The 64,894-nt window shown below is 46.5% G+C and overlaps 7 protein-coding genes across 7 annotated transcripts; all 7 read right to left on the bottom strand.

Moving 5' to 3' along the window:
• Positions 1-11,416: 11,416 nt before the first annotated feature.
• Positions 11,417-17,163, bottom strand: LOC146420556 (endonuclease domain-containing 1 protein-like). Its single transcript, XM_085048139.1, has 3 exons — positions 17,011-17,163; positions 14,657-14,978; positions 11,417-13,105 (listed from the first exon to the last, which is right to left on the bottom strand). Exons 2-3 carry the CDS (start codon positions 14,942-14,944, stop codon positions 12,566-12,568), a joined length of 828 nt encoding a protein of 275 aa, XP_084904265.1. The 5' UTR covers positions 14,945-14,978; positions 17,011-17,163; the 3' UTR covers positions 11,417-12,565.
• Positions 17,164-19,498: 2,335 nt separating this feature from the next.
• LOC146420555 (endonuclease domain-containing 1 protein-like) lies at positions 19,499-24,423 on the bottom strand. The gene is made up of 3 exons (XM_085048140.1): positions 24,046-24,423; positions 21,100-21,418; positions 19,499-20,623 (listed from the first exon to the last, which is right to left on the bottom strand). The coding sequence occupies exons 2-3, from the start codon at positions 21,382-21,384 to the stop codon at positions 20,081-20,083; spliced, it is 828 nt and encodes a 275-aa protein (XP_084904266.1). The 5' UTR covers positions 21,385-21,418; positions 24,046-24,423; the 3' UTR covers positions 19,499-20,080.
• A 2,366-nt stretch (positions 24,424-26,789) lies between these two features.
• On the bottom strand, positions 26,790-29,946 carry LOC146420554 (endonuclease domain-containing 1 protein-like). The gene is made up of 2 exons (XM_085048138.1): positions 29,624-29,946; positions 26,790-27,329 (listed from the first exon to the last, which is right to left on the bottom strand). Exons 1-2 carry the CDS (start codon positions 29,909-29,911, stop codon positions 26,790-26,792), a joined length of 828 nt encoding a protein of 275 aa, XP_084904264.1. The 5' UTR covers positions 29,912-29,946.
• A 6,459-nt stretch (positions 29,947-36,405) lies between these two features.
• LOC146420553 (endonuclease domain-containing 1 protein-like) lies at positions 36,406-42,152 on the bottom strand. The gene is made up of 3 exons (XM_085048136.1): positions 42,000-42,152; positions 39,646-39,967; positions 36,406-38,094 (listed from the first exon to the last, which is right to left on the bottom strand). Exons 2-3 carry the CDS (start codon positions 39,931-39,933, stop codon positions 37,555-37,557), a joined length of 828 nt encoding a protein of 275 aa, XP_084904262.1. The 5' UTR covers positions 39,934-39,967; positions 42,000-42,152; the 3' UTR covers positions 36,406-37,554.
• A 2,335-nt stretch (positions 42,153-44,487) lies between these two features.
• Positions 44,488-49,262, bottom strand: LOC146420552 (endonuclease domain-containing 1 protein-like). The gene is made up of 3 exons (XM_085048135.1): positions 49,036-49,262; positions 46,089-46,407; positions 44,488-45,612 (listed from the first exon to the last, which is right to left on the bottom strand). The coding sequence occupies exons 2-3, from the start codon at positions 46,371-46,373 to the stop codon at positions 45,070-45,072; spliced, it is 828 nt and encodes a 275-aa protein (XP_084904261.1). The 5' UTR covers positions 46,374-46,407; positions 49,036-49,262; the 3' UTR covers positions 44,488-45,069.
• A 2,322-nt stretch (positions 49,263-51,584) lies between these two features.
• On the bottom strand, positions 51,585-54,841 carry LOC146420551 (endonuclease domain-containing 1 protein-like). Its single transcript, XM_085048137.1, has 2 exons — positions 54,419-54,841; positions 51,585-52,124 (listed from the first exon to the last, which is right to left on the bottom strand). The coding sequence occupies exons 1-2, from the start codon at positions 54,704-54,706 to the stop codon at positions 51,585-51,587; spliced, it is 828 nt and encodes a 275-aa protein (XP_084904263.1). The 5' UTR covers positions 54,707-54,841.
• Positions 54,842-62,087: 7,246 nt separating this feature from the next.
• LOC146420550 (endonuclease domain-containing 1 protein-like) lies at positions 62,088-64,673 on the bottom strand (the record flags this gene model as incomplete). Its single annotated transcript, XM_085048134.1, has 2 exons — positions 62,088-62,690; positions 64,353-64,673. Coding segments are annotated over 2 exons (924 nt in total), but the record flags the coding sequence as incomplete, so codon positions are not given.
• Between the last annotated feature and the right edge of the window lie 221 nt (positions 64,674-64,894).

The raw sequence follows: 64,894 nt of genomic DNA, 5'->3' as shown, positions 1-64,894 counted from the left end.
TGGCTGGCTGCTTGAAGGGTCGAGCAAACTTTTGTTCAAAAAAAACCAAAGCAGCAACTCAGAGTAACCCAGGCAGGAGATTTTAACCTTGAAATAGTTAATTACAAAATTTGGTATATCTTTTCTACAGACATTTTTGCTTACAGTGTCTCTTTGGCATTACTTTTGCTCCTGCCTTCTTTTATCTTTTCTTACATACATTTGCAGTATCTTTCTAACCAGTTTCTTCAGGGCTTATTCAGCCCTTCTCCAGCCCCCACCCGCACTACTCCCTGGGGGTGCTCATTGTCTCACAAAGTCATTCTGGTGACCTAGACAGAACTCTTAACAGACAATTCACATTTCTAAACATTCCCTCTGCTGTATCCAAACGCAGCCCTTCCCCCTCCGAGGCTGTCAGCAGGCAAGACCAGCAGCACCACAGGTGATCGGTGTGTCCCACAGCCGCCCTGCCCCAGGGGCTGGCAGGGTCAGGGACTGCCTGGTGCTGAGCTCACAGCTGTCCCACAGCTCCAGCTCGGCTCCGCACCTCCCCACAGGCCCTCAGCCTGCGCATCCAGCCCCGCACCTCCGAGCTCGCCACTGCCACGCCGAAAGGGGAGGACACAGGGAACTGCAGCTCGCCCTGGGTTAGCTGTCAAAATTTTAGGCAAGATGGGGGAGGGTCTCGAAACACCTCTCTTCCTTTTTTTGCTTTTCCCCTTACTCTTATTTAATTGCAAGCTCCATCTACTACAACATTCTATACAACCATATTTCAGCAGCTACACACAGGAGCTCTAAAGAGGTACTTAGTAGATTCAATTAGTTATTTTTATCTTGTGGGCGTCCCCGCATAAATTTATATGCCAGCAAAATACCAATTAACACAGGTAAAATTTTGCACACACAGTACATGCACACACATTAAAAAATTTTAGAAGCACCCGAGCAAATAGACAACATCACTTCCTCTCATAATTAATACACGCGCACTGAGTTTAAGTTTCATAACGGTTTCCACACACAAAACACAGAATTTTAATCGCAAAATCAAATAGAGCAATACTAGAAAGGTGTTGGGGTCCGAGCGTTCTCAACTCAGCAGCCAAAATCCCTCCATTCAACAATATAATTTGCTCCCTTCTAGACACTCCAAACTAACGGTTTATATGTGACCCACACTCGTTCATTCTTTGCCAGTCTCTTCGCTTTTCTCTGGCCGTTTCTGTCGCTAGAGAACGGAAACGTAGATAAAGCTCCATTCTCGCTCAATGTCGGAGACACGTCTCATTCGTTCACACTCACACATTAACAAAATAATGACACAGTAATACAGTAACAGAATAACAACAGACAGAACAAAAATCACAGTATGTTGTAATACAGTGGAGTCCAACCCCTTAAAGGCACCTTTAACTATAGCGGGGTCTAACCCCGGGGTCCAACCTTTTAAAAGTACCTTTTCTGGACAGTGGGTTCTAACCCCGGGGGTCCAACCCCTTGCCCGGGACTAATTTCGGGAGACCCAGTCTCCACTCACCCTCGGGGACTAGCACCTCGGACCTGCAGGCATTTATTTTAAAAGTAGCAAATACCTTAATTTGGTGCAGATGGTCCTTAGTCTACTCCCGCCGTGAGCCAGTGGACAGCTGAGCTCCCCCTGAAAATTCAGGGTCGCGACTGGGAGGTCTGCTTACCCCTGGATCCGGCAGCCGAGCAGAGTCAGGGTCCCATCTGGGGTGCCAGTTTGATTCGCCCCAATCGAGCTCAGAGACACTTCAGAGACCAAGTCAGAGAAGTGGGTATTTGCTTTATTCGGTGCACCGGATGTGTGGGGATTGTCTCCACCAAACACACACACCTCAGTACCCCAAAGACACAGAGTTATAGGTAAAATCATGAATATTAATTACATTCTTCAGGATAGGAGTGGTTATACAAATCATTTCTCGGAAGTCATTAATATCATTAGCATGTGCACAACGCATACTCCGTATGTCTTGGTGGTCTTTGGAGACCCCCAAAGCCTCCTCCAAGGTGACAGTCCTTCATGGGATGATTCAGCGGTTTCTGTGCTGGTTTCAAATGCATGCTTAGCCGATAAGCCATCAGGCCAGAGCTGTTACCTATAATTTGAATGTGAATTAAGAGTTCAGCCTTCAGCCCTGGAGGCCACAGACAGGCGCCTGTGCTGGTGGAAGGGGGGGGGCAAAAAGCTCAGAGTCTCAGGGCGACAAATTGTGGGATCGCGCAACAACAGGGGATGAAGCAGCCGCTCAAATGCTGCCCGCTTGGAGAGTGATACTGGAGGCTATTAAGGCGCAGGAAAAAATTAACAAAGAGAAAACTGCTACTAAAAGCAGCCCCCCTCCTTGGGGGAACTAGAGACTGTTGCCGTGCCTATACCAACCGCCCCTGTACCCTCCCATCCCCCGGGCCTTGATCCCTATAACCCGCATGATTTGTATACTCCAAATCCCTGTGATCATTGGGCTAACATCAGACACGAGGCGTTAAATGAAGGACTCTTTGACATAGCTGAAAAATAGTCATGCCTGTAATATATCGCCACGGGCAGGGTCCAGCCTGGGAATCAATCCGTTTTTCTGTCATTAAGGAGCTGTGCTGTACCATTACAGAACATGGCATTCATTAACCGTTTTTTGCAGATATGATTACCTCTGTTTATTCCTCCTATGTGTTTACTCCCCATGACTTGAAATCACTGTCACAACTGCTACTAACACCTTCACAGTACACTATCTGGAAGACACAACGGCGTAAAGAGCTGCATAAACTTTTGCTTACTTTTACAGGCAGTAATAACAGCAAATAACTGCCCTGACTATAGAACACCTTACGGGCACTGGAGGTCATACGGATCCTCAGCACCAAGCCCGAGTTATTCCAAGGGAGATGTTAGAGAGTATTCAAAATGCTGCTCTCCAAGCTCTTTTAAAAATACCTAATGATAAAAAACCTGAAAAAGCTTTTACTGCTATTTTTCAAGAAACCAAAGAATCTTACATGCATTTTATTGACCGCCTAAAGCAAGCTTTAGAGTGACAAATAGATCACCCAGAGGCACGGAATATTTTGCTAATGACATTGGCTGTGGAAAGTGCTAATGCTGACTGTAAAAAACTTCTTAAATCACTTCCTAAAGCTAATCCCACTTTGATAGAGATGACTGAAGTTTGTAACCACATTGGATCAACTAAGCATGAATATGAAAATATGGCTGCTGCGTTTGCAACTATGCAAGGTCCATCAAATAAAGTGCCACAGTGTTACAGCTGTGGTCAGCCAGGACATTTTAAAAAGGACTGTTTTCAAGCTAATGAAAACCCTGCTATGGCTCCTAGCATATGCCCTAGGTGCCGAAAAGGAAAACATTTTGTTAAGCAATGCCGTTCTAAACATGATTGTGATGGAAAATTTATTCCGGGAAACGGGCTGCGGAGCGCAGGACAACGCCACGCAGTGACACAAATTACCCTGTCACCTGTACAAGTGAACATCAGAGGAATTCCTCAGCCACAGCCTCAACCCCACGCCCAGCTACATCAGCCAGCACCGGCATGGACCTGGTCACCTCCCCAACAGTAACACTTTTAGATTCCACAGTACAATTGCTATCAACTAGGGCGTTTGGACCCCTGGGGGAGGGTCGCAGTGCTTTGTTGCTAGGAAAATCTTCTGTTACCCTTTCTGGTCTGTTTGTCCTCCCCAAAGTAATTAATTCTGATTTTACAGGTGAAATCAAAATTGTGGCGTGGACTCCGTTTCCACCCTGCACTGTACCTGGAGGGTCCCGCATTGCTAAACTGGTTTTCTTTTCTGTACCCCCCACATTACTGTTGCATGATTTAAACAGGGGGCGAGGGGAGTTTGACTCCACAGGAACTCCAGAAATTTGGTGGGCACAACAAATCTCAGAGGATTGTCCAACATGCGAATGTACGCTTTGGTATCAGGGACAGAGGGTAATACTGACTGGGATTATAGATACTGGAGCAGATGTTACCATGATTTCTTGAGATAAGTGGCCACCAAACTGGCCTTTGGCTCCAGCATCACAAAATCTTTCAGGAATTGGTGGAATGAGCAATAGTCAGCAAAGTGAACATATGATACAAATCATAGGTCCTGATAATCGCAGTGCTAACATCAAACCTGTTGTCTTGACAGTTCCCATGGTGTTGTGGGGACAAGATCTTCTCTTGCAACTCAGTCTAAGATTGCAATCTGATTTTCAGCAGGGGCCATTGTCGCGCACACCACCCCACAATTAACATGGAAAACATCTAAACCTATTTGGGTTTATCAATGGCCCCTACCTGAAAAGAAGCTGTGAGAACTAGAAGAATTAGTGGAAGACCAGTTACAAAATGGGCATATTGTTCATTCAATGAGTCCCTGGAATTCTCCTATCTTTCTAATACAAAACCAAACAGGTAAGTGGTGCTTACTCCATGCTTTCAGACAAATTAATGATGCAATGGAGGATATGGGAGCTTTACAGCCAGGACTCCCTTCCTCCACAATGATCTCACGAGATTGGACCTTAACAGTCATTGATTTAAAACATTGTTTTTTCGCTATTCCTTTGCATCCCGCTGATGCCCCTAAATTTGCCTTTTCAGTTCCCGGCACACATATGCAAGCCCCTTAAAAAGTTTTCACTGGGTAGTGCTACCCCAAGGGATGAAAAATAGCCCAACTATTTGTCAACAATTTGTAGAACATGTTTTAAGTCCAGTACGTCAAAAAGTACCAGACGTATTAATTACCATTATGTAGATGATCTTTTAATGGCAGCCGAAAGCCCTCAACTCATGGAGGAAGCCCTAGCCCTTACCACAGATGCTGTAAGGAAAGCAAGACTGTCTATAGCCCCAGAAAAAATTCAAAAGCAATCCCCTTGGCAATAATTAGGCTGGTGCATCAGATCCCAGACCATTCATCCTCAAACACTGAAATTACAGACAAAAATTTCTACACTTCATGATGCACAAAAATTATTGGAGCGTATTAATTGGGTAGGTCCTCTATTAGGCATTTCAAATGCAGAGCTTGCCCCTCTTTTTGCCTTGTTGAAAGGGGATCCTAATTTGTTGTCACCTCACGCAGTGACATGGAAGGCTACTGAAGCCTGCAAAAGGTCATTGATGCTTTGAAAAAAAGGCAGGTATCTCGATGTGCCCCAGAACTACCTTTTTGCCTAATTCTTTTGAATCCAGCAAAACAGCCATATGCATTAATTTACCAATGGGATCCTTCTGCACCAGACCCCTTGCTAATTATTGAATGGGTTTTTTTACCACATCAAATGAAATAAACTATTACTGCACAGCATTAAATGTTTGCCACTTTAATTATTAGAGCACAAAACTACCTCTTTACTTTAGCAGGACAAGATTTTATGCAGATATGCTTGCCTGTGCTTTCACCCTACTTGCAATGGCTGTTACAAAACTCAGATGTTTTACAAATGGCTTTATGTGATTTTTCAGGTTGAATCACTTTACATTCACTCACACATCGCTTGCTAACTGCCTTATTCAACCTATTAGACACACCTAAACAATCTGAAGTTCCTTTGCAAATGCTGACAGTTTTCACTGATGGGTCAGGAGTAACACACAAATCAGTGCTTCTATGGATGGACCCAGAGACAATGGACATCAGATGTTGCCATTGTCCCAGGTTCCCTTCAAATCGTTGAACTGTCAGCTGTTTTGCATGCCTTTGAGAAATGGGACTCTCCCATCAACCTTATCACAGACTCTTTTTATGTTGTAGGAATAGTTGAGAGAGCTGAATCTGCAGTTTTGCGAGAGATTACTGATCCATTACTCTTTTCCTATCTGCAAAAGTTTGTTTTCCTTTTAGATAACCCTAGAAGTTCCTATTTTATTATGCATATTCATTCACATACAACTCTTCCACATTTTATTGTAGAAGGTAATCGACAAGCAGAATTGTTAACATTGCCTGTAGAAGTTTTACCTAATCAATTTGAACAAGCCCAATTAAGCCACTCCTTTTTCCATCAGAATGCTGCTGCCTTGAGACGATTCTTTTCACTAACATACAACAAGCCAAAGACATTATCTCTACATACCCTGACTGCCAGCATAGTAACTCACATGGAATTAATCCCCGAGGGTTGCAAAGCCTCCAATTGTGACAAACAGATATTACCCATTTCCCTGACTTTGGTCACTTAAAATATATTCATTCATCCATTGACACCTTTTCAGGAGCTTTGTTCATCCCTCCACGCAGGAGAAGCAGCAAAGGATGCTAGATGACATTTTTCAACTGCTTTTGCATTTTCTAAGCATGCTGCAAGTTAAAACAGATGATAGTCCCATATATTAACTACCTTTTTTGCCTTATAGAGAATACAACACATCACAAGAATCCCTCATTCCCCCACAAGACAGACCCTCATTGGGTGAAGTCACAGCAAAAGCTTATTAGAACAAAAAAGGGGGGGAATTGAGTGCGTAACATCCCAAGGTAGGCTAAACAAAGCCTTATATGTTTTCAACTTTTCAAATTGCTATCCAAACAGCAAAACTCTGCCCATAATGTGGCATTTCAGAAAAAGTACAGCAGTCATTAGAATTAAATCCCTAGTCCTGGTAAAGGATTTTAATCAAGCAAAATAATTATACCTTTTTCTCTTATTATATGGGGAAGAGGCTATGCTTTTTTTTCCACAGGTATGAAAAAACGTTAGCCCACACAGAGAAAAAAAGACCAACGCCACCTAAAGATGACCAAAGCAAGAACAACAAAGAGAAAATGACGACCAGGATTTTCATGGGTTGGACTGTGGGTGGCTTAAGAATTGATAAAATCAACAGTATAAGATTTTGTAGTTGCATTGTATATTGATTTGTATACCTTGTTTGTTACAATGTTTTGCAGTAAAACGATTATGCTTTTTATTGCAAACAGGTGTGGCAAATGTTGCAGCACAACGTGTCAGCTGCAAATTCCAGAAGCTGAGGAAGTCTTTTGTTATCAGTAAATGTGGCAGTTTGGGTGGAAGCAATCTGAGGGTTGCAGCCATCGAGATCTTTAGATGCCAGTTAATGGGAGACAGTTAATGGCAAGTTAAGCTGGACAGCTCCTGGCAGGGGCAGGAGACTGACTGAGGCAAAACTATGTTTACCTTGTGATCGGTGATTAGCAGGGGTGATTGGGAATGATGAAAGCTATCATCTCTGACATTAAGAAAGCAGAACATGTAATGGCTAAAGTTATACTTGTAACAGTATAAAACCATGATGTTTCTGTCCAATAAACTGGACTTTGCTTGAACCAGGCTGAGTACCCAAATACAATGCTAACAACTATCCACCAAATTTCCAGGGCTCCTGTGGAGCTGAACTCTCCTTTTCTCCCTGTTGATATGAGAAAAGCACTTTAGCGATGCAAGACTTTCTAAGTACAGTGCAGGGTGGTAAGGGATTTTACACCGATATCTTGATTTCACCTGTAAAATCAGAATTAATTACTATGTGTAGGAAAAACAGACCAGAAGGGTAACAGAAGATCTCTTTAGCAACAAAGCACTGTGACTCTCCCCACCACCCCCAGCAGTCCACAAGTCTCGATTGATAGCAAACGCACTGAGTTTAAAAATGTTACTGTTAGAGTTACTGTAAGTGTTACTGTTGCAAACATGACAAAGTCCACGCTGCAGCTGGTGGGTGTGTGGCTGATGCTGGGGTTGAAGAATCTCTCTGGTGTTCAGTTGTATAGGGGACGGGCGTGTCTCTGTCCTTGCGTGGTGCCGTCCCGCGCCCCGTGCCGTGATTCTCGACAGCGCTTTTCTTTCATCCAGGATCATGTTGCGAATCCACCAGCCACGCGTGCGGAGGTTGAAGGGTGAATTCTGCAGCAGGCAGACTACAGGGATCAGGGTGCACAGGAGTTGAGGACACAGGGGCAGCTGGAGATGGCACAGAATTGGCTGTCTCTCTCTTCGACAAGGAACTGCTTTCAGAAGCAGCGTTCTCTTTTTTAGCCTCCTTAGCCTCCAGTATTGCTCTCAAAGCAGGCAGCATTTGAGCAGCTGCCTCATCTCCTGTAGCATGATCTTGCAACTCGACTCACGCCTCATCCTGCACCTCTGATGAAAAAGCGATTCTTGGTTATATTTCTAATATTAAGAGTAGTGCACAGTGTAGCACTTTAGCAACTGTGCAATGCAGCACATTTAGGGATTGGGAATTCCCGGACTCTCCATGTTTTTCCAAAACATGACCATCCTTTGGGGACTCTCCCATCCCTGTTGTTCCCTGTGGCTCACCTTCCACACTGAAGGGATTCAGTCACTGGCCAGCTTTGTGTTTCTCTCAATACTACTTTGTTCCATGGAGCATGCCAACAGACACCAGATAGGGGTCCTGTTGCTTCCTCACATGGGGCACCATTTGTCGGAGTTTGAACTGGGGTCTCAGCCTGGTTCATGCAAAGTCCCATTTATTGAACAGACAACATCATGTTTTATACTGTTTCAAAGTTTTCTTAACTGTTTTCCAAGGTTACATATTTTACTTTCTTAATGTACAGAGATGATCGCCATCATCTCTGCTTGGCTTCTCTTGCTAATCACCCATGCACAAGGTAAACAGTTTTGCCTCTTGCAATCAGCCTCAGCCCTTGCCAGGGGCGATTCAGATTATGTCTCTCAATATCCTACATTAACTGATAACAAAATACTTCTGCAGCTGCTGGACTTTGCAGCCAACACCCTGCATACTGACAAGTGAGTCAGAGGGAGAACCCTGAGGTACAGCAGACGTGTCAGCAGAGGTGCCCCTGCATGAAATCACACTGATGTTTTCAACACTTCAAGGGGCTCTGTCAACATTTGAGGCCAGCAGAAAAAAAATCCACCCGGGCAGAGGACCTGGGATGACAGGTGCTTGCTCAGTTTTTATTCCCCAAAGGCACTGCCAGGCTATCAATGTTCTCTGCAGCATCCTCAGGTGTGTGGCACAGCTCTTGGGCAGCAGCATTACTGAACACCTCCTCACCTCGTGAGCCTCAGAGGTGCAGAACTGATGTTTCTGTGCCAAAGTGCTGTTGCCCAGCAGCAAGGGACAGTTTGCCCAGGTACAGCAAGTGAGAACCTAAGTCCAGGGAGTGTAACCCATCCAGATACACAAGGGATAAATAGTTCCCTTCACAGGAACCCATCCAGATACACAAGGGATAAATAGTTCCTCAGAAATCAAAGGAGATAGACCCTTCTAAAGTAACCTTATAAAACTTGCCTGACAGGAATATTTGCCTCCTATATGGACCAAAGGAACTTTGTCCAGCTGCTTTCCCAAGCAGAGGCCAGGAGAGGCCAGTGCCTTTGTCTCCGAATCTGTGGGAAAATTATTCAAAAACCCTCCAACAACATTTTTAATGTTAGAGAATCAAGGCATTACTTTATTATCTGGCCAGGATGTTGTTCTGGCCAGGATGTACCACAGAAATCATCTCATCTACACATAGCCCAGGTGTGCAGAGAGAATCATTCCAGGATACATAGCTTTTACTCGATTTTTCAGATATTTTCTACAGTAAAAATACATAGGAAAGCATTGGGTCAGTGTTCATTGGTCTAAAGTTTAGTAAACCCCTAGTATTCAGTTTCCCATTGGATCTGAATCTCCTCACCTCTGATGCTAATTAGATTCTTCATTCTTCAGTTTTTCTTGTCAGTCCTTTTTCCAGGCCAGGATGTCTTCAGCCCTGGTGGAGGTGGCCTGGGGCAGCCGTTTGTGATAGCCACCATGTCCTGTTGATAACCACAATGTCCCTGCGGATGTTCTGTTAATAGTCTTTATCTTTCTGGTTATCTTCGGGGTGACTCCCAGTCTGTTGATATGCTGAGTCCACCAGACCTCCTCTGGTAGAACAATGCCCTGAAAGAAACCTAAAATTCCTTTTCCCAGGGTAAAGACAAACAAAGCTTTTGACTAAAGTTATACAAAATTTTTAACCTGATATATTTTCCAACACCTTGATTTTCTTGTTTCCTTCTCTTTTAGGACAATACATGGCAACATGTTCAGTTCATGGAATGTGAACCCTTGGTGTTATTGGAAAAGGGCTAAGAAAGCTACATGACTATCACTTTGCAGTGAAGTGTTTAGCTCCCAGCATCTCCTCACAAATGCTGGCAAAAATCATTTTTCCTTAGTGGTGTCTAAATTCCCAGTGACACACTGGTGCCCAGAACTCTCCCCAGAGATGGACAGACACAGAGCAAACTGCAAACTTCCCCTCCCATGTCAGTGCAGCTGCATCTTGCCAGGGGACAGAGGTGCTTTTCACCCCACTGTGGGCATGGACCAGCTCTGGGCTCAGCAAAGGGCTGTATCCCTATTCCCCATTCACACCAGGCCCAGCAGAAAACAGAGGCAATCACGGATGAGAGGTGCCTGGCAGGATGCTTGTGGAGCTGGGGCAGCCTTGTGCTCAGCTCCAAGCTGGGCTGCTGTGAGAAACACCTCCAATACCTGAAGGAAAGCAGCCTTTGGCTGATTCTTTACTTTGGGTTCCCCAAATATTTCTCATGCTTGCTGTGGAGGGCAGGGCATTTCTGCCAAAGTGGCAGAGCTCACTCAAATGCCTCTTCTGCAGTGTGAGACTGACTATATTCATATGATCTCCAGGAGAGAAGATTTGTAAGATTTCCCAAACAGGCCTTAGATGTATGTGTGTCCAGGAGTTCAGCCAGCACCTGTGTTTGTCCAGAGGACATTTGAAACATCTTAGGAGGCTTTTGGTATTCAATATGCTCTCCCTCCCTTCTAATTAAAATATTTGATTGTAGTTCTCAAGGTGACTTGGCTTTAGATTTTTTCCCGAGAAAGAAACTGAGCAAATGTGGGGAAATGTAAATCTGTTGTGACTGCAGTACTGGAGAAAGGGGACTTTGAAGTGACTAAGCTGATTCCTTTCTCTGTTGGGTTTCCTAAGTGTTTTACAAGCTTGCTGTGGAGGGCAGGGCATTTCTGGGTACTGCCAGGGGTAAAAGTCCTCAGGACAACCCAGGAGCTGCTGATTGAGGAGGTGGGACTCATGGGGGTGGTCAAGCAGCCTGTGGCTCCAGAGCCTAGAAAGCAGGAGCAGTGGGGCATGGGATGAGCAGTGGTGAGGATGAGTGTGGTGTCAATCCCAGCAGGTGTGAAGAGGTGGTGAGTGAGCCAGAGGGAGAACCCTGAGGTACAGCAGAGGTTTCAGCCGAGCAGAAGTAACTGGAGTCTGATGCTGAGGCTTGTGTGGAAGTGATTGGACACCCAATCTCCTGCAAGGATGCTCTGGGCACTGTGACATTACAGCTGGTGATAGAAATTTCAGCAGGAAATGCTTTTTGGTTTGTATATGAAATGACCCGGCAAACCAGCACTGCAGCAAATAACTTTTATTGTAAGCTCCTGCAAAGTAAATGATCTGGCACACATTGATCTTTAATAACCATTGACTATATTTCCCCAAATCAGTTTCCCATAAATCTGCAGAAAAGCTTCAGAAGAACAGCAGAGAATGAAGGTATCCAAGCAGTGTATCACAGAAATTTAGCTTTGGCTGCTCAAACTTCTTGTATATCTGATCTGATGCCTGATTCTGCCTGTGTGATAGCTCAGCTGCTGCTCTCAAGGCGCAGTTTCAAAAGCAAGCAAACAAAGCATTTTCCCAGGATCACAAAATCACTGAATTGTTGGGTTTTGGAGGGACCTCTCAAGATCTTCTAGTCCAGGCCCCTGCTCAAGCAGGATCCCCTAGAGCAGGCTGTCCAGGATCATGTGTTGTTGGGGTTTGAGTATCTCCACACATGGAGTAATCACCACCACAAGATCTCTGGGCAACCTGAGGTGCCCTGGTCCCACAACCTTCCTAGGGAGGTGAGGGCCAAGCCCTGAGGGACAGAGCTGGAAACACAGCAGAGAAGGAAGCAGCACAGCTGCTGCACAGGACATTTGTCCCACTCTACTGTGCTCTGGTGAGACCCTGCCTGCAGTGCTGCCTCCAGCTCTGGGGCCCACAAGACAAGAAGGACATGAAAGTGTTGGATTGGAGTCCAGAGGAGGCCATGAAGGTGCTCCAAGGGCTGGAGCACATCTGCTCTGGAGAGAGGGTGAGAGAGCTGTGGGTGTTCTGCCTGTGGGAGACTCCTGGAAGTGCAGTTCCTAAAGGGTGTCTAAGAGAGCTGGAGACAAGGGTATCCTTTGCACAAGGGTAAAGAGTGACAGGACAAGAGGGAATGGTTTCTGAGTGGTGAAAGGCAGGGTAGATATTATAATGAAATTAATTACCGTGGGCATGCTGTTGTACAAGCAACAGTTGCCCAGAGTTGTTTTGACTGCCCCATCGCTGGGAGTGTTCAAGGCCAGGCTGGACAGGGCTTGGAGCACCCTGGTCTAGTGGAAGATTGAGCTGCCCATGGCAGGGGGCTCAGAACAAGATGATTTTTAAGGTGCCATCAAACCCAACCCATTCTGTGATTCTATGACAGGTGGGAAAAGCTCCTGAGCCTTTTCCAGCCAGCATGTCAGGCTTATTTGAGAGGACAGTCACTGTGGAACAGAGAAACCTTTCTATTCCCATAGTGTTTGGCCAATGTGTTCTGCACATCCTCCAGTGTGGTAACTGTAACTTTGCTCTTACTATTGTTCTCAGCAATGACCCCCCAAGCCTTCTTCTCAGCTGGGCAGCAGGCAACTGACCAGATGTGGCTGGGTATGTTAACCCTTCCCTGTTGGTTTTGGGGTTTACTAGGCACAGCACCTGTGATGACGTAGGTGGTTTCACAGTCCTCGGTCTTCTCTCTCATCGTTCCCTCCTCATATTCCTGCCAGGCACCATTGTTGAATTTCGCATCCTGGGGCACTATGTTGGTGAGGGTGAAGGTCGGCAACTTTGTGCCATAGCTGTTGTGGTGGCCACTGGGGTTCAAATGGCCACGGGTCATACCATGGAGTGCCTTGTAGTCATCAACCACAGCCTGGCTCTTCTTGAGGTCCTCAAGGAGGTCAGGGTGCTTAGTTCTAAAATCCAACTCTTTTTCCATATCTCTGGAATAAGTTGAGTCAATCAGCTTGACAAGGAAAGAAGATGCAATAGTGTTAGTTTTGGAGAAGGGAGTGATGGAGCAGTTTTCTCTGGAGCAGAAGACTCTGAGTAACAAGCATGATTTTTTCTGCCATCTAAATGTATGAAAATGTATGAATCAGAGAGAAATCATAGGGCTGCCCCTCATAGATGAACACAAGAACTTTAAAGTGAAAAAAAATCAGAATCTGACAGCTCTCATTTTGATTTGTGACTTTTGTGATCCAGCCTGCAGCCTGTGTTGGGAAATTGGGTGAATGCATGAGACTGCAAAAAGATCTCTGAAAGAAGATACCAAAATCAAAGATTTTTCAGGTGGGCTGGGCCTGTGGTCCAGGAGGAAAAGTACAGCTTGGATGTGGCTCTACTGCAACCTATTCTAGTAAAAGGTTTTCCTGCCTGTGCAGGAGGTTTGGATTGAGGAGAATTTTAACATTCTTTCCAACACAAAGCACTATATGAGTTTATGATTCCACATAAGATTTTCTGCCTGCTAAATGTGGAGGCTGCAGTGGTGCAAGACCAGATTAATTACTCGAGTTCCTATGGGGAACAAGTGCAAATGATTATTTTTTTCATATCTGCAACACCTTTCTTTTCATCTGTAGGGAAACATTTTCAGACTTCCTCTGAAACTGGGCATATGGATACTTGCTGTGGCTCATTTTCCCCCAAAATTCCCTCCTGCTACTCTGTCCTTAGCAATGACAGGAATTTCCTCTTTTTGTGTTCTGCAATTGGCCTGGCCTGTTCTCCTGAAGTTTGTCTGAAGGGTGTTTGGGTGGGCTCTGTAGCCTGTGGAGATTTCTGTGTCTGTTGTGTCTGCTGGATACTTCTGGGCCAAGCCTGAGCCAAAGGTTCTCAAGGGGCAAATGTCCACGGATGGAGATCACAGCCTTCTGACTGGACTGACACTGATGCTCCTCGCTTTGCACTGCCTGAAACATCACTCCAGAAATCCCCCCACTGTTAACCTTACCCTTTCATCTCCAGTGCCTGTGCCTGCCTAGGCTTTGTCCCTGGACCACCACACCCATTCTGAGTTTCTTCTCACTTCTCTCATGCCACTCACAAAGTCTCTTTGACTCTTGACTGGGAGCAGAGAAGCTCTGTCAGGAATGCAGAACAGCTCAGGACAACGTGGGGATCAGAGCCCAGTACTGCTGCCCCGTCAAATTTTGCCTCTCTTGGATGCCTTTTCCCCATCACTTGGCCTCCCACCACAGCAAGGAAGGGTAAGTTAGCGTTGTTTGAGTTTGTAATGGAATGCAAAGTAATTTGATTTTCTGTTCCTGTCAGGTCACTGCAGAAAACTGGGCACCTTTGGGATATGACTCATCTCATTCTCCTCCTGATGTCTCAGATGCATCAGAGAAACCATGTGGGGCAGGCGTTTGAAGTCAAAAGAGAAGAATCCCTTTGTGTGTGTCCATTTGCATGTGTGTAGAGGGGTGGGAAGCAATGGAAATGTTGGGTCAAATGCTGCAGTTTTTCTATTAGTGATTGGAGGGTTATGTGCTGTAAGAGAGACACTCACCTGGGGCTCAATCCGCCACCCTTGAGGTCTTGGGGTCTCTTTAAAACGCTGGTAGATGTAAGCAGAGTAAACGGGAATGCGGGCTTTTCTGTCGTACAGGGTGGCAAAGTGATACTGGTTGTTATAGCGCTGGCAGATCCTGGCTGAGTTGTCCGGGTTGATGGCATTATTTGGGGGTTCCCCCTGATAGAAAAACTGAGGACAGCTTGCAAAGGATTTCACCACCTCGCTGTGTCCCAGCCAGAGGCAGCTCGCCAAGTGCCACCAAATCACAATCAGCCTCGACATCGCGAGAGGATATCAGTGAAGGTCACTTCTTACCCTGGAAGGCAAATGCAGAGGGACACTCAGCTTGAAGAGAGCTGCTCATGGCCTGGAACCTTTTTTTGTGGCAGGGGAGCACAGCTGGCAGAGGAGGGGACTATGAGAGACCAGGAAAGGAGTAACTTTTGCCCTCCTGGATGGGGGGAAAATCAGAAGAAAACTAAGGGGGAAAGATAACACAGGGTTAAGGTGGCCAGAGTAGGCAGCATTGGAAGAACTCAGCCTGCATGAGCAATGATCCAAATCTACTCCATTCCTAATCAATTGTCACAGAAAAGTTTTCTTGGAACTGAGGCATGGCCCTGGGACAAGGTCACCTTTTCCCATCTTCCTCCTGCTCTGAGCACCTACCCACAGCAGACACCTGCAACTGGACAGGGATTCTGCTCAGACCCCTGCAATGCTGAGCTGGGCTTTAGTCTCATGGGGCATTTGCCAGGGAAAGAACATCGATGCTGCACTTCCCATATGTCTCTGGCCCCATCCAGGTTCACACAGACATGCAGCTCTTCCAGTCAGACCCAACACTGAACCCCAAATGGTCCACCTGGGGTGCTGCTTCTCAGCTGACATTAGGCATAGAATGTCTTGTTGCTCAGCTTGCATTTCCACATTATCCACCCCAGACCCTGAACTTGCAGACACATGGAGACAGAAAATGAAGGGGCCAAGCAGATGGTAGCAGCAAGCAGGATGGAGGACAACACCTCTATCTTATCAGCACAATGGCTGCTGCAATGCAAGCACTGAGGGGCAGCTCTTGCCATGCTTGCATGGGATTCCTGCTGATCCCCATCTTCAGCTTTGCTGAGTGATTTTCCTGTACAGTCAAAGGCACTGTTGCAGGAATTTCTATTTCCTGGACACCAACCTGTCCTATCTTGTCTTTCTCAATGCTGACATAATTTTCAGCAGTCAGCAAGATCATTTCTTTAGGAGAAAACAGCTGGAAAGCTCCCTGTGATGCTGGCAGCCCAGCAAGGGGCTTTGTGTCCTTTCAGAGGCAGCACAGGCTTTGGGAGAGCAGTGATGTTTCCATTTGCATTGCCAGACACTCGATGGAGTGATTTCATATCATTAGTATTTGGAATAAGGCAGGCAGGACAGGAAGCTAAAAGAATTCCTGAGAGAGAAGCTGCCACAGCCCCTAAAGCACAAAGCCCACCTTTGTCTGAGAAGGGTCTGAGCTGAGGACTGCTGAAGGCTTGACAAATCACCTGGCACATTTGCTCTTTTCTTATTCTTCTCTCCATTTCCACTGGATTCAGGATATTGAGCTACACACATCCCTGCTCTGACCTTAGACACCTGGTTCTTTGCACCAGCCTTGGACCAGGAATATTGGCACCAAGAAGCTGGAAGGTGAGAACTGAAACCACAAGTGCTGGAAGGTGAGAACTGAAACCACAAGTACTCTGCAGAGCATGCCCACAGCTGCTCTAAAGCAAGCAGAGAAGTTCCTGAAAAGTTCTTTTCCAGGACGCACTCTGCAAGCTTAAAATATATCTAACTAACTTATAAAGAAACCATTCTGCAATGAGAAAGAGCAGCACAGGACTCTGCTCGCAGCCCCAGTGTGGCAGAGGACTCTCAAATTCCTCTGCTGCACTCTGAGACTGTCTGGGTTTACAGCATCACCATGAAGAGAGAGAATTGTTAGATTTCCCAAACATGGTTTAGAGTGAGTTTGTCCCAGATTCCAGGCACCTCCCGTGTTTGCCCAGAGATTTTTAGCGTGGTGATGGGTGGAGCTCTGGTACTCAATAATCTCCACCTGCCTTCTTATTCAACATTTTGATGTTAATTTTCAAGTGAGCTGGCTTGAGTTTCTTTCCCAAGTCACTCTTTCTGTCCTTGCCCTCCTTTACAGAAAATGCTAAAGTGCTGCAAAATTCAGTGCATTTATAAACTCAGATTGCTCCCTGATGCTCAGTAACCCAAGCATAGGCTTTGCCTAAGTATATTCATTCTGAAACTCAGGAAAGATTTTGAATATTGGAGTGAATGTGGAGAAAGGAGGAAGAGCTTACCTTGAAGCAGAGTCTCAGAACAGGCAGCTGAGCTGTTCCTTCCCTCTTCTCCCTGGAGAAAGAATTGCTTGAATCCTCAGGAGTGCCTCTGCAATATATACCCAGTCATAAACCTGCCCCTTCTCATTAACAGGGAATTTCACAGAAAAGAGATGTTTTCTATATTTGTTCAGAGGAGTTTTTTCATGCCCACCCTGAAATAGGTTGACAGTTGTTTGTTACAGTTTCCTCAGAATTTCTCCCAAATTTGCTGACTTGCAGCATGATATGTCGGGATCTGTTAAATATAGTCCCAGTCATAAATTTGCCCCTTCTCATTAACAGGGAATTCCACAGAAAAGAGAAGTTTTCTATTTTTGTTAAGGGGAGTTTGTTCATGCCCACCCTGAAATGGGTTGACAGTTGGGCTTTATAGTTTCCTCAGAATTTCTCCCAAATTTGCTGACTTTCAGCATGATATTATTATCATCAGTCCTTATTAGTTAATAGTGTCCATTGACTTCCTTGTTCATTTCCTCATTCTCACCAGCTCCAGCTGCTGCTGCTGCTGCAGCACCTACATGTGTTTCTGCTCCCAGCAGAACATCTCTGGCCTTTCTCTGACTACACTCAAGTATTCACAGTCTGCTCTTCTGCAGCCTCTCATAATAGCATTAATATGGCCAGGCTACATCTATTCTCTTGCCTGACTGCCATGGCTTTTTAACACCTCTTATTCATGCCACCAGCCTGAGGCTGAGAAGGCCCTGGGGATACCTCTGAGCCTCTTCCAGTACTTTAAGGGTCTCCAAGAGAGCTGCAGACAGACTTTGGACAAGGGCATGGAGTTGACGGGTGTGCTGGTTTCAGCTGGGGTAGACTTAATTTTCTCAACAGTGGCAGGTATAGGGCTGTGGTTTGGATTTGTGCTGAGCACAGAATCGATAACACAGAGATGTTTTTGCTATTGCTGAGCAGTACTTACACAGAGCCAAGGCCTTTTCTGCTTTTTGTAGTGCCCAGCTGGCGAGGAGGCTGGAGGTGCCTGGGAGGTTGGGAGGAGACACAGCCAGGACAGGTGACCCCACCTGACCAAAGGGATAGTCCAGAGCATGTGACATCGTGCTGACTGTGCAAAGAGAGGGGAAGAAGGAGGAAGGAGGGGAGATTTGGAGTGATGGGTTCTTTCTTCCCAGGTAACAGTTAGGTGGGATGGGGCCCTGCCCTCCTGGAGGTGGCTGAACAGCTTTCTGCCTATGGGAAGCAGAGAAAGGATTCCTCATTGTGCTTTGCTTGTGTGCATGGCTTTGGATTTCCCTTTTCAACTGTCTTTATCTCCACCCACGAGTTTCCCAGCTTTTACCCTTCCAATTCTCTCCCTGTTTCCAGTAGTCATGGAGCGAGCAGTTGTGTGGGGCATGGCTGCTGGCTGGAATTAAACCACAGCGTTAAGACAAGGTGAAATGGCTTTAAATGAAAGGCATGTAGGTTTAGATTGGATATTAGGAAGATATTTTTTACTGTCTTGGTGGTGACACCCGGGGACAGGTTGCCTAGAGGAGCTGTGACTGCCCCTGGATCCCTGGAAGTGTCCAAGACCCAGTTGGATGGGACTTGAGGCAACCTGGGATAGTGCATGGTGACCCTATCCATGGCAGAGGGGTGGAACTGGATGGTCATTAAAGTCCTTTCCAACCCAAAATGTTCTTTGATGCTATGATCATTCATTCAAATCTAAATTGGACTCAATTTCTTCCACATCCAAAAGTCTGGAAATAATGTAATGACAAAGTGGTTGTTACAACCATAAATATCAAGCAGAGGTGTCATAGACTTGAAGGTGGTTTAAACAAACTCAATGAGTCCTATGGTTTATTTTGTCCTAGTTGACCTGGGACTGATGTCTTAAACAAAGTGTGGTTAGCCAGATAAGGGAGAAGACAAATTAGAAGCAGATTTGATGGTGGTGTGGGAGTGCTTTTTATCTTGGCAATTTCACTCTTTTCTTATGAGTCCCAAGGGGCATAACAAAGCAGGGCTCAACAGTAATTGCATCATTAGAAGGGGCCATAAAACCATCAAAGACCCCTGAAGTGTTCCCCAATTCCACAGTGCTGCATTACACAATGTAGAACCCCTCCCCAGGGGAAGTGGGGCAATCTGGGTATGGGGTAACCCTGAACCCACAGAACCCGTTGAACTCCTTGTTGCACAGGACCCCAAACCCCAAAGGATCAAGATAGAGGACATCAAAATTGCAAGTCTCATTGCTAGAGCCATGGAGGTATCTTGTATGAGCTGTTGGCACCCTGCTCCACTTTGTCCATGCACAATCAGAGGAGAAATCACTGGAGTCTGCTGCTGACACTTGTGTGGATGTTAATGGCATCCTCTGATTGCATTTGGACACCCAACCTGCCACAAGGATTCTCTATGCACTGTGACTTTACCACTGGTGGAAATTTAGATGGGAAGCAGCTTGTGATTTACATATGAGGTGACCCTGCAATTCAGCACTGCACAAGTAATTTTTATTGTGAACCACTCAGGAATTAAATTATTTCTCTGACATTTATTTTTTGATTGTGACATTGAATACATACACTACATTTCCCCAAATCAGTTTTCCATAAATCTGCACTGGAGAGAGGGTGAGAGAGCTGGGGATGTTCAGCCTGGAGAAAAGAAGGCTCTTGGGAGAACTTGGATCCCCTTCCAGTGTCTAAAGGGTTTTAAAGAGATATGAAAAGGGATTTTGGACAAGGACATGGAGTAACAGGACAAGAGGGAATGGCTTTAAACTGAAAGAGAGTGAGGTTAGATGTTAGGAAGAAATTCTTGACTGTGAGGGTCGTGAGGCACTGGCAGAGAACTTGGTCAGAGAAGTTTTGGCTGCCCCATCCCTGGAAGTGCTCAGGGCCAGGTTTGATAGGGCTTGGAGTAACTTGATCTCGGGGAAGGTGTCCCTGCCCATGGCAGGGGAGCTGAAACTACATGGATCGTCTTTGAAGTTCATTTCAACCCAAACCATTATGTGATTTTATGACATGTGGCAAAATCTCTTGAGGCTTTTTCACCCAGGATGTGAGGCTTAGTCCCGGGGACAGTCACTGTCAAACAGGGAAACCTGTCCCCTCCCATAGAGCTGGGTCAATGTGTCCTCCAGCTCCCCTAGCGTGAGGAGCTGAACCTGGTTCTTGTCGTTCTCGGCAATGACTGCCCAAGCCTTTATGTAGTTGTCCACCACGCAGCAGGCAGCTGACCAGAGGTGGCTGGGTTTGTTAACCCTGCCCTTGGCAATGTAGTTGTTCCCAGGCACAGCACCCACAATGGCATAAGTGGTTGTACAGCCCTGGGTCCTCCTGATCATTGTTTGCTGCTCGTAGTTGTTCCAGGCACCGCCGTTGAGTTTCTCATCCTGGGGCACTATGTTGGTGAGGGTGAAGGTAGCCATCCTGCTGCTGTAGTCATCATGGTGGCCATTGGGGTTCAAATGGCCCCTATTCAAACCTGTCAGGTTCTTGTAGTCATGAAGGATAGCTTGGCTCTGGCTGAGTTTCTCTAAGCTGACATTGTATCGATTTAAGAGTGTCCACTCTTTTTCCATAGTCTTGGGATAAGTTGGGCCCATCAGCTTGACAGAGAAAGACGAGAAAAAGGTGTTAGTATTGGGTATAGCAATAATGGAACAGATTTCCCTGGAGCAGATATTTCTGAGTGTCAAGATCTTGGATTTTGTCTGGTCCTAATGTGGTACAATACCCGATTATTTGCTTAAGTTCCTATGAGGAACAAGTGCAAATACTTTTTTATTTCGGAAATTCATTTCACATTTAGTGCATTATATTTAGCCTTCCTTTGAAACAGTTGATATGGGTTTCTTCTGTTGTTCATTTGGGCACCTTTGGCATATGACTGATCTCATCCTCCTGCTGTTGTCTCAGACGCATCAGAGGAACCATGTGGTACAGGTGTTTGAAGCTAAATGAAATGAATCTCATGCAGTGTGTCCATTTGCATGTGTGTAGAGGGGTGGGGGAAAATAGAAATGGTTATTTAAATACTGCTTTTAATGATTGGAGGGTGATGTGCTGTAAGAGAGACACTCACCTGGGGCTCAACCAGCCACGTTTTAGGTCTCTTGCCAGGTCCGGGTTGGTAGATGTAAGCAGAGTACACAGGAATACGCATTTTTCTGTCATACAAGGTGGCAAAGTAATACTGGTTCTTGTAGCGCTGGCAGATCCAGGCTGGGTTCTGCGGCTCCAGGGCTTCATTTGGGGGAATCTCCCGGAAAAAAAACTGAGGACATGAAGTTTCAAAGGATGTCACCACCTCACTGTGTCCCAGCCAGAGGCAGCTCACTGACACCTGCAGCAGCAGCAGCCACAGCATTGTGGGAGGATTTCAGGTGAAGGGCTCTTGTTCCCTGGAAGGCAAATGCACAGGAGGGAACTGTGAGAGACCAAGGAAGGGGTAACTTCTGTCCTCCTGGGTATGGAAAAATCAGCAGCACTATAGGATTGTGTAAGGAGATGAGTGGGGATAAAAGGATAATGGTACAGAAGTTAGAAGGGAAAATATGGTTGCTTTTCCCTGGATGAAACATGTTCAGCATACCTGGCCTCCCACACACAGTACAATCTAAGGGGACCTAAACAAAGGTTGGAGTGGAGACACCATGGCCAGGCTCTGTCAAAACCCTTGAAGAGGAGGCACCTTGATGGTACTTCCTAGCTCATAAACTGCATGGCAGCTGAAAACCATGAGAGATAAATGAAGATGTCCTGCTGTTGAATCAGGAATCATGGTGAAATCACTCTCCTTGCACTGGCACACACCCCCATCCCAAGGTTATTGCATGTACTTTACTGAGATATCCACCCCCAATGTATGGTCACCCTTTACTTATTAAATGGTATGACTACACTTGGATCTCCACCTAAATGTAAAGAAACAGTATAAAAGTGAGTTAAAAATGGGGACATGTGATGGAAGACTCCATTGTAACTTCTGGGATCAGTCAATGGGCTGAATCTATCTTTTCCCCTTAAGGATGCCTATTGGGTAAGAATCCTACTCTATGCATGCTGAATGATTACCTCAAGCCAGCTTTTGTTGGGGATTAAAGCTCATTAGTATGTTGCTCTGAGTTAGTATATGGCTTTGAATATCTTTTTGCCCTCAGATACTTCCACTGGCAAGCCTCAACCCTTAACCTGTCACCATTTTATTAATAAAAAGTGTAATTGTGTAGCAGTTAAAGTAAGACCTCCAAGGGCATTGGGAGTTGCTGGCAGTGGGTAAAGGTGTGGAGACCCAGGAGGGGTTTCTCTGGTTGCTGTATGACCCTGAACAAGTCAGGTCAAACCCAAAGAACTGCTCAGTAAAGAGTCCCCACAACAGGACACTGACAGACTGGTCAGGCAGAAGGGTTTTGACTTTCATGGGGTGCTGACAGACTAAACACAAAGGGTTTGAGCAAATCTCTCTTTTCCACACAACAGGTTGAATTCTAAAATGGGTTTTAGGTGCCTAGAAGAGGCATCAGTGGGTGCATTCAGTCTGCCTGAGGGGTGTTCCAAACCCACCCCATGCCTAAATAGCTCTTACAGCAAAGTTATTGTAGAACTGAAGTGTGGCATTGGGACAAGTTCACCTTTTCCAACCTTCTTCAATTGGTGAGGACCTCAGATTATCACTGGCACTGCTGCAGTGTCAAAAAGTCCTGCAAACACCCAGGGCCTGAAACCCCCATTTCCCAATATGATAGAATCATAGAATATGCAGAGTTGGAAGGCACTCAACAGGATCATCATCCCCACCCAGGACAGCCCCAGAAATCCCACCATGTGTCTGAGAGTATTGTACGAACAGTTCTTGAACTCAGGCAGGCATGATGCTGTGAACACTTCCCTGGGGAGACTGTTCCAGGCCTCAACCACCATCTGAATGAAAAACCTCTTCCTGATAACCAGCTAAAACTCCTGACTCAGCTTCATGCCATTCTCATTTCCTTCTGCTCTGAGCACCTTCCCACAGCAGACACCTGCAACTGGACAGGGATTCTGCTCAGCCCCCTGCAATGCTGACCTGGGCTTTAGTCTCATGGGGCATTTGGCAGGGAAAGAGCATCGATGCTGCACTTCCCATATGTCTCTGGCCCCATCCAGGTTCACACAGACATGCAGCAGACTTCAGCCATGTCTAATATTGAATCCAAAGTAGTCCAGCCTGGGGGCCTGGCTCTCAGCTGACATTGGATACTGAGCTACATAAACCCTTGGCTCTGACCTAAGACATCTGGTCCTTTTTCCCTTTACCAACCTCGGATCAGGAACGAGGTGACCAGTAAGCTGGAAACTGAGAACAGGAACCACAAGTGGTGACTGTCTACAGTGCTTTCCAGAGCATGCCCATAGCTGCCCCAAATCAAGCAGAGAAGTTCCTGAAAAGTCCTTTTGCATGGCCCCCTCCACAACATTAAAAAAGATCTAATTAACTTAATATCTAACTTAAAATCAGTTATATAGAAACTAACCTACCATTGAAAAGAGCAGCACAGGATTCTGCTCGCAGCCCCAAAGTGGCAGAGGACTCTCAAATGCCTTAGCTGCAGTCTGACACTGGCAGGTTTTATAGGAGCTCCAGGAAGGCAGAGTTGTTAGATTTCCCAGATAGGGTTTAGAGAGAATTTGTCCAGGATTTCAGCCACCTGTGTTTGTCCAAAGGCCTTTAGCAAGGCCATGGGTAGAGTTTTGTTACTCAATAAACTCACCCCTCCTTCTTATTCAACAGTTTGATCGTTTTTTTCCAGGTGACTTGGCTTGAAATTCTTTCCCAAATCATTCCTTGTGTCCTTGCCCTCCTTTACAGAAAATGCTAAAGAGCTGCAAAATTCAGTGCATTAAAAAATACATAAACTGATTGCTCCTTGGAGGGCAGATGTTGGAGCTCAGCAACTCCAGCCTGGGCTTTCTCTATATATATTTATTCCAAGGCTCAGGAAAGACATGAAATATTGGTGTCAATGTTGAGAAAGGAGGGAGAGCTTACCTTGAAGCAGAGCCTCAGAACAGGCAGCTGAAGAGTTCCTTTCTTCTTCTCCCTGCAGAAACACTTGGCTGATCCCTCAGGAGTCCCAGTGCAATATCTACCTGGTCGTAAATCTGCCCATTGCGATAAACAGGGAATTTCACTGAGAAGAGAAATTTTTTGTAGTTATTTAAGGAGATTTGTTCATGCCTGCCCTGAAGTGGGTTGACAGTTGCTATTTGCAATTTCCTCAGGATTTCTCCCAGGTTCTTGCAGCATCACGTGTCAGGAGAAAATATCTGAGTCTGGTGACCTCTCTGTCTATTTCCTCATTCCCCATGAATGGGGACCTACATGTGTTTCTGCTCCTTGCAGAACATCTCTAGTGGCATTAGACTGACTGGTCTGTCTCTGAGTACACCCAGATGTTCACAGCCTGCTCTTCTGCAGCCTCTCAGAATACAATTAATATGGCCAGGCTGCATATTTTCCCTTGCCTGATTGCCATGGCCTTTTAAGAGTCCTTATTCATGCCCAGCCTGGTGCTGAGAAGGCTCTGGGGAGATCTGAAAGACCCTTCCAGAACCTGAAAGTGGTTCAGCTGGAGAGGACCTTTGGGCAAGGGCTTGGAGTGACAGGACAACAGGGAGCAGCTTCAAATTGACAGAAGGCAGGCTTAGATTAGACATTAGGATTCGATTTTAGTCCCAAGAAGAGCAGGTTCAGGGCACTGTACAGCTACCTGAAAGGAGGTTGTAATGAGGTTTAGATTGGTCTCTTCCACCATGCCAGTAGTGAGAGGACTAGATGAAAAGGCCTTAGGATGAGACAGGTGAGATTCAGATTAGATATTAGAAAAAAAAGCTTTCAACTGTCATGTGTGGCTAGCACAGGTTTTTCCCATGAGAAATTTTCTTGTGTTTTATAAATAAAGATAAAGTTTGGATGTTGTTGGAACAGTGTCCCAGAACTTGGACAGTGCAGGCCTGGCCAATCAGGCCTGGGGGAAGGCTTCTGACTGACCAATCTGGGTGACTTTTGAGAACTCTATATATGTGATGAAATCAAAACAATAAAGGTCATTCCTTCTTGCCACTGAGAACTGGTGCTTTCATTACTCTGCTAGCTGCTCAACAGTGACAGTCATGTAGTCAGGCAATGGAATAGTTTGCCCAGGGAGGTGCTGGAATCACCATCCCTGGAGGTGCTTCAGAGGCATCTGGATCTGACACTGGCTGATATAGATTAGTGGTTTAAGGGTTACAGTGACAGTGCTGGGAGGATGGTGGGACTGGATGACCTTGGAGGCTATTCCAACTTCTCAAATTCTATCATTCAGTGATTCTATGAAACTAATTCCTTTCTCTTTTTGGCTTCCCAAATATTTCACAAGCTTGGTGTGGAGGGCAGGGCATTTCTGAGTACTGCCAGGGATGAAAGTCCTTAGGACAACCCAGGAGCTGAGGTTGAGATTCATGGGGGTGGTCAAGCAGCCTGTGGCTCCAGAGCCTGGAAAGCAGGAGCAGTGGGGCATGGGATGTGCAGTGGGGCATGGGATGAGTGTGGTGTCAATCCCAGAAGGTGTGAAGAGGTGGGTGAGCAAGTCAGAGGGAAAACCCTGAGGTACAGTAGAGGTGTCAGCAGAAGTGCCTCAGCCTGAAATAGCACTGATGTTCTGGGTACTGTGACATTACTGGTAGTAGAAATTTCAGCATGAAGCAACTTGTGGTTTATATATGAGGAGACCTTGCAAACCAGCAGTGCTGCAAATAATTTTTATTGTGAACTACTCAAGAACTAAATTATCTCCCCATACACTGATCTTTTGATTGTGACATTGAATATATTGAATACCGTGAATATAATGAAATAATTTCCCCAATTCGTTTCGCATACATCTGCAGACAAGCTTCCGAAGAACAGCAGAGAATGAAGGTATCCAAGCAGTGTATCGCGGACATTTAGCTTTGGTTGCTCAAATTTCTTGTATATCTGATGCCTGATTCTGTCTCTCTGGTACTTCAGCTGCTGCTGTCAAGATGCAGTTTCAAAAGCAAGCAAACAAAGCCTTATCCCAGGATCACATAATCACTAAATTGTTAGGTTTTGGAGGGACCTCTCAAGGTCTTCTAGTCCAGACCCCTTCTCAAGCAAGATCAGCTAGAGCAGGTTGTCCAGAATCTTGTCCTTGTACCTGGAGTGCTGTGTTCAGCTCTGGGGCCCACAACATGAGAAGGACACAAACCTATTGGAGTAGAATCCAGAGTAGGATACAAAGATGTTCCAAGGTCTGCAACACCTCAGCTATGGAGACAGGTTAAGATAGTTGAGGGTGTTCAGCCTTGACAAGAAGAGGCTCTGGGGAGAAGTTGGATCCCCTTCCACTACCTAGAAGTTCACCAAGAGATGTGGAGAGGGACTGTGGACAAGGATGTGGAGTGACAGGACAAGAGGGAATGGTTTCACACTGCCAGAGGGCAGGGTTAGATGGGATGATAGGGAGAAGTTCTGTACAGAGGGAGTGGTGAGGCCCTAGCACAGGTTGCCCAGAGAAGCTCTGGCTGCCCCATGCCTGGAAGAGATCAAGGCCAGGCTGGACAGAGATTGGAACAACCTGGTCTAGTGGAAGCTGTCACTGTAGAGGGCAGGGGATGGAATGAGATGATCTTTAAGGTCCCATCAAATGCAACCCATTCTATGATTCTCTAATTCTATGACATGTTGAGAAAGACACCAAGCCTTTTCCACACAGTGTGTGATGTTTGTTAGCGGGGACAGTTTCTGTGGAACAGAGAAACCTGTCCCCTCCCATAGAACTGGGTCAAGCTGATCTCCAGATCCTTAAGCATGATGTTCTGGACCTCGTTCTTGTCGTTCTTGGCAACGGCAGCCCAAGTCTTCATGGGATTTTGGCCCACCACACAGCAGGCTGCTGCCCAGAGGTGGCTGGGTTTATTAACCCTTCCGTTGGCGATGTTGGTGTTCCCAGGCACAGCACCCACGATGACATAGGTGGTGTCACAGCCCATGGCATTATCCACCATCGTTTTGGTCTCAAAGACTTTCCAGGCACCCCTGTTAAGTGTGAGGTCCTGGGGCACTGCATTGGTGAGAGTGAAGGTAGCCCACTTGCTGTTGTTGCTATTGTGATGGCTAACCGGGTTCAAATGGCCACGGTCCAAACCAATCCCGTTGTAGTCACTGTTGATAGCCTGGCTCTGGCTAATTATGTCTGAATTGATATTGTATTTCTTTATGAGGAAATCCTCTTTTTTCATATCTTTGAGATAAGATTGATTGATCAGCTTGGCAGGGAAAAAGAAGAAAATGTGTTAGAGGATGTGTAATGAAAACAGATTATTCTGAAGCAGAAGTCTCTGAGTGCCAAGATCCCATTTTTTGTGATCTCAGTGTATGAAAATGTATGAATCTCAGAGAAATCACAGATGTGCCCCTCCTGCATGAGCACCAGAGCTTTAAAGAGAAAGCAGCTCAGAATCTGACTGCTCTCAGTTTGGCTTGTGACCTTTGTGATCCAGCCTGCAGCCTGTGCTGGGAGTGTGGGGGGATGCAAGAGACAAAAAGCATTCTGCACTCCTGGGTTTGAAAGGTGACTTTGGTGAGACACCATCCCTGCCACATCTGCTTCCCTTTCCTCCTGTCTCCACAGCCCAAATCTGCCCAGGGCTCTCCCTGCATCCCCTCATGCCATTCTGGGATTTTATGTGTGCTTGCTACAGGTGTACCCGAATCGTGGAACACCAGAGGTTGCCTCCTCTAAGCCCATACACAGGGAGATGTGCTGGGAAAGCAGTCCTGGAGCTGAGGTTTCCCTAGGAGAGCTACAGTTCATTCAAGCAAGAACACTTTTGCTCTGTAATGAAAAAATATAATCCATCTCAATGTGGATGAAATCTGCTATTGCAGTGCTAAGAATGGGTCTTAGAGCTGATCTGTGCCAGGGATCATCTTCTTCAGGATCATTACATCATTGTAGAGAAGTTAGAAATTATCAGCTTCTTCAAGGAGCCTGTAATCCCAAAAGTGTCCTGGGAAAACTAAATACTCCTAAAAGGCCTCTGAAGAAAGTTACCAAAATCAAGATTTTTCAGGTGGCCTGGGTTCAGGGTTCAGGAGGAAGAGGCCAGGTTGGAGAGGGCTTGTAGCATCCTGGTCTAGTGGCAGGTGGCCTGGCCCATGCAGGGGAGTTGGATTGAGATGATCTTTAAGGTTCCTTCCCACAAAAACCATTCTATGATCCCATGAATCTACAAAAAGACAGAATTTCTTATCCCTCCCCTAATGTGGAGGCTGCAGTGGTGCCAGACCAGATTATTTGCTCAAGTTCATGTGAGTAACAAGTACAAATGATTATGTTTTTCATAAGTCCAACACCTTTCTTCTCATCTTTAGGGAAAAATATTTAGCCTTCATCTGGAACTAGGCATTATGCTAGTGGCTCATTATAATGTGGCTCATTTTTACCCAAAACTCTCCAGCTAAATTGTCCTTAGACAGGGCCTGAATTTCACGTTCTTCTTAATCCGCTCGGCCTTTTCTACTGAAGAGCTGAGAGACATTTATGAAGGCTCTTTAGCCTGTGGAGATCTGATTGTCTGCTGGATTCTTCAGGACCAAACCTGAGCCAAAGGTGCTCAAGGGGCAAATGCCCACGGATGCAGATCACACCCTTCTGACTGGACTAACACAGATGCTCTGCATTTTGCACTGCCTGAAACACTCCAGAAATCCCCCCCACACACTATTTACCTGACCCTCCCATCTCCAGTGCCTGTATCTACCTAGGCTTTGGCCCTGGGTCATCACACCACATTCTGAGTTTCTTCTCACTTCTCTCATGCCACTCACCAACCCTATTTGACTCTTGACTGGGAGCAGATAAGCTCTGTCAGGGATGCAGAACAGCTCAGGGCAAAGTGGAGATCAGCACCCAGTACTGCTGCTGCACCCTAAAATTTAGCCTCTCTTGGATGCCTTTTCCCCATCACTTGGTCTCCTATTACAGCAGGGCACAAGAAGGGTGTGTTGTTTGACTTTATATTGTAATGAAATTTATTTTGATTTGTTGTTCCTGTCAAAACAAACTGCAAAACTGGGCACCTTTGGGATATGGCTGATCTCATCCTCCTGCTGATGTCTCCGATGCATCAGAGGAACCATGTGGTGCATGTGTTTGAAGCTAAATGAGAAGAATTTCATTGAGTGAGTGTGGCTAGCACAGGTTTTTCCCATGAGAATTTTTCTTGTGTTTTATAAATAAAGATAAAGTTTGGATGTTATTGGAACAGTGTCCCAGAACTTGGACAGTGCAAGCCTGGCCAATTAGGCCTGGGGGAAGGCTTCTGACCGACCAATCTGGGTGACTTTTGAATACTCTATATATATGATGAAATCAAAACAATAAAGGTCATTCCTTCTTGCCACTGAGAACTGGTGCTTTCATTACTCTGCTAGCTGCTCAACAGCGACAAGTGAGTCCATTTGCATGTTTGTAAAAGGGTGGGAGAAAATAGAAATATTGTGTTAAATGCTGCAATTTCTCTATGAGTGACTGGATTGCTGTAAGAGAAACACTCACCTGGGGCTCAACGAACCACAATGGCACATTAGGTCTCTGGCCAGTTCCAGGCTGGTAGATGTAAGCAGAGTACACAGGAATGCGCAAGTCTTTGTCATACAGGGTGGCAAAGTGATACTGGTTGTTGTAGCGCTGGCAGATCCTGGCTGGGTTGTTCGGGATGATGGCATTATTTGGGGTTACCCCCTGATAGAAAAACTGAGAACAGCTTGCAAAGGATGTCACCACCTCACTGTGGCTCAGCCAAAGGCAGCTCGCCAACACCTGCAGCAGCAGCAGCCACAGCATTGTGGGAGGATTTCAAGTGAAGAGCTCTTGTTCTCCTGGAAGGCAAACGCAGAGGGACACTCAGCTTGGAGAGAGCTGCTCATGGCCTGAAATCATTTTTTGTGGAAGGCGGGGGCACAGATGGAAGAGGAGGGGACTATGAGAGACCAGGAAAGGGGTAACTTCTGCCCTCCTGGATGTGGAAAATTCACAAGAACACTAAAAGAGCAAGATATCAAGGGGTCAAGGTGTCCAGAGTAGGCAGCATTGGAAGAACTCAGCCTGTATGAGGAACGATCCAAATCTACTCCATTCCTAATCAATTGTCACAGAAAAGTTATCTTGGAACTGAGGAACAGCCCTGGGACAAGGTCACCTTTTCCCATCTTCCTCCTGCTCTGAGCACCTTCCCACAGCAGACACCTGCAACTGGACAGGGATTCTGCTCAGCCCCCTGCAATGCTGAGCTGGGCTTTAGTCTCATGGAGCATTTGGCAGGGAAAGAACATCGATGCTGCACTTCCCATATGTCTCTGGCCCCATCCAGGTTCACACAGACATGTGTTATGATCCAATTATCAAGGTTCCCCGGAAACACCTCTGCCCGAACCAAGGTACAAACGAGACCACATGCCAGTCAATAGTATGGGTTCTATTTGATAGAAAATATGAGAGAGAGAGGGGAGAAAAGAGAGAAAAAGAGAAGTAGGAAAAGAGGTGGGGGGGGACAGAAAGAGGGAAAGAGAAAATATCACCATCCGTGGATCCCAACGATGTTGCATTGATCCTCTCCAGACGGTCCTCTTAGTGGTGGTGGTCCCCCCAAAAGCACAGAATGCCATGGGTTAATACACACTCAGGCCAGGGGCAATGTCCAGGCATGTCCCCCAGGGGAGGGGCAGTCTCCAGCAGCAGACTCTGCCCGCATCACCTGCAGTCCTGTGGTGCAAGGCCTAGCACTCTGGGGGGTCTTTGATAGATTGTGACTCCCCCTCAGCTGCCTCCCACGTGAAAGTCCCATAGATGTGGCCCGCGGGGCTGGGGGTTCCACAGCCGGGCCAGCTTGTGTCAACCTGGCTTCTGTGAGCTGTTCTCTGCCCCCACACCAAACTCAGCCAGGGATCATCCTTAGTGCACCTAGTGGCTTTGGCCTTTGTGTATGCATACCATTCCCTCAGCCTGAAACGACCGAACAACAGGGTTTCCCTCAATCTAATCTCAGCAGCCCGACTCAGTCCAAAGTCCCCATCAGGCATCCTCAGGGAGGCCTCCCGACTGCAACCTCCCCACACAGTTCCCGCTATAATGAGCAAAACTTTACATCAAGTTTTGAGGCATGAACCACGTCAGTCTCTGACAACATGCAGCTCTTCCAGTCAGACCCAACACTGAACCCCAAATGGTCCACCTGGGGTGCTGCCTCTCAGCTGACATTGGGCAATGAGTGTCCTGCTGCTCAGCTTGCATTTCCACATTATCCACCCCACACTCTGAACTTGCAGACACATGGAGACAGAAAATGAAGGGGCCAAGCAGATGGTAGCAGCAAGCAGGATGGAGGACAACACCTCTATCTTATCAGCACAATGGTTGCTGCAATGCAAGCACTGAGGGGCAGCTCTTGCCATGCTTGCATGGGATTCCTGCTGATCCCCATCTTCAGCTTTGCTGATTGATTTTCCTGTACAGTCAAAGGCACTGTTGCAGGAATTTCTATTTCCTGGACACCAACCTGTCCTATCTTGTCTTTCTCAATGCTGACATGATTCTCAGCAGTCAGCAAGATCATTTCTTTAGGAGAAAACAGCTGAAAAGCTCCCTGTGATGCTGGCAGCCCAGCAAGGGGCTTTGTGTCCTTTCAGAGGCAGCACAGGCTTTGGGAGAGCAGTGATGTTTCCATTTGCATTGCCAGACACTCGATGGAGTGATTTCATATCATTAGTATTTGGAATAAGGCAGGCAGGACAGGAAGCTAAAAGAATTCCTGAGAGAGAAGCTGCCACAGCCCCTAAAGCACAAAGCCCACCTTTGTCTGGGAAGGGTCTGAGCTGAGGACTGCTGAAGGCTTGACAAATCACCTGGCACATTTGCTCTTTTCTTATTCTTCTCTCCATTTCCACTGGATTCAGGATGTGGAGCTACACACAGCCCTGCTCTGACGTTAGACACCTGGTTCTTTTTACCAGCTTTGGACCAGGAATACCGGGACCAAGAAGCTGGAAAGTGAGAACTGGAACCACAAGTGGTATCTTTTTACCGTACTGTACAGAGCATTGCCATATCTACCCCAAATTAAGCAGGGAAGGTTCTGAAAAGTCCCCCTCCACAGGTATGATCCCCTTCATGAGCTTAAAAAATATTTAACTAATTCAATATCATACTGAATAGCAATATGGAAACCAACCTACTGTGAGAACGAGCAGCACAGGACTCTGCTTGCAGCCCCAAAGTGGCAGAGGGTTCTCAAAGGCCTCTTCTGCAGTCTGATACTGGCTGCTTTTATATCATCTCCAACGAGGAACAGGTGTAAAACTTCCCAAACAGGCTTTAGCGTGACGTCTTCCGGGAGTTCAGACAGTACCTGTGTTTTAGTAGATGACTCTAGCAATTACTTAGGTGGGGTTTTGCTATTCAACATGCTCCCCCTCCCTCCTAATTCAAGTATTTGTTGTCAAATTTCCAGCTGACTTGGCTTGAGTTTCTTTCCTAAGAAAGAAACTGAGTAAATGCAGGGAAATGTAAAATCTGTTGTGATTGTAGTTCTGGAGAAAGGACATTTTGATGTGACTAAACTGATTCCTTTCTCTGTTGGGTTTCCTAATTGTTTCAGAAGCTTGCTGTGGAGGGAAGGGCATTTCTGGGTACTGCCAGGGGTAAAGGTCCTCAGGACAACCAAGGAGCTGCTGATTGAGGAGGTGGGACTCATGGGGGTGGTCAAGCAGCCTGTGGCTCCAGAGCCTAGAAAGCAGGAGCAGTGGGGCATGGGATGAGCAGTGGTGAGGATGAGTGTGGTGTCAATCCCAGCAGGTGTGAAGAGGTGGTGAGTGAGTCAGAGGGAGAACCCTGAGGTACAGCAGAGGTGTCAGCAGAGGTGCCTCAGCCTAAAATAGCACTGATGCTTTCAACACTTCAAGGGGCTCTGCCAACATTGATCCCAGAAGAAACAAAAACCATCTGGTTAGAGGACCTGGGATCACAGGCGCTCAGTTTGTGTTCCCCAAAGTCACTGCCAGGCTATCAATGTTCTCTGCAGCATCCTCAGGTGTGTGGCACAACGCTTGGGCAGCAGCATTCCTGAACACCACCTCTCCTCATGAGCCTCAGAGGTGCAGGACTGATGTTTCTGTGCCAAAGTGCTGTTCCCCAGCAGCAAGGGAAAGTTTGCCCAGGTACAGCAAGGGAGAACCTACGTGCAGCGAGTGTAACCTCACAGGAACCCATCCAGATACACAAGAGATAAATAGTTCCTCAGAAATCAAAGGAGATAGACCCATCTAAAGTAACCTTATGAAATTTTCATGACAGAAATGTTTGGCTCCCAGACTGACCAAAGGAACTTTGCCCAGCTGCTCTCTAAAGTAGAGGCCAGAAGATGCCAGTGTCTTGATATTCTTGCTTCCTTCTCTTTTGGGACAATACATGGCAACTAGTTCAGTTCATGGAATGTGAACCCTTGGTGCTATTGGAAAAGGGCTAAGAAAGCTACATGATCCAACCCACTGGGCAGTGACGTGCATTTAGCTCCCAGTACTGCTGTTGAATGATGTTGGCATTTTCTGGACTTCTTCAGCATCTGATGAAAAACCCCTCAAACACCCTGGCACAGCAGAACCATCCGTCCGGCACTTGAGACAGATCAGGCTAATCTTGAGTGCAGATTCTCTTTTAGTTCTCATCAAGAAAGGAATCTGCCTCCTTAGAAGGTTCTTTAGATTGTGAAGCATTTTGAGGCTCTGAGTTTACAATCAATCACAAATGAGCAATTCCCTGAAAATAATGTCAAGTAAAATCAGACTATTTTTGCATAAGTACTTGTCTTCAGAGGAAACATGAATGTGACCTGGATTCTCAAAAGCAACCTCTGCTGTTGTGGCATTTGAGTATTCCTTAGAATGGATCTGATTTTTCTGCAGAGATAATTAATCATCTATACCATTTTGCTGAGCCCCTCTTAAATGGAGTGCTATCCATTGGGGAAGGATATATCTGAAAGGGCAAAAAGACTTGATGTGTTTGGGTTTTGTTGGTTTGCTGTTCCAATATTTGCAAAGTCACTGTGTGAAACCTGAGTGTGTAAATCCCATTGGAGGAGAACGCAGATAATAACCAAGAGCATGAGTAAAAGCAGGAAAAATAGGGGAACTCTCCTATTGTGTAATTATTTTGAATAAGTCTGGTGGTTCTTGTGTACATAAAGTGTAACTTTATGGAATTCCATCCAGGTACACAACACATAAAGTAGTTCCTCAGAAATCAAAGGAGGTTTAATCTTCTAAAACTTACGTAATAAGAAAGTTTGGTCTTTGTGTCCAGAGGGTAAGCTGCTTAAGCAAACATCCAGTATTGATTTATTGTCTTCGTCTGACTTTGGATATGGAAATAAGACGTGGGAATAGACATGTGTGTTTTTTATAAACTTAACTTTCCTCTGTTCTAATAGCTCCCAGCAAGATAAAGCAGTTAGATTAATGACAGTTGTGATTTTCCTTTTTCTACATTACCATTTAGCTGAAGACAGGAAACTCCCAGTGGGATCTCCGGTGAGACTCAGGAAGGACCCTCATGTCTTTGATTATCATTTCCCAGAAAAAGCCTGTCCCTGCAGGGTGAGATGATGAGATGTGCATTTTCCCTGGACAAGCAGCTGGAGATCGGCCTGGCAGTGCCACAAAGAGAATGTGTTTCATGCAGATCCACACACAGTACATTTGCTACCTACATGAGAGACATCCAGAAGCTCCCATGTAGCCCAACCAGCAGATGGAGATGGCATCTCCTTTGCCCAGAGGATGGCAAAGGCCCAGCAAGCAGTTCCCAGGCTGTCTTCCCAGTGGGCAGCCAAAGTTACTACTTGGAGGACCAAAGCAATTTTGCCCAGCAGATGCCAGATAATGCCAATATCTTGATTCTCTTGTTTCCTTCTCTTCCAGAACAGCCCTTGACAACATGTTCATTTTAATGCAATCTGAAAGATGGTGCTAATTGGAAAAGGGCTAAGAAAGCTACATGACTATCACTTTGCAGTGAAGTGTTTAGCTCCCAGCATCTCCTCACAAATGCTGGCAAAAATCATTTTTCCTTAGTGGTGTCTAAATTCCCAGTGACACACTGGTGCCCAGAACTCTCCCCAGAGATGGACAGACACAGAGCAAACTGCAAACTTCCCCTCCCATGTCAGTGCAGCTGCATCTTGCCAGGGGACAGAGGTGCTTTTCACCCCACTGTGGGCATGGACCAGCTCTGGGCTCAGCAAAGGGCTGTATCCCTATTCCCCATTCACACCAGGCCCAGCAGAAAACAGAGGCAATCACGGATGAGAGGTGCCTGGCAGGATGCTTGTGGAGCTGGGGCAGCCTTGTGCTCAGCTCCAAGCTGGGCTGCTGTGAGAAACACCTCCAATACCTGAAGGAAAGCAGCCTTTGGCTGATTCTTTACTTTGGGTTCCCCAAATATTTCTCATGCTTGCTGTGGAGGGCAGGGCATTTCTGCCAAAGTGGCAGAGCTCACTCAAATGCCTCTTCTGCAGTGTGAGACTGACTATATTCATATGATCTCCAGGAGAGAAGATTTGTAAGATTTCCCAAACAGGCCTTAGATGTATGTGTGTCCAGGAGTTCAGCCAGCACCTGTGTTTGTCCAGAGGACATTTGAAACATCTTAGGAGGCTTTTGGTATTCAATATGCTCTCCCTCCCTTCTAATTAAAATATTTGATTGTAGTTCTCAAGGTGACTTGGCTTTAGATTTTTTCCCGAGAAAGAAACTGAGCAAATGTGGGGAAATGTAAATCTGTTGTGACTGCAGTACTGGAGAAAGGGGACTTTGAAGTGACTAAGCTGATTCCTTTCTCTGTTGGGTTTCCTAAGTGTTTTACAAGCTTGCTGTGGAGGGCAGGGCATTTCTGGGTACTGCCAGGGGTAAAAGTCCTCAGGACAACCCAGGAGCTGCTGATTGAGGAGGTGGGACTCATGGGGGTGGTCAAGCAGCCTGTGGCTCCAGAGCCTAGAAAGCAGGAGCAGTGGGGCATGGGATGAGCAGTGGTGAGGATGAGTGTGGTGTCAATCCCAGCAGGTGTGAAGAGGTGGTGAGTGAGCCAGAGGGAGAACCCTGAGGTACAGCAGAGGTTTCAGCCGAGCAGAAGTAACTGGAGTCTGATGCTGAGGCTTGTGTGGAAGTGATTGGACACCCAATCTCCTGCAAGGATGCTCTGGGCACTGTGACATTACAGCTGGTGATAGAAATTTCAGCAGGAAATGCTTTTTGGTTTGTATATGAAATGACCCGGCAAACCAGCACTGCAGCAAATAACTTTTATTGTAAGCTCCTGCAAAGTAAATGATCTGGCACACATTGATCTTTAATAACCATTGACTATATTTCCCCAAATCAGTTTCCCATAAATCTGCAGAAAAGCTTCAGAAGAACAGCAGAGAATGAAGGTATCCAAGCAGTGTATCACAGAAATTTAGCTTTGGCTGCTCAAACTTCTTGTATATCTGATCTGATGCCTGATTCTGCCTGTGTGATAGCTCAGCTGCTGCTCTCAAGGCGCAGTTTCAAAAGCAAGCAAACAAAGCATTTTCCCAGGATCACAAAATCACTGAATTGTTGGGTTTTGGAGGGACCTCTCAAGATCTTCTAGTCCAGGCCCCTGCTCAAGCAGGATCCCCTAGAGCAGGCTGTCCAGGATCATGTGTTGTTGGGGTTTGAGTATCTCCACACATGGAGTAATCACCACCACAAGATCTCTGGGCAACCTGAGGTGCCCTGGTCCCACAACCTTCCTAGGGAGGTGAGGGCCAAGCCCTGAGGGACAGAGCTGGAAACACAGCAGAGAAGGAAGCAGCACAGCTGCTGCACAGGACATTTGTCCCACTCTACTGTGCTCTGGTGAGACCCTGCCTGCAGTGCTGCCTCCAGCTCTGGGGCCCACAAGACAAGAAGGACATGAAAGTGTTGGATTGGAGTCCAGAGGAGGCCATGAAGGTGCTCCAAGGGCTGGAGCACATCTGCTCTGGAGAGAGGGTGAGAGAGCTGTGGGTGTTCTGCCTGTGGGAGACTCCTGGAAGTGCAGTTCCTAAAGGGTGTCTAAGAGAGCTGGAGACAAGGGTATCCTTTGCACAAGGGTAAAGAGTGACAGGACAAGAGGGAATGGTTTCTGAGTGGTGAAAGGCAGGGTAGATATTATAATGAAATTAATTACCGTGGGCATGCTGTTGTACAAGCAACAGTTGCCCAGAGTTGTTTTGACTGCCCCATCGCTGGGAGTGTTCAAGGCCAGGCTGGACAGGGCTTGGAGCACCCTGGTCTAGTGGAAGATTGAGCTGCCCATGGCAGGGGGCTCAGAACAAGATGATTTTTAAGGTGCCATCAAACCCAACCCATTCTGTGATTCTATGACAGGTGGGAAAAGCTCCTGAGCCTTTTCCAGCCAGCATGTCAGGCTTATTTGAGAGGACAGTCACTGTGGAACAGAGAAACCTTTCTATTCCCATAGTGTTTGGCCAATGTGTTCTGCACATCCTCCAGTGTGGTAACTGTAACTTTGCTCTTACTATTGTTCTCAGCAATGACCCCCCAAGCCTTCTTCTCAGCTGGGCAGCAGGCAACTGACCAGATGTGGCTGGGTATGTTAACCCTTCCCTGTTGGTTTTGGGGTTTACTAGGCACAGCACCTGTGATGACGTAGGTGGTTTCACAGTCCTCGGTCTTCTCTCTCATCGTTCCCTCCTCATATTCCTGCCAGGCACCATTGTTGAATTTCGCATCCTGGGGCACTATGTTGGTGAGGGTGAAGGTCGGCAACTTTGTGCCATAGCTGTTGTGGTGGCCACTGGGGTTCAAATGGCCACGGGTCATACCATGGAGTGCCTTGTAGTCATCAACCACAGCCTGGCTCTTCTTGAGGTCCTCAAGGAGGTCAGGGTGCTTAGTTCTAAAATCCAACTCTTTTTCCATATCTCTGGAATAAGTTGAGTCAATCAGCTTGACAAGGAAAGAAGATGCAATAGTGTTAGTTTTGGAGAAGGGAGTGATGGAGCAGTTTTCTCTGGAGCAGAAGACTCTGAGTAACAAGCATGATTTTTTCTGCCATCTAAATGTATGAAAATGTATGAATCAGAGAGAAATCATAGGGCTGCCCCTCATAGATGAACACAAGAACTTTAAAGTGAAAAAAAATCAGAATCTGACAGCTCTCATTTTGATTTGTGACTTTTGTGATCCAGCCTGCAGCCTGTGTTGGGAAATTGGGTGAATGCATGAGACTGCAAAAAGATCTCTGAAAGAAGATACCAAAATCAAAGATTTTTCAGGTGGGCTGGGCCTGTGGTCCAGGAGGAAAAGTACAGCTTGGATGTGGCTCTACTGCAACCTATTCTAGTAAAAGGTTTTCCTGCCTGTGCAGGAGGTTTGGATTGAGGAGAATTTTAACATTCTTTCCAACACAAAGCACTATATGAGTTTATGATTCCACATAAGATTTTCTGCCTGCTAAATGTGGAGGCTGCAGTGGTGCAAGACCAGATTAATTACTCGAGTTCCTATGGGGAACAAGTGCAAATGATTATTTTTTTCATATCTGCAACACCTTTCTTTTCATCTGTAGGGAAACATTTTCAGACTTCCTCTGAAACTGGGCATATGGATACTTGCTGTGGCTCATTTTCCCCCAAAATTCCCTCCTGCTACTCTGTCCTTAGCAATGACAGGAATTTCCTCTTTTTGTGTTCTGCAATTGGCCTGGCCTGTTCTCCTGAAGTTTGTCTGAAGGGTGTTTGGGTGGGCTCTGTAGCCTGTGGAGATTTCTGTGTCTGTTGTGTCTGCTGGATACTTCTGGGCCAAGCCTGAGCCAAAGGTTCTCAAGGGGCAAATGTCCACGGATGGAGATCACAGCCTTCTGACTGGACTGACACTGATGCTCCTCGCTTTGCACTGCCTGAAACATCACTCCAGAAATCCCCCCACTGTTAACCTTACCCTTTCATCTCCAGTGCCTGTGCCTGCCTAGGCTTTGTCCCTGGACCACCACACCCATTCTGAGTTTCTTCTCACTTCTCTCATGCCACTCACAAAGTCTCTTTGACTCTTGACTGGGAGCAGAGAAGCTCTGTCAGGAATGCAGAACAGCTCAGGACAACGTGGGGATCAGAGCCCAGTACTGCTGCCCCGTCAAATTTTGCCTCTCTTGGATGCCTTTTCCCCATCACTTGGCCTCCCACCACAGCAAGGAAGGGTAAGTTAGCGTTGTTTGAGTTTGTAATGGAATGCAAAGTAATTTGATTTTCTGTTCCTGTCAGGTCACTGCAGAAAACTGGGCACCTTTGGGATATGACTCATCTCATTCTCCTCCTGATGTCTCAGATGCATCAGAGAAACCATGTGGGGCAGGCGTTTGAAGTCAAAAGAGAAGAATCCCTTTGTGTGTGTCCATTTGCATGTGTGTAGAGGGGTGGGAAGCAATGGAAATGTTGGGTCAAATGCTGCAGTTTTTCTATTAGTGATTGGAGGGTTATGTGCTGTAAGAGAGACACTCACCTGGGGCTCAATCCGCCACCCTTGAGGTCTTGGGGTCTCTTTAAAACGCTGGTAGATGTAAGCAGAGTAAACGGGAATGCGGGCTTTTCTGTCGTACAGGGTGGCAAAGTGATACTGGTTGTTATAGCGCTGGCAGATCCTGGCTGAGTTGTCCGGGTTGATGGCATTATTTGGGGGTTCCCCCTGATAGAAAAACTGAGGACAGCTTGCAAAGGATTTCACCACCTCGCTGTGTCCCAGCCAGAGGCAGCTCGCCAAGTGCCACCAAATCACAATCAGCCTCGACATCGCGAGAGGATATCAGTGAAGGTCACTTCTTACCCTGGAAGGCAAATGCAGAGGGACACTCAGCTTGAAGAGAGCTGCTCATGGCCTGGAACCTTTTTTTGTGGCAGGGGAGCACAGCTGGCAGAGGAGGGGACTATGAGAGACCAGGAAAGGAGTAACTTTTGCCCTCCTGGATGGGGGGAAAATCAGAAGAAAACTAAGGGGGAAAGATAACACAGGGTTAAGGTGGCCAGAGTAGGCAGCATTGGAAGAACTCAGCCTGCATGAGCAATGATCCAAATCTACTCCATTCCTAATCAATTGTCACAGAAAAGTTTTCTTGGAACTGAGGCATGGCCCTGGGACAAGGTCACCTTTTCCCATCTTCCTCCTGCTCTGAGCACCTACCCACAGCAGACACCTGCAACTGGACAGGGATTCTGCTCAGACCCCTGCAATGCTGAGCTGGGCTTTAGTCTCATGGGGCATTTGCCAGGGAAAGAACATCGATGCTGCACTTCCCATATGTCTCTGGCCCCATCCAGGTTCACACAGACATGCAGCTCTTCCAGTCAGACCCAACACTGAACCCCAAATGGTCCACCTGGGGTGCTGCTTCTCAGCTGACATTAGGCATAGAATGTCTTGTTGCTCAGCTTGCATTTCCACATTATCCACCCCAGACCCTGAACTTGCAGACACATGGAGACAGAAAATGAAGGGGCCAAGCAGATGGTAGCAGCAAGCAGGATGGAGGACAACACCTCTATCTTATCAGCACAATGGCTGCTGCAATGCAAGCACTGAGGGGCAGCTCTTGCCATGCTTGCATGGGATTCCTGCTGATCCCCATCTTCAGCTTTGCTGAGTGATTTTCCTGTACAGTCAAAGGCACTGTTGCAGGAATTTCTATTTCCTGGACACCAACCTGTCCTATCTTGTCTTTCTCAATGCTGACATAATTTTCAGCAGTCAGCAAGATCATTTCTTTAGGAGAAAACAGCTGGAAAGCTCCCTGTGATGCTGGCAGCCCAGCAAGGGGCTTTGTGTCCTTTCAGAGGCAGCACAGGCTTTGGGAGAGCAGTGATGTTTCCATTTGCATTGCCAGACACTCGATGGAGTGATTTCATATCATTAGTATTTGGAATAAGGCAGGCAGGACAGGAAGCTAAAAGAATTCCTGAGAGAGAAGCTGCCACAGCCCCTAAAGCACAAAGCCCACCTTTGTCTGAGAAGGGTCTGAGCTGAGGACTGCTGAAGGCTTGACAAATCACCTGGCACATTTGCTCTTTTCTTATTCTTCTCTCCATTTCCACTGGATTCAGGATATTGAGCTACACACATCCCTGCTCTGACCTTAGACACCTGGTTCTTTGCACCAGCCTTGGACCAGGAATATTGGCACCAAGAAGCTGGAAGGTGAGAACTGAAACCACAAGTGCTGGAAGGTGAGAACTGAAACCACAAGTACTCTGCAGAGCATGCCCACAGCTGCTCTAAAGCAAGCAGAGAAGTTCCTGAAAAGTTCTTTTCCAGGACGCACTCTGCAAGCTTAAAATATATCTAACTAACTTATAAAGAAACCATTCTGCAATGAGAAAGAGCAGCACAGGACTCTGCTCGCAGCCCCAGTGTGGCAGAGGACTCTCAAATTCCTCTGCTGCACTCTGAGACTGTCTGGGTTTACAGCATCACCATGAAGAGAGAGAATTGTTAGATTTCCCAAACATGGTTTAGAGTGAGTTTGTCCCAGATTCCAGGCACCTCCCGTGTTTGCCCAGAGATTTTTAGCGTGGTGATGGGTGGAGCTCTGGTACTCAATAATCTCCACCTGCCTTCTTATTCAACATTTTGATGTTAATTTTCAAGTGAGCTGGCTTGAGTTTCTTTCCCAAGTCACTCTTTCTGTCCTTGCCCTCCTTTACAGAAAATGCTAAAGTGCTGCAAAATTCAGTGCATTTATAAACTCAGATTGCTCCCTGATGCTCAGTAACCCAAGCATAGGCTTTGCCTAAGTATATTCATTCTGAAACTCAGGAAAGATTTTGAATATTGGAGTGAATGTGGAGAAAGGAGGAAGAGCTTACCTTGAAGCAGAGTCTCAGAACAGGCAGCTGAGCTGTTCCTTCCCTCTTCTCCCTGGAGAAAGAATTGCTTGAATCCTCAGGAGTGCCTCTGCAATATATACCCAGTCATAAACCTGCCCCTTCTCATTAACAGGGAATTTCACAGAAAAGAGATGTTTTCTATATTTGTTCAGAGGAGTTTTTTCATGCCCACCCTGAAATAGGTTGACAGTTGTTTGTTACAGTTTCCTCAGAATTTCTCCCAAATTTGCTGACTTGCAGCATGATATGTCGGGATCTGTTAAATATAGTCCCAGTCATAAATTTGCCCCTTCTCATTAACAGGGAATTCCACAGAAAAGAGAAGTTTTCTATTTTTGTTAAGGGGAGTTTGTTCATGCCCACCCTGAAATGGGTTGACAGTTGGGCTTTATAGTTTCCTCAGAATTTCTCCCAAATTTGCTGACTTTCAGCATGATATTATTATCATCAGTCCTTATTAGTTAATAGTGTCCATTGACTTCCTTGTTCATTTCCTCATTCTCACCAGCTCCAGCTGCTGCTGCTGCTGCAGCACCTACATGTGTTTCTGCTCCCAGCAGAACATCTCTGGCCTTTCTCTGACTACACTCAAGTATTCACAGTCTGCTCTTCTGCAGCCTCTCATAATAGCATTAATATGGCCAGGCTACATCTATTCTCTTGCCTGACTGCCATGGCTTTTTAACACCTCTTATTCATGCCACCAGCCTGAGGCTGAGAAGGCCCTGGGGATACCTCTGAGCCTCTTCCAGTACTTTAAGGGTCTCCAAGAGAGCTGCAGACAGACTTTGGACAAGGGCATGGAGTTGACGGGTGTGCTGGTTTCAGCTGGGGTAGACTTAATTTTCTCAACAGTGGCAGGTATAGGGCTGTGGTTTGGATTTGTGCTGAGCACAGAATCGATAACACAGAGATGTTTTTGCTATTGCTGAGCAGTACTTACACAGAGCCAAGGCCTTTTCTGCTTTTTGTAGTGCCCAGCTGGCGAGGAGGCTGGAGGTGCCTGGGAGGTTGGGAGGAGACACAGCCAGGACAGGTGACCCCACCTGACCAAAGGGATAGTCCAGAGCATGTGACATCGTGCTGACTGTGCAAAGAGAGGGGAAGAAGGAGGAAGGAGGGGAGATTTGGAGTGATGGGTTCTTTCTTCCCAGGTAACAGTTAGGTGGGATGGGGCCCTGCCCTCCTGGAGGTGGCTGAACAGCTTTCTGCCTATGGGAAGCAGAGAAAGGATTCCTCATTGTGCTTTGCTTGTGTGCATGGCTTTGGATTTCCCTTTTCAACTGTCTTTATCTCCACCCACGAGTTTCCCAGCTTTTACCCTTCCAATTCTCTCCCTGTTTCCAGTAGTCATGGAGCGAGCAGTTGTGTGGGGCATGGCTGCTGGCTGGAATTAAACCACAGCGTTAAGACAAGGTGAAATGGCTTTAAATGAAAGGCATGTAGGTTTAGATTGGATATTAGGAAGATATTTTTTACTGTCTTGGTGGTGACACCCGGGGACAGGTTGCCTAGAGGAGCTGTGACTGCCCCTGGATCCCTGGAAGTGTCCAAGACCCAGTTGGATGGGACTTGAGGCAACCTGGGATAGTGCATGGTGACCCTATCCATGGCAGAGGGGTGGAACTGGATGGTCATTAAAGTCCTTTCCAACCCAAAATGTTCTTTGATGCTATGATCATTCATTCAAATCTAAATTGGACTCAATTTCTTCCACATCCAAAAGTCTGGAAATAATGTAATGACAAAGTGGTTGTTACAACCATAAATATCAAGCAGAGGTGTCATAGACTTGAAGGTGGTTTAAACAAACTCAATGAGTCCTATGGTTTATTTTGTCCTAGTTGACCTGGGACTGATGTCTTAAACAAAGTGTGGTTAGCCAGATAAGGGAGAAGACAAATTAGAAGCAGATTTGATGGTGGTGTGGGAGTGCTTTTTATCTTGGCAATTTCACTCTTTTCTTATGAGTCCCAAGGGGCATAACAAAGCAGGGCTCAACAGTAATTGCATCATTAGAAGGGGCCATAAAACCATCAAAGACCCCTGAAGTGTTCCCCAATTCCACAGTGCTGCATTACACAATGTAGAACCCCTCCCCAGGGGAAGTGGGGCAATCTGGGTATGGGGTAACCCTGAACCCACAGAACCCGTTGAACTCCTTGTTGCACAGGACCCCAAACCCCAAAGGATCAAGATAGAGGACATCAAAATTGCAAGTCTCATTGCTAGAGCCATGGAGGTATCTTGTATGAGCTGTTGGCACCCTGCTCCACTTTGTCCATGCACAATCAGAGGAGAAATCACTGGAGTCTGCTGCTGACACTTGTGTGGATGTTAATGGCATCCTCTGATTGCATTTGGACACCCAACCTGCCACAAGGATTCTCTATGCACTGTGACTTTACCACTGGTGGAAATTTAGATGGGAAGCAGCTTGTGATTTACATATGAGGTGACCCTGCAATTCAGCACTGCACAAGTAATTTTTATTGTGAACCACTCAGGAATTAAATGATTTCTCTGACATTTATTTTTTGATTGTGACATTGAATACATACACTACATTTCCCCAAATCAGTTTTCCATAAATCTGCACTGGAGAGAGGGTGAGAGAGATGAGGATGTTCAGCCTGGAGAAAAGAAGGCTCTTGGGAGAACTTGGATCCCCTTCCAGTGTCTAAAGGGTTTTAAAGAGATATGAAAAGGGATTTTGGACAAGGACATGGAGTAACAGGACAAGAGGGAATGGCTTTAAACTGAAAGAGAGTGAGGTTAGATGTTAGGAAGAAATTCTTGACTGTGAGGGTCGTGAGGCACTGGCAGAGAACTTGGTCAGAGAAGTTTTGGCTGCCCCATCCCTGGAAGTGCTCAGGGCCAGGTTTGATAGGGCTTGGAGTAACTTGATCTCGGGGAAGGTGTCCCTGCCCATGGCAGGGGAGCTGAAACTACATGGATCGTCTTTGAAGTTCATTTCAACCCAAACCATTATGTGATTTTATGACATGTGGCAAAATCTCTTGAGGCTTTTTCACCCAGGATGTGAGGCTTAGTCCCGGGGACAGTCACTGTCAAACAGGGAAACCTGTCCCCTCCCATAGAGCTGGGTCAATGTGTCCTCCAGCTCCCCTAGCGTGAGGAGCTGAACCTGGTTCTTGTCGTTCTCGGCAATGACTGCCCAAGCCTTTATGTAGTTGTCCACCACGCAGCAGGCAGCTGACCAGAGGTGGCTGGGTTTGTTAACCCTGCCCTTGGCAATGTAGTTGTTCCCAGGCACAGCACCCACAATGGCATAAGTGGTTGTACAGCCCTGGGTCCTCCTGATCATTGTTTGCTGCTCGTAGTTGTTCCAGGCACCGCCGTTGAGTTTCTCATCCTGGGGCACTATGTTGGTGAGGGTGAAGGTAGCCATCCTGCTGCTGTAGTCATCATGGTGGCCATTGGGGTTCAAATGGCCCCTATTCAAACCTGTCAGGTTCTTGTAGTCATGAAGGATAGCTTGGCTCTGGCTGAGTTTCTCTAAGCTGACATTGTATCGATTTAAGAGTGTCCACTCTTTTTCCATAGTCTTGGGATAAGTTGGGCCCATCAGCTTGACAGAGAAAGACGAGAAAAAGGTGTTAGTATTGGGTATAGCAATAATGGAACAGATTTCCCTGGAGCAGATATTTCTGAGTGTCAAGATCTTGGATTTTGTCTGGTCCTAATGTGGTACAATACCCGATTATTTGCTTAAGTTCCTATGAGGAACAAGTGCAAATACTTTTTTATTTCGGAAATTCATTTCACATTTAGTGCATTATATTTAGCCTTCCTTTGAAACAGTTGATATGGGTTTCTTCTGTTGTTCATTTGGGCACCTTTGGCATATGACTGATCTCATCCTCCTGCTGTTGTCTCAGACGCATCAGAGGAACCATGTGGTACAGGTGTTTGAAGCTAAATGAAAAGAATCTCATGCAGTGTGTCCATTTGCATGTGTGTAGAGGGGTGGGGGAAAATAGAAATGGTTATTTAAATACTGCTTTTAATGATTGGAGGGTGATGTGCTGTAAGAGAGACACTCACCTGGGGCTCAACCAGCCACGTTTTAGGTCTCTTGCCAGGTCCGGGCTGGTAGATGTAAGCAGAGTACACAGGAATACGCATTTTTCTGTCATACAAGGTGGCAAAGTAATACTGGTTCTTGTAGCGCTGGCAGATCCAGGCTGGGTTCTGCGGCTCCAGGGCTTCATTTGGGGGAATCTCCCGGAAAAAAAACTGAGGACATGAAGTTTCAAAGGATGTCACCACCTCACTGTGTCCCAGCCAGAGGCAGCTCACTGACACCTGCAGCAGCAGCAGCCACAGCATTGTGGGAGGATTTCAGGTGAAGGGCTCTTGTTCCCTGGAAGGCAAATGCACAGGAGGGAACTGTGAGAGACCAAGGAAGGGGTAACTTCTGTCCTCCTGGGTATGGAAAAATCAGCAGCACTATAGGATTGTGTAAGGAGATGAGTGGGGATAAAAGGATAATGGTACAGAAGTTAGAAGGGAAAATATGGTTGCTTTTCCCTGGATGAAACATGTTCAGCATACCTGGCCTCCCACACACAGTACAATCTAAGGGGACCTAAACAAAGGTTGGAGTGGAGACACCATGGCCAGGCTCTGTCAAAACCCTTGAAGAGGAGGCACCTTGATGGTACTTCCTAGCTCATAAACTGCATGGCAGCTGAAAACCATGAGAGATAAATGAAGATGTCCTGCTGTTGAATCAGGAATCATGGTGAAATCACTCTCCTTGCACTGGCACACACCCCCATCCCAAGGTTATTGCATGTACTTTACTGAGATATCCACCCCCAATGTATGGTCACCCTTTACTTATTAAATGGTATGACTACACTTGGATCTCCACCTAAATGTAAAGAAACAGTATAAAAGTGAGTTAAAAATGGGGACATGTGATGGAAGACTCCATTGTAACTTCTGGGATCAGTCAATGGGCTGAATCTATCTTTTCCCCTTAAGGATGCCTATTGGGTAAGAATCCTACTCTATGCATGCTGAATGATTACCTCAAGCCAGCTTTTGTTGGGGATTAAAGCTCATTAGTATGTTGCTCTGAGTTAGTATATGGCTTTGAATATCTTTTTGCCCTCAGATACTTCCACTGGCAAGCCTCAACCCTTAACCTGTCACCATTTTATTAATAAAAAGTGTAATTGTGTAGCAGTTAAAGTAAGACCTCCAAGGGCATTGGGAGTTGCTGGCAGTGGGTAAAGGTGTGGAGACCCAGGAGGGGTTTCTCTGGTTGCTGTATGACCCTGAACAAGTCAGGTCAAACCCAAAGAACTGCTCAGTAAAGAGTCCCCACAACAGGACACTGACAGACTGGTCAGGCAGAAGGGTTTTGACTTTCATGGGGTGCTGACAGACTAAACACAAAGGGTTTGAGCAAATCTCTCTTTTCCACACAACAGGTTGAATTCTAAAATGGGTTTTAGGTGCCTAGAAGAGGCATCAGTGGGTGCATTCAGTCTGCCTGAGGGGTGTTCCAAACCCACCCCATGCCTAAATAGCTCTTACAGCAAAGTTATTGTAGAACTGAAGTGTGGCATTGGGACAAGTTCACCTTTTCCAACCTTCTTCAATTGGTGAGGACCTCAGATTATCACTGGCACTGCTGCAGTGTCAAAAAGTCCTGCAAACACCCAGGGCCTGAAACCCCCATTTCCCAATATGATAGAATCATAGAATATGCAGAGTTGGAAGGCACTCAACAGGATCATCATCCCCACCCAGGACAGCCCCAGAAATCCCACCATGTGTCTGAGAGTATTGTACGAACAGTTCTTGAACTCAGGCAGGCATGATGCTGTGAACACTTCCCTGGGGAGACTGTTCCAGGCCTCAACCACCATCTGAATGAAAAACCTCTTCCTGATAACCAGCTAAAACTCCTGACTCAGCTTCATGCCATTCTCATTTCCTTCTGCTCTGAGCACCTTCCCACAGCAGACACCTGCAACTGGACAGGGATTCTGCTCAGCCCCCTGCAATGCTGACCTGGGCTTTAGTCTCATGGGGCATTTGGCAGGGAAAGAGCATCGATGCTGCACTTCCCATATGTCTCTGGCCCCATCCAGGTTCACACAGACATGCAGCAGACTTCAGCCATGTCTAATATTGAATCCAAAGTAGTCCAGCCTGGGGGCCTGGCTCTCAGCTGACATTGGATACTGAGCTACATAAACCCTTGGCTCTGACCTAAGACATCTGGTCCTTTTTCCCTTTACCAACCTCGGATCAGGAACGAGGTGACCAGTAAGCTGGAAACTGAGAACAGGAACCACAAGTGGTGACTGTCTACAGTGCTTTCCAGAGCATGCCCATAGCTGCCCCAAATCAAGCAGAGAAGTTCCTGAAAAGTCCTTTTGCATGGCCCCCTCCACAACATTAAAAAAGATCTAATTAACTTAATATCTAACTTAAAATCAGTTATATAGAAACTAACCTACCATTGAAAAGAGCAGCACAGGATTCTGCTCGCAGCCCCAAAGTGGCAGAGGACTCTCAAATGCCTTAGCTGCAGTCTGACACTGGCAGGTTTTATAGGAGCTCCAGGAAGGCAGAGTTGTTAGATTTCCCAGATAGGGTTTAGAGAGAATTTGTCCAGGATTTCAGCCACCTGTGTTTGTCCAAAGGCCTTTAGCAAGGCCATGGGTAGAGTTTTGTTACTCAATAAACTCACCCCTCCTTCTTATTCAACAGTTTGATCTTAATTTTCCAGGTGACTTGGCTTGAAATTCTTTCCCAAATCATTCCTTGTGTCCTTGCCCTCCTTTACAGAAAATGCTAAAGAGCTGCAAAATTCAGTGCATTAAAAATACATAAACTCTGATTGCTCCTTGGAGGGCAGATGTTGGAGCTCAGCAACTCCAGCCTGGGCTTTCTCTATATATATTTATTCCAAGGCTCAGGAAAGACATGAAATATTGGTGTCAATGTTGAGAAAGGAGGGAGAGCTTACCTTGAAGCAGAGTCTCAGAACAGGCAGCTGAAGAGTTCCTTTCTTCTTCTCCCTGCAGAAACACTTGGCTGATCCCTCAGGAGTCCCAGTGCAATATCTACCTGGTCGTAAATCTGCCCATTGCGATAAACAGGGAATTTCACTGAGAAGAGAAATTTTTTGTAGTTATTTAAGGAGATTTGTTCATGCCTGCCCTGAAGTGGGTTGACAGTTGCTATTTGCAATTTCCTCAGGATTGCTCCAAGGTTCTTGCAGCATCACGTGTCAGGAGAAAATATCTGAGTCTGGTGACCTCTCTGTCTATTTCCTCATTCCCCATGAATGGGGACCTACATGTGTTTCTGGTCCTTGCAGAACATCTCTAGTGGCATTAGACTGACTGGTCTGTCTTTGAGTACACCCAGATGTTCACAGCCTGCTCTTCTGCAGCCTCTCAGAATACAATTAATATGGCCAGGCTGCATATTTTCCCTTGCCTGACTGCCATGACTTTGTAAGAGCCCTTATTCATGCCCAGCTTGGTGCTGAGAAGGCTCTGGGGACATCTGAAAGACCATTCCAGTACCTGAAAGTGGTTCAGCTGGAGAGGACCTTTTGGCAAGGGCTTGGAGTGACAGGACAACAGGGAGCAGCTTCAAATTGACAGAAGGCAGGCTTAGATATGTGTGGCTAGCACAGGTTTTCCCATGAGAAGTTTTCTTGTGTTTTGTAAATAAAGATAAAGTTTGGATGTTTTTGGAACAGTGTCCCAGAACTTGGGCAGTGCAGGCCTGGCCAATCAGGCCTGGGGGAAGGCTTCTGACTGACCAATCTGGGTGACTTTTGAGAACTCTATATATGTGATGAAATCAAAACAATAAAGGTCATTCCTTCTTGCCACTGAGAACTGGTGCTTTCATTACTCTGCTAGCTGCTCAACAGTGACAGTCATGTAGTCAGGCAATGGAATAGTTTGCCCAGGGAGGTGCTGGAATCACCATCCCTGGAGGTGCTTCAGAGGCATCTGGATCTGACACTGGCTGATATAGATTAGTGGTTTAAGGGTTACAGTGACAGTGCTGGGAGGATGGTGGGACTGGATGACCTTGGAGGCTATTCCAACTTCTCAAATTCTATCATTCAGTGATTCTATGAAACTAATTCCTTTCTCTTTTTGGCTTCCCAAATATTTCACAAGCTTGGTGTGGAGGGCAGGGCATTTCTGAGTACTGCCAGGGATGAAAGTCCTTAGGACAACCCAGGAGCTGAGGTTGAGATTCATGGGGGTGGTCAAGCAGCCTGTGGCTCCAGAGCCTGGAAAGCAGGAGCAGTGGGGCATGGGATGTGCAGTGGGGCATGGGATGAGTGTGGTGTCAATCCCAGAAGGTGTGAAGAGGTGGGTGAGCAAGTCAGAGGGAAAACCCTGAGGTACAGTAGAGGTGTCAGCAGAAGTGCCTCAGCCTGAAATAGCACTGATGTTCTGGGTACTGTGACATTACTGGTAGTAGAAATTTCAGCATGAAGCAACTTGTGGTTTATATATGAGGAGACCTTGCAAACCAGCAGTGCTGCAAATAATTTTTATTGTGAACTACTCAAGAACTAAATTATCTCCCCATACACTGATCTTTTGATTGTGACATTGAATATATTGAATACCGTGAATATAATGAAATAATTTCCCCAATTCGTTTCGCATACATCTGCAGACAAGCTTCCGAAGAACAGCAGAGAATGAAGGTATCCAAGCAGTGTATCGCGGACATTTAGCTTTGGTTGCTCAAATTTCTTGTATATCTGATGCCTGATTCTGTCTCTCTGGTACTTCAGCTGCTGCTGTCAAGATGCAGTTTCAAAAGCAAGCAAACAAAGCCTTATCCCAGGATCACATAATCACTAAATTGTTAGGTTTTGGAGGGACCTCTCAAGGTCTTCTAGTCCAGACCCCTTCTCAAGCAAGATCAGCTAGAGCAGGTTGTCCAGAATCTTGTCCTTGTACCTGGAGTGCTGTGTTCAGCTCTGGGGCCCACAACATGAGAAGGACACAAACCTATTGGAGTAGAATCCAGAGTAGGATACAAAGATGTTCCAAGGTCTGCAACACCTCAGCTATGGAGACAGGTTAAGATAGTTGAGGGTGTTCAGCCTTGACAAGAAGAGGCTCTGGGGAGAAGTTGGATCCCCTTCCACTACCTAGAAGTTCACCAAGAGATGTGGAGAGGGACTGTGGACAAGGATGTGGAGTGACAGGACAAGAGGGAATGGTTTCACACTGCCAGAGGGCAGGGTTAGATGGGATGATAGGGAGAAGTTCTGTACAGAGGGAGTGGTGAGGCCCTAGCACAGGTTGCCCAGAGAAGCTCTGGCTGCCCCATGCCTGGAAGAGATCAAGGCCAGGCTGGACAGAGATTGGAACAACCTGGTCTAGTGGAAGCTGTCACTGTAGAGGGCAGGGGATGGAATGAGATGATCTTTAAGGTCCCATCAAATGCAACCCATTCTATGATTCTCTAATTCTATGACATGTTGAGAAAGACACCAAGCCTTTTCCACACAGTGTGTGATGTTTGTTAGCGGGGACAGTTTCTGTGGAACAGAGAAACCTGTCCCCTCCCATAGAACTGGGTCAAGCTGATCTCCAGATCCTTAAGCATGATGTTCTGGACCTCGTTCTTGTCGTTCTTGGCAACGGCAGCCCAAGTCTTCATGGGATTTTGGCCCACCACACAGCAGGCTGCTGCCCAGAGGTGGCTGGGTTTATTAACCCTTCCGTTGGCGATGTTGGTGTTCCCAGGCACAGCACCCACGATGACATAGGTGGTGTCACAGCCCATGGCATTATCCACCATCGTTTTGGTCTCAAAGACTTTCCAGGCACCCCTGTTAAGTGTGAGGTCCTGGGGCACTGCATTGGTGAGAGTGAAGGTAGCCCACTTGCTGTTGTTGCTATTGTGATGGCTAACCGGGTTCAAATGGCCACGGTCCAAACCAATCCCGTTGTAGTCACTGTTGATAGCCTGGCTCTGGCTAATTATGTCTGAATTGATATTGTATTTCTTTATGAGGAAATCCTCTTTTTTCATATCTTTGAGATAAGATTGATTGATCAGCTTGGCAGGGAAAAAGAAGAAAATGTGTTAGAGGATGTGTAATGAAAACAGATTATTCTGAAGCAGAAGTCTCTGAGTGCCAAGATCCCATTTTTTGTGATCTCAGTGTATGAAAATGTATGAATCTCAGAGAAATCACAGATGTGCCCCTCCTGCATGAGCACCAGAGCTTTAAAGAGAAAGCAGCTCAGAATCTGACTGCTCTCAGTTTGGCTTGTGACCTTTGTGATCCAGCCTGCAGCCTGTGCTGGGAGTGTGGGGGGATGCAAGAGACAAAAAGCATTCTGCACTCCTGGGTTTGAAAGGTGACTTTGGTGAGACACCATCCCTGCCACATCTGCTTCCCTTTCCTCCTGTCTCCACAGCCCAAATCTGCCCAGGGCTCTCCCTGCATCCCCTCATGCCATTCTGGGATTTTATGTGTGCTTGCTACAGGTGTACCCGAATCGTGGAACACCAGAGGTTGCCTCCTCTAAGCCCATACACAGGGAGATGTGCTGGGAAAGCAGTCCTGGAGCTGAGGTTTCCCTAGGAGAGCTACAGTTCATTCAAGCAAGAACACTTTTGCTCTGTAATGAAAAAATATAATCCATCTCAATGTGGATGAAATCTGCTATTGCAGTGCTAAGAATGGGTCTTAGAGCTGATCTGTGCCAGGGATCATCTTCTTCAGGATCATTACATCATTGTAGAGAAGTTAGAAATTATCAGCTTCTTCAAGGAGCCTGTAATCCCAAAAGTGTCCTGGGAAAACTAAATACTCCTAAAAGGCCTCTGAAGAAAGTTACCAAAATCAAGATTTTTCAGGTGGCCTGGGTTCAGGGTTCAGGAGGAAGAGGCCAGGTTGGAGAGGGCTTGTAGCATCCTGGTCTAGTGGCAGGTGGCCTGGCCCATGCAGGGGAGTTGGATTGAGATGATCTTTAAGGTTCCTTCCCACAAAAACCATTCTATGATCCCATGAATCTACAAAAAGACAGAATTTCTTATCCCTCCCCTAATGTGGAGGCTGCAGTGGTGCCAGACCAGATTATTTGCTCAAGTTCATGTGAGTAACAAGTACAAATGATTATGTTTTTCATAAGTCCAACACCTTTCTTCTCATCTTTAGGGAAAAATATTTAGCCTTCATCTGGAACTAGGCATTATGCTAGTGGCTCATTATAATGTGGCTCATTTTTACCCAAAACTCTCCAGCTAAATTGTCCTTAGACAGGGCCTGAATTTCACGTTCTTCTTAATCCGCTCGGCCTTTTCTACTGAAGAGCTGAGAGACATTTATGAAGGCTCTTTAGCCTGTGGAGATCTGATTGTCTGCTGGATTCTTCAGGACCAAACCTGAGCCAAAGGTGCTCAAGGGGCAAATGCCCACGGATGCAGATCACACCCTTCTGACTGGACTAACACAGATGCTCTGCATTTTGCACTGCCTGAAACACTCCAGAAATCCCCCCCACACACTATTTACCTGACCCTCCCATCTCCAGTGCCTGTATCTACCTAGGCTTTGGCCCTGGGTCATCACACCACATTCTGAGTTTCTTCTCACTTCTCTCATGCCACTCACCAACCCTATTTGACTCTTGACTGGGAGCAGATAAGCTCTGTCAGGGATGCAGAACAGCTCAGGGCAAAGTGGAGATCAGCACCCAGTACTGCTGCTGCACCCTAAAATTTAGCCTCTCTTGGATGCCTTTTCCCCATCACTTGGTCTCCTATTACAGCAGGGCACAAGAAGGGTGTGTTGTTTGACTTTATATTGTAATGAAATTTATTTTGATTTGTTGTTCCTGTCAAAACAAACTGCAAAACTGGGCACCTTTGGGATATGGCTGATCTCATCCTCCTGCTGATGTCTCCGATGCATCAGAGGAACCATGTGGTGCATGTGTTTGAAGCTAAATGAGAAGAATTTCATTGAGTGAGTGTGGCTAGCACAGGTTTTTCCCATGAGAATTTTTCTTGTGTTTTATAAATAAAGATAAAGTTTGGATGTTATTGGAACAGTGTCCCAGAACTTGGACAGTGCAAGCCTGGCCAATTAGGCCTGGGGGAAGGCTTCTGACCGACCAATCTGGGTGACTTTTGAATACTCTATATATATGATGAAATCAAAACAATAAAGGTCATTCCTTCTTGCCACTGAGAACTGGTGCTTTCATTACTCTGCTAGCTGCTCAACAGCGACAAGTGAGTCCATTTGCATGTTTGTAAAAGGGTGGGAGAAAATAGAAATATTGTGTTAAATGCTGCAATTTCTCTATGAGTGACTGGATTGCTGTAAGAGAAACACTCACCTGGGGCTCAACGAACCACAATGGCACATTAGGTCTCTGGCCAGTTCCAGGCTGGTAGATGTAAGCAGAGTACACAGGAATGCGCAAGTCTTTGTCATACAGGGTGGCAAAGTGATACTGGTTGTTGTAGCGCTGGCAGATCCTGGCTGGGTTGTTCGGGATGATGGCATTATTTGGGGTTACCCCCTGATAGAAAAACTGAGAACAGCTTGCAAAGGATGTCACCACCTCACTGTGGCTCAGCCAAAGGCAGCTCGCCAACACCTGCAGCAGCAGCAGCCACAGCATTGTGGGAGGATTTCAAGTGAAGAGCTCTTGTTCTCCTGGAAGGCAAACGCAGAGGGACACTCAGCTTGGAGAGAGCTGCTCATGGCCTGAAATCATTTTTTGTGGAAGGCGGGGGCACAGCTGGAAGAGGAGGGGACTATGAGAGACCAGGAAAGGGGTAACTTCTGCCCTCCTGGATGTGGAAAATTCACAAGAACACTAAAAGAGCAAGATATCAAGGGGTCAAGGTGTCCAGAGTAGGCAGCATTGGAAGAACTCAGCCTGTATGAGGAACGATCCAAATCTACTCCATTCCTAATCAATTGTCACAGAAAAGTTATCTTGGAACTGAGGAACAGCCCTGGGACAAGGTCACCTTTTCCCATCTTCCTCCTGCTCTGAGCACCTTCCCACAGCAGACACCTGCAACTGGACAGGGATTCTGCTCAGCCCCCTGCAATGCTGAGCTGGGCTTTAGTCTCATGGAGCATTTGGCAGGGAAAGAACATCGATGCTGCACTTCCCATATGTCTCTGGCCCCATCCAGGTTCACACAGACATGTGTTATGATCCAATTATCAAGGTTCCCCGGAAACACCTCTGCCCGAACCAAGGTACAAACGAGACCACATGCCAGTCAATAGTATGGGTTCTATTTGATAGAAAATATGAGAGAGAGAGGGGAGAAAAGAGAGAAAAAGAGAAGTAGGAAAAGAGGTGGGGGGGGACAGAAAGAGGGAAAGAGAAAATATCACCATCCGTGGATCCCAACGATGTTGCATTGATCCTCTCCAGACGGTCCTCTTAGTGGTGGTGGTCCCCCCAAAAGCACAGAATGCCATGGGTTAATACACACTCAGGCCAGGGGCAATGTCCAGGCATGTCCCCCAGGGGAGGGGCAGTCTCCAGCAGCAGACTCTGCCCGCATCACCTGCAGTCCTGTGGTGCAAGGCCTAGCACTCTGGGGGGTCTTTGATAGATTGTGACTCCCCCTCAGCTGCCTCCCACGTGAAAGTCCCATAGATGTGGCCCGCGGGGCTGGGGGTTCCACAGCCGGGCCAGCTTGTGTCAACCTGGCTTCTGTGAGCTGTTCTCTGCCCCCACACCAAACTCAGCCAGGGATCATCCTTAGTGCACCTAGTGGCTTTGGCCTTTGTGTATGCATACCATTCCCTCAGCCTGAAACGACCGAACAACAGGGTTTCCCTCAATCTAATCTCAGCAGCCCGACTCAGTCCAAAGTCCCCATCAGGCATCCTCAGGGAGGCCTCCCGACTGCAACCTCCCCACACAGTTCCCGCTATAATGAGCAAAACTTTACATCAAGTTTTGAGGCATGAACCACGTCAGTCTCTGACAACATGCAGCTCTTCCAGTCAGACCCAACACTGAACCCCAAATGGTCCACCTGGGGTGCTGCCTCTCAGCTGACATTGGGCAATGAGTGTCCTGCTGCTCAGCTTGCATTTCCACATTATCCACCCCACACTCTGAACTTGCAGACACATGGAGACAGAAAATGAAGGGGCCAAGCAGATGGTAGCAGCAAGCAGGATGGAGGACAACACCTCTATCTTATCAGCACAATGGTTGCTGCAATGCAAGCACTGAGGGGCAGCTCTTGCCATGCTTGCATGGGATTCCTGCTGGTCCCCATCTTCAGCTTTGCTGATTGATTTTCCTGTACAGTCAAAGGCACTGTTGCAGGAATTTCTATTTCCTGGACACCAACCTGTCCTATCTTGTCTTTCTCAATGCTGACATGATTCTCAGCAGTCAGCAAGATCATTTCTTTAGGAGAAAACAGCTGAAAAGCTCCCTGTGATGCTGGCAGCCCAGCAAGGGGCTTTGTGTCCTTTCAGAGGCAGCACAGGCTTTGGGAGAGCAGTGATGTTTCCATTTGCATTGCCAGACACTCGATGGAGTGATTTCATATCATTAGTATTTGGAATAAGGCAGGCAGGACAGGAAGCTAAAAGAATTCCTGAGAGAGAAGCTGCCACAGCCCCTAAAGCACAAAGCCCACCTTTGTCTGGGAAGGGTCTGAGCTGAGGACTGCTGAAGGCTTGACAAATCACCTGGCACATTTGCTCTTTTCTTATTCTTCTCTCCATTTCCACTGGATTCAGGATGTGGAGCTACACACAGCCCTGCTCTGACGTTAGACACCTGGTTCTTTTTACCAGCTTTGGACCAGGAATACCGGGACCAAGAAGCTGGAAAGTGAGAACTGGAACCACAAGTGGTATCTTTTTACCGTACTGTACAGAGCATTGCCATATCTACCCCAAATTAAGCAGGGAAGGTTCTGAAAAGTCCCCCTCCACAGGTATGATCCCCTTCATGAGCTTAAAAAATATTTAACTAATTCAATATCATACTGAATAGCAATATGGAAACCAACCTACTGTGAGAACGAGCAGCACAGGACTCTGCTTGCAGCCCCAAAGTGGCAGAGGGTTCTCAAAGGCCTCTTCTGCAGTCTGATACTGGCTGCTTTTATATCATCTCCAACGAGGAACAGGTGTAAAACTTCCCAAACAGGCTTTAGCGTGACGTCTTCCGGGAGTTCAGACAGTACCTGTGTTTTAGTAGATGACTCTAGCAATTACTTAGGTGGGGTTTTGCTATTCAACATGCTCCCCCTCCCTCCTAATTCAAGTATTTGTTGTCAAATTTCCAGCTGACTTGGCTTGAGTTTCTTTCCTAAGAAAGAAACTGAGTAAATGCAGGGAAATGTAAAATCTGTTGTGATTGTAGTTCTGGAGAAAGGACATTTTGATGTGACTAAACTGATTCCTTTCTCTGTTGGGTTTCCTAATTGTTTCAGAAGCTTGCTGTGGAGGGAAGGGCATTTCTGGGTACTGCCAGGGGTAAAGGTCCTCAGGACAACCAAGGAGCTGCTGATTGAGGAGGTGGGACTCATGGGGGTGGTCAAGCAGCCTGTGGCTCCAGAGCCTAGAAAGCAGGAGCAGTGGGGCATGGGATGAGCAGTGGTGAGGATGAGTGTGGTGTCAATCCCAGCAGGTGTGAAGAGGTGGTGAGTGAGTCAGAGGGAGAACCCTGAGGTACAGCAGAGGTGTCAGCAGAGGTGCCTCAGCCTAAAATAGCACTGATGCTTTCAACACTTCAAGGGGCTCTGCCAACATTGATCCCAGAAGAAACAAAAACCATCTGGTTAGAGGACCTGGGATCACAGGCGCTCAGTTTGTGTTCCCCAAAGTCACTGCCAGGCTATCAATGTTCTCTGCAGCATCCTCAGGTGTGTGGCACAACGCTTGGGCAGCAGCATTCCTGAACACCACCTCTCCTCATGAGCCTCAGAGGTGCAGGACTGATGTTTCTGTGCCAAAGTGCTGTTCCCCAGCAGCAAGGGAAAGTTTGCCCAGGTACAGCAAGGGAGAACCTACGTGCAGCGAGTGTAACCTCACAGGAACCCATCCAGATACACAAGAGATAAATAGTTCCTCAGAAATCAAAGGAGATAGACCCATCTAAAGTAACCTTATGAAATTTTCATGACAGAAATGTTTGGCTCCCAGACTGACCAAAGGAACTTTGCCCAGCTGCTCTCTAAAGTAGAGGCCAGAAGATGCCAGTGTCTTGATATTCTTGCTTCCTTCTCTTTTGGGACAATACATGGCAACTAGTTCAGTTCATGGAATGTGAACCCTTGGTGCTATTGGAAAAGGGCTAAGAAAGCTACATGATCCAACCCACTGGGCAGTGACGTGCATTTAGCTCCCAGTACTGCTGTTGAATGATGTTGGCATTTTCTGGACTTCTTCAGCATCTGATGAAAAACCCCTCAAACACCCTGGCACAGCAGAACCATCCGTCCGGCACTTGAGACAGATCAGGCTAATCTTGAGTGCAGATTCTCTTTTAGTTCTCATCAAGAAAGGAATCTGCCTCCTTAGAAGGTTCTTTAGATTGTGAAGCATTTTGAGGCTCTGAGTTTACAATCAATCACAAATGAGCAATTCCCTGAAAATAATGTCAAGTAAAATCAGACTATTTTTGCATAAGTACTTGTCTTCAGAGGAAACATGAATGTGACCTGGATTCTCAAAAGCAACCTCTGCTGTTGTGGCATTTGAGTATTCCTTAGAATGGATCTGATTTTTCTGCAGAGATAATTAATCATCTATACCATTTTGCTGAGCCCCTCTTAAATGGAGTGCTATCCATTGGGGAAGGATATATCTGAAAGGGCAAAAAGACTTGATGTGTTTGGGTTTTGTTGGTTTGCTGTTCCAATATTTGCAAAGTCACTGTGTGAAACCTGAGTGTGTAAATCCCATTGGAGGAGAACGCAGATAATAACCAAGAGCATGAGTAAAAGCAGGAAAAATAGGGGAACTCTCCTATTGTGTAATTATTTTGAATAAGTCTGGTGGTTCTTGTGTACATAAAGTGTAACTTTATGGAATTCCATCCAGGTACACAACACATAAAGTAGTTCCTCAGAAATCAAAGGAGGTTTAATCTTCTAAAACTTACGTAATAAGAAAGTTTGGTCTTTGTGTCCAGAGGGTAAGCTGCTTAAGCAAACATCCAGTATTGATTTATTGTCTTCGTCTGACTTTGGATATGGAAATAAGACGTGGGAATAGACATGTGTGTTTTTTATAAACTTAACTTTCCTCTGTTCTAATAGCTCCCAGCAAGATAAAGCAGTTAGATTAATGACAGTTGTGATTTTCCTTTTTCTACATTACCATTTAGCTGAAGACAGGAAACTCCCAGTGGGATCTCCGGTGAGACTCAGGAAGGACCCTCATGTCTTTGATTATCATTTCCCAGAAAAAGCCTGTCCCTGCAGGGTGAGATGATGAGATGTGCATTTTCCCTGGACAAGCAGCTGGAGATCGGCCTGGCAGTGCCACAAAGAGAATGTGTTTCATGCAGATCCACACACAGTACATTTGCTACCTACATGAGAGACATCCAGAAGCTCCCATGTAGCCCAACCAGCAGATGGAGATGGCATCTCCTTTGCCCAGAGGATGGCAAAGGCCCAGCAAGCAGTTCCCAGGCTGTCTTCCCAGTGGGCAGCCAAAGTTACTACTTGGAGGACCAAAGCAATTTTGCCCAGCAGATGCCAGATAATGCCAATATCTTGATTCTCTTGTTTCCTTCTCTTCCAGAACAGCCCTTGACAACATGTTCATTTTAATGCAATCTGAAAGATGGTGCTATTGGAAAAGGGCTAAGAAAGCTACATGATCCAACCCACTTGGCAGTGAAGTGTGTTTAGCTCCCAGCATCTCCTCACAGATGCTGGCAAAAATCATTTTTCCTTAGTGGTGTCTAAATTCCCAGTGACACACTGGTGCCCAGAACTCTCCACAGAGATGGACAGACACAGAGCAAACTGCAAACTTCCCCTCCCATGTCAGTGCAGCTGCATCTTGCCAGGGGACAGAGGTGCTTTTCACCCCACTGTGGGCATGGACCAGCTCTGGGCTCAGCAAAGGGCTGTATCCCTATTCCCCATTCACACCAGGCCCAGCAGAAAACAGAGGCAATCACGGATGAGAGGTGCCTGGCAGGATGCTTGTGGAGCTGGGGCAGCCTTGTGCTCAGCTCCAAGCTGGGCTGCTGTGAGAAACACCTCTAATACCTGAAGGAAAGCAGCCTTTGGCTGATTCTTTACTTTGGGTTCCCCAGATATTTCTCATGCTTGCTGTGGAGGGCAGGGCATTTCTGCCAAAGTGGCAGAGCTCACTCAAATGCCTCTTCTGCAGTGTGAGACTGACTATATTCATATGATCTCCAGGAGAGAAGATTTGTAAGATTTCCCAAACAGGCCTTAGATGTATGTGTGTCCAGGAGTTCAGCCAGCACCTGTGTTTGTCCAGAGGACATTTGAAACATCTTAGGAGGCTTTTGGTATTCAATATGCTCTCCCTCCCTTCTAATTAAAATATTTGATTGTAGTTCTCAAGGTAACTTGGCTTTAGATTTTTTCCCGAGAAAGAAACTGAGCAAATGTGGGGAAATGTAAATCTGTTGTGACTGCAGTACTGGAGAAAGGGGACTTTGAAGTGACTAAGTTGATTCCTTTCTCTGTTGGGCTTCCTAAGTGTTTCACAAGCTTGCTGTGGAGGGCAGGGCATTTCTGGGTACTGCCAGGGGTAAAGGTCCTCAGGACAACCAAGGAGCTGATGGAGGTGGGATTCATGGGGTGGTCAAGCAGCCTGTGGCTCCAGAGCCTGGAAAACAGGAGCAGTGGGGCATAAGATGAGCAGTGGTGAGGATGAGTGTGGTGTCAATCCCAGCAGGTATGAAGAGGTGAGTGAGCAAGTCAGAGGGAAAACCCTGAGGTACAGTAGAGGTGTCAGCAGAAGTGCCTCAGCCTGAAATAGCACTGATGTTCTGGGTACTGTGACATTACTGTTAACAGCTTGTGGTTTATATATGAGGAGACCTTGCAAACCAGCAGTGCTGCAAATAATTTTTATTGTGAACTACTCAAGAACTAAATGGTCTCCCCATACATTGATCTTTTGATTGTGGCATTGAGTACATTGAATACCGTGAATACAGTGAATATAATGAAATCATTTCACCGGATCAGTTTCCTATAATTTTGCAGAAAAGCGTCAGAAGAACAGCAGAGAATGAAGGTATCCAAGCAGTGTATCACAGACATTTAGCTTTGGCTGCTAAAATTTCTTGTATATCTGATGCCTGATTCTGTCTTTCTGATACTTCAGCTGCTGCTGTCAAGGTGCAGTTTCAAAAGCAAGCAAACAAAGCCTTATCCCAGGATCACATAATCACTAAATTGTTAGGTTTTGGAGGGACCTCTCAAGATCTTCTAGTCCAGACCCCTTCTCAAGCAGGATCAGCTAGAGCAGGTTGTCCAGAATCTTGTCCTTGTACCTGGAGTGCTGTGTTCAGCTCTGGGGCCCACAACATGAGAAGGACACAAATGTATTGGAGTGCAATCCAGAGAAGGCCACAAAGATATTCCAAGGTCTTGAACATCTCTGCTGTGGAGACAGGTTAAGATAGTTGAGGGTGTTCAGCCTTGACAGGAAGAGGCTCTGGGGAGAAGTTGAATCCCCTTCCACTACCTAGAAGTTCACCAAGAGATGTGGAGAGGGACTGTGGACAAGGGTGTGGAGTGACAGGACAAGAGGGAATGGTTTCACACTGCCAGAGGGCAGGGTTAGATGGGGTGTTAGGGAGAAATTCAATACTGAGGGAGTGGTGAGGCCCTAGCACAGGTTGCCTAGAGAAGCTCTGGCTGCCCCATGTCTGGAAGAGATCAAGGCCAGGCTGGACAGAGATTGGAACAACCTGGTCTAGAGGAAGATGTCACTGTAGAGGGCAGGGGATGGAATGAGATGATCTTTAAGGTCCCATCAAATGCAACCCATTCTATGATTCTCTAATTGTATGACATGTCAAAAAAGACACCAAGCCTTTTCCACACAGTGTGTGAAGTTTGTTGGCGGGGACAGTTTCTGTGGAACAGAGAAACCTCTCCCCTCCTGTAGAGCTGGGTCAACTTGGTCTCCAGATCCTGCAGCGTGATGTTCTGGGCATCGTTCTTGTCGTTCTCGGCAATGACAGCCCAAGTCTTGTTGGGATTTTGGCCCACCACACAGCAGGCAGCTGCCCAGAGGTGGCTGGGTTTATTAACCCTTCCTTTGGCAATGGAGGTGTTCCCAGGCACAGCACCCACGATGACATAGGTGGTGTCACAGCCCATGGCATTATCCGCCATAGTTTTGGTCTCAAAGACTCTCCAGGTACCCTGGTTGAGACTGCTGTTCTGGGGCACTGCATTGGTGAGAGTGAAGGTAGCCTCCTTGCTGCTGTTGCTATTGTGATGGCTAACCGGGCTTAAATGGCCACGGTGCAAACCAGTCAGATTGTGGTAGTCATTGTTGATAGCCTGGTTCTGGCGAATTGTGTCTGAATCGATATTGTATTTCTTTTTGAGGGTACTCTCTTTTTCCATATCTTTGGCATAAGATTCATTGACAAGCTTGACAGGGAAAGAAGAGAAAAAGGTGTCAGAGGACATGTAATGAAAACAGATTATTCTGAAGCAGAAGTCTCTGAGTGTCAAGGTCCCGTTTTTTGTGATCTCAGTGTATGAAAATGTATGAATCTCAGAGAAATCATAGATGTGCCCCTCCTGCATGAACACAAGAGCTTTAAAAAGCAGCTCAGAATCTGACTGCTCTCAGTTTGGCTTGTGACCTTTGTGATCCAGCCTGCAGCCTGTGCTGGGAGTGTGGGGGGATGCAAGAGACAAGGAGCATTCTGCACTCCTGGGTTTGAAAGGTGACTTTGGTGAGACACCATCCCTGCCACATCTGCTTCCCTTTCCTCCTGTCTCCACAGCCCAAATCTGCCCAGGGCTCTCCCTGGATCCCCTCATGCCATTCTGTGATTCTGTAATTTTATGTGTGGTTGCTAATGGTGTACCCCACTCCTGGAACACCAGTGGTTGGGTCTAGGGTTCAAGAGGAAAAGGCCAGGTTGGATAGGGCTTGTAGCATCCTGGTCTAGTGGCAGGAGGCCTGGCCCATGCAGGGGAGTTGGATTGAGATGATCTTTAAGGTTTCTTTCCAACACAAACCATACTATGATTCTATGCTTCTACAAAAAGACAGAATTTTTTATCCCTCCCTAAAGTGGAGGCTGCAGTGGTGCCAGACCAGATTATTTCCTCCAGTTCATGTGAGTAACAAGTACAAATGATTATGTTTTTCATAAGTCCAACACCTTTCTTCTCATCTTTAGGGAAAAATATTTAGCCTTCATCTGGAACTAGGCATTATGCTGTGGCTCATTTTTACCCCAAACCCTCCAGCTAAAGTGTCCTTAGACAGGGCCTGAATTTCATGTTCTTAATCAGTTTGGCCTTTTCTACTGATGATCTGAGAGACATTTGTGAAGGCTCTATAGCCTGTGGAGATCTGGTTGTCCTCTGGATTCTTCTGGACCAAACCTGAGCCAAAGGTGCTCCGGGACAACTGCTTGTGGATGGAGATCACAGCCTTCTGACTGGACTGACACTGATGCTCCTCATTTTGCACTGCCTGAAACATCACTCCAGAAATCCCCCCACTGTTAACCTGACCCTCTCATCTTCTGTGAATTTGCTTGCCTAGGCTTTGGCCCTAGGTCATCTCACCGCATTCTGAGTTTCTTCTCACTTCTCTCATGCCACTCACAAAGTCTATTTGACTCTTGACTGGGAGCACATAAGCTCTGTCAGGGATTCAGAACAGCTCAGGGCAAAGTGGAGATCAGTGCCCAGGACTGCTGCACCCTCAAATTTAGCCTCTCTTGGATGCTTCTTCCCCATCACTTGGTCTCCTGCCACAGCAGGGCACAAGGAGGGTGTGTTGTTTGACTTTATATTGTAATGAAATTTATTTTGATTTGCTGTTCCTGTCAAAACAAACTGCAAAACTGGGCACCTTTGGCATATGACAGATCTCATCATCCTGCTGATGTCTCCGATGCATCAGAGGAACCATGTGGTGCAGGTGTTTGAAGCTAAATGAGAAGAATTTCATTGAGTGTGTCCATTTGCATGTGTGTAGAGGGGTGGGAGGCAATAGAAATATTGTGTTAAATGCTGCAATTTCTCTATTAGTGACTGGAGGGTTTGTGCTGTAAGAGAGACACTCACCTGGGGCTCAATCCGCGACACTTTAGGTCTTGGGGTCTCTTCAAATGGCTGGTAGATGTAAGCAGAGTAAACGGGAATGCGCAAGTGTTTGTCATACAGGGTGGCAAAATAATATGAGTCGTTATAGCTCTGGCAGATCCTGGCTGGCTTGCTCCTGTTGATGGTATTATTTGGGGTGGCCCCCTGATAGAAAAACTGAGAACAGTTTGCAAAGGATGTCACCACCTCACTGTGGCTGAACCAAAGGCACCTTGCCAAGTGCACCTGATCAGAATCAGCCTCGGCATTGCGGGAGGATTTCAGTGAAGAGCTCTTCTTACCCTGGAAGGCAAATGCAGAGGGACACTCAGCTTGAAGAGAGCTGCTCATGGCCTGGAACCTTTTTTTGTGGCAGGGGAGCACAGCTGGAAGAGGAGGGGACTATGAGAGACCAGGAAAGGAGTAACTTTTGTCCTCCTGGATGGGGGGAAAATCACAAGAAAACTAAGGGGGAAAGATAACACAGGGTTAAGGTGGCCAGAGGAGGCAGCATTGGAAGAACT

This window comes from Lichenostomus cassidix, unplaced genomic scaffold, assembly GCF_008360975.1.
Source record: "Lichenostomus cassidix isolate B80296 unplaced genomic scaffold, HeHo_3.0 HiC_scaffold_777, whole genome shotgun sequence".
In the NCBI taxonomy this organism is placed as follows: Eukaryota; Metazoa; Chordata; class Aves; order Passeriformes; family Meliphagidae; genus Lichenostomus; species Lichenostomus cassidix.
The sequence above is the reverse complement of the archived record's forward strand: the minus strand, read 5'-3'. Positions and strand labels throughout refer to the sequence as shown.

Bases quoted from the DNA above. Each gene is read 5' to 3' on its own strand.
- LOC146420556 (XM_085048139.1), bottom strand. From the start codon at position 14,944: ATGTCGAGGCTGATTGTGATTTGGTGGCACTTGGCGAGCTGCCTCTGG. The intron at 13,106-14,656 runs GTGAGTGTCTCT...TTCCTTGTCAAG, and splicing joins GGTGGCGGATTGAGCCCCAG to CTGATTGACTCAACTTATTC.
- LOC146420555 (XM_085048140.1), bottom strand. From the start codon at position 21,384: ATGCTGTGGCTGCTGCTGCTGCAGGTGTCAGTGAGCTGCCTCTGGCTG. The intron at 20,624-21,099 runs GTGAGTGTCTCT...TTCTCTGTCAAG, and splicing joins CGTGGCTGGTTGAGCCCCAG to CTGATGGGCCCAACTTATCC.
- LOC146420554 (XM_085048138.1), bottom strand. From the start codon at position 29,911: ATGCTGTGGCTGCTGCTGCTGCAGGTGTTGGCGAGCTGCCTTTGGCTG. The intron at 27,330-29,623 runs GTGAGTGTTTCT...TTCCCTGCCAAG, and splicing joins TGTGGTTCGTTGAGCCCCAG to CTGATCAATCAATCTTATCT.
- LOC146420553 (XM_085048136.1), bottom strand. From the start codon at position 39,933: ATGTCGAGGCTGATTGTGATTTGGTGGCACTTGGCGAGCTGCCTCTGG. The intron at 38,095-39,645 runs GTGAGTGTCTCT...TTCCTTGTCAAG, and splicing joins GGTGGCGGATTGAGCCCCAG to CTGATTGACTCAACTTATTC.
- LOC146420552 (XM_085048135.1), bottom strand. From the start codon at position 46,373: ATGCTGTGGCTGCTGCTGCTGCAGGTGTCAGTGAGCTGCCTCTGGCTG. The intron at 45,613-46,088 runs GTGAGTGTCTCT...TTCTCTGTCAAG, and splicing joins CGTGGCTGGTTGAGCCCCAG to CTGATGGGCCCAACTTATCC.
- LOC146420551 (XM_085048137.1), bottom strand. From the start codon at position 54,706: ATGCTGTGGCTGCTGCTGCTGCAGGTGTTGGCGAGCTGCCTTTGGCTG. The intron at 52,125-54,418 runs GTGAGTGTTTCT...TTCCCTGCCAAG, and splicing joins TGTGGTTCGTTGAGCCCCAG to CTGATCAATCAATCTTATCT.